At 46.3% G+C, this 72,089-nt stretch overlaps 2 protein-coding genes across 4 annotated transcripts; both read left to right on the plus strand.

Moving 5' to 3' along the window:
• The first annotated feature begins 11,978 nt into the window (after positions 1 to 11,978).
• LOC123123233 (folylpolyglutamate synthase) lies at positions 11,979 to 31,392 on the plus strand. 3 transcript variants are annotated; one of them, XM_044543716.1, is made up of 16 exons: positions 11,979 to 12,263; positions 12,357 to 12,484; positions 12,574 to 12,639; positions 13,593 to 13,702; positions 13,875 to 13,935; positions 14,096 to 14,179; positions 14,624 to 14,680; positions 15,068 to 15,128; positions 15,212 to 15,258; positions 15,409 to 15,517; positions 15,621 to 15,769; positions 15,839 to 16,102; positions 16,205 to 16,283; positions 30,155 to 30,310; positions 30,422 to 30,531; positions 30,979 to 31,392. In XM_044543716.1, the coding sequence occupies exons 1-16, from the start codon at positions 12,020 to 12,022 to the stop codon at positions 31,036 to 31,038; spliced, it is 1,785 nt and encodes a 594-aa protein (XP_044399651.1). In that variant the 5' UTR covers positions 11,979 to 12,019; the 3' UTR covers positions 31,039 to 31,392. The 3 variants fall into 3 exon arrangements, with proteins under 3 accessions (XP_044399651.1, XP_044399659.1, XP_044399643.1); XM_044543724.1 differs by having other exon boundaries at positions 15,409 to 15,486; positions 15,605 to 15,769; positions 15,851 to 16,102; XM_044543708.1 differs by having other exon boundaries at positions 15,409 to 15,486; positions 15,605 to 15,769; positions 15,851 to 16,283.
• Positions 31,393 to 32,273: 881 nt separating this feature from the next.
• LOC123123253 (LIM domain-containing protein PLIM2b) lies at positions 32,274 to 34,011 on the plus strand. Its single transcript, XM_044543734.1, has 5 exons — positions 32,274 to 32,618; positions 32,739 to 32,838; positions 32,935 to 32,957; positions 33,153 to 33,242; positions 33,504 to 34,011. Exons 1-5 carry the CDS (start codon positions 32,484 to 32,486, stop codon positions 33,780 to 33,782), a joined length of 627 nt encoding a protein of 208 aa, XP_044399669.1. The 5' UTR covers positions 32,274 to 32,483; the 3' UTR covers positions 33,783 to 34,011.
• The last annotated feature ends 38,078 nt before the right edge of the window (positions 34,012 to 72,089 follow it).

Below are 72,089 nucleotides of genomic sequence, written 5' to 3' on the forward strand. Positions count from 1 at the left end.
TGTTAATCCCTTCACGGTCACTTACGAGGGTGAGATCTGATAGAGATGATAAATAATATTTTTGGTATTTTTGATAGATAGATGCAAAGTAAAAAGTAAAAAGCAAAGTAAAAGCAAAGTAAGTAAATAAAGCGATAGAGATTGATATGATGAGAATAGACCCAAGGGCCATAGGTTTCACTAGTGGCTTCTCTCAAGAGCATAAGTATTCTACGGTGGGTGAACAAATTATTGTTGAGCAATTGACAGAATTGAGCATAGTTATGAGTATATCTAGGCAATGATCATGTATATAGGCATCACGTCCAATACAAGTAGATCGAAACGATTCTGCATCTACTACTATTACTCCACTCATCGACCGCTATCCAGCATGCATCTAGAGTATTAAGTAAAAAAAAGTAACGCCTTAAGCAAGATGACATGATGTAGAGGGATAAATTCATGCAATATGATAAAAAAACCATCTTGTTATCCTCGATGGCAACAATACAATACGTGCCTTGCAACACTTTCTGTCACTGGGTAAGGACACCGCAAGATTGAACCCAAAGCTAAGCACTTCTCCCATTGCAAGAACTACCAATCTAGTTGGCCAAACCAAAAAGGATAATTAGAAGAGACTTGCAAAGATAACTCAATCATACATAAAAGAATTCAGAGAAGAATCAAATATTTTCCATAGATAATACTGGATCATAAACCCACAATTCATCGGTCTCAACAAACACACCGCAAAAAGAAGATTACATCGAATAGTTCTCCATGAGAGAGGGGGAGAACATTGTATTGGGATCCAAAAAGAGAGAAGAAGCCATCTAGCTACTAGCTATGGACCTGAAGGTCTGAAGTAAAATACTCACACTTCATCGGAGGGGCTATGGTGTTGATGTAGAAGCCCTCCGTGGTGGATGCCCCCTCCGGCGGAGCACCAGAACAGGCCCCAAGATGGGATCTCGTGGATACAGAAGGTTGCGGTGGTGGAATTAGGTTTTTTGACTCCTGTTTTGATCATTCGGGGGTACGTAGGTATATATAGGAGGAAGGAGTATGTCGGTGGAGCAACAGGGGGCCCACGAGGTAGGGGGGCGCCCTCCACCCTCGTGACCGCCTCTGGAACTTCTTGGAGTAGGGTCCAAGTCTCCTGGATCACGTTCGGTGAGAAAATCACATTCCCGAAGGTTTTATTCCGTTTGGACTCTGTTTGATATTTCGTTTCTTCGAAACACTGAAATTGGCAAAAAAACAGCAATTCAAGGCTGGACCTCCGGTTAGTAGGCTAGTCCCAAAAATAATATAAAAGTGGAAAATAAAGCCCAATATAGTCCAAAACAGTAGATAAAGTAGCATGGAGCAATCAAAAATTATAGATACGTTGGAGACGTATCACCCGTGTACCATGCGAGCAGGCGTGAGTTGACGGGACACATGCGAGCAGTCCGCCATGCAGGCAGACCGGGAGGCGTGCGTGTAGGTGTGTAAATTGACGGAGGCGTGCTCGCTGCGCAGTGTCATCGGGAGGCGTGCAAGTAGCTGTGTGAAACGATGGTAGGCATGCTAGCAGTCCGGTGCGCAGGCTCACCGGGAGGCGAGCCAGCGGTTTGACCGCCGCCCACCTCTCTCCCAGTACACCATATTAATGGTGCGCCCAAGCGGCCGCACCCCCCATCCTCACCACACATATAATCCCCTCTCTCTGCTTGCATCCTGGACGCTGCTCTCAGTCATCAAAGCCATCAGTGTATGAGGATGCCGCCGAAGCGCCCCATCGGAGGGAGTGGCGATGCCGAGGCTGCTAAAGCACCAGAGCACGGCGTGGAGATGAAGACAGAGGTTGTCGTCACCATCGGCGAGTTATCACTGCAACCTGACATCGTCGACGGCGTCGAGCTTCCATAGCCGGAGGCGGAGTTCCACACCGACTCTGGTGACGACTCGGGCAATGACTCCGACGACGACGGATAACTGGTTAGTCATCTATATCCATTTACGTGTCAAATAGATCCCAGGGTTTCTCTGGTTACTCCTGCCTCCCCCTTTTTGGAATAGAAATCCTATGGTTATGTTCTCCCAATCCATGAAATTTGAGTAAGTTTCGTTAGATCTATGTAGTGTATTGATTGTTTGAATGGTACAAGTGATAAGTGATTAGTCGTTTCATCTATGGAAATGATTTCTGCTAGTAATCCGACTAGGGTTAGTGTTCGTGCTAATAATTCCTAGCCAGGACTTAACAGTTTATTTTGAATGACCTACATATGTTTGTGCCATTATTTTCTTCAAGACTGATCTCTACATAGACGAATGTGCTTAAAAATCGAACCATAATCTCTGGATATGTATAAATAAATAGCCATAAATTCCTAATCCTACTTCACGGCATGTAATCATTGATTTGATGCCAATTTTTGGTAACTACCAAATGTTCGCTAGAGATTAGTTTGTAACCATTAATTTGATGCCATAATTTTTTTACTATTTCTATAGGTGTTGTCTGATGATGTGGACAACGAGGATGAAGATGTCCATAGGAGGTACAAGAGGCAAATCCTGAGGGAGCTTTATGCGGGAATGCATAATAGGCGTATTAGGACCTGGAACGACAGCTATCGATGCCCATTTTGCAACCACAAGCTTCATGACACATATCAAAGTGTTATGGCGCATGCAAGAGGATGGGTCGTTGGCTCCTTCAAGCAGAAGTATTCTCGCAGGGCGGAGCATGGCGTGTACGCCGAGTACCCGGAGAAGCTTCAGGATCGTGCCGGCTTGTGAGATGAGATGTGGGATCAAACTATGTACGCTTGAGCATGCTTAATGACGGTTGAACTATGCTTGTGTACGTGTACGCTTATTATCTATGTCTGGGTATGTTTAATCTATGTTTACTTATGTCTAACTGTGGGATATGGATGCAATCAGTTCGGTTGATAGAATCTACCTCTGTGCTCGTTTATTGGTCCCCTTTGTAATTTGTGTTAAATGTTGACCAAAGATTTAACCGACAAAATGTTAGTACAGGTTAGCAAAAATTATATCGTTGGATGCGTATTTGAACATAATGTTCAATGTTATAATTTTTGGTGACATGCATAAACATTTCTTAGTCAAATATTTGGTACAAATTACAGAGGGGACCAATAAACCAGGACGGAGGTAGTACGTCAATCACACACGGTTCCCAAAATTGGAACCGTGTGCAATGACTTTCATTTTACATGTTGCTTCAATCACACACGGTTCCCAAAATTGAAACCGTGCGCAATGACTTTCGTTTTGCTTGTTGCGTCAATCACACACGGTTGGCTCTAGCAAACTGTTGCCTTCGAAATTCTTTGTGGGACAGAAAACCCTCACCACCCAATTTAAAAAAGAAAAAAGAAAACCCTCGCCATCTCCACGTCACAAAAACCCTCACCCCCGCCCGCCACCCCATGCCTCCGGTCCCCATTCACACCTGCACAAGCTCCTCCACGTCTATGCATGGCACCGCCTATCGCGGCGGTAACCACTTAGCTCGACACCTGCCGCCGCCGCCAGGCTGCCGACAAACCCCACTGTTTTGCCACTTCCGCTTGCCGCCGCCAATCGCCATCGACTTTCTCGACGCTGCTCGCGGTCGACCCAGCTCCGCTCGGTTGGGGAATCTGCCGTACTGAGGGTTTTTTCTCATGGACAACAAGATAACTAATTTAATGAGATATTATCTCATCTCTCATCCCAGTTCATCTGCCTCCTTTAATCACCCGGCGGAAATCACCGTCAATTCATTTTTATTCGAGCTGATTTGAGGGTTTTCTTTCATTCATAGAGTGTATAGTGCGCTGACACATCAGGACCTTGCGACCTCTGCCAGAGATTCAATCTCACCGTACCAGATGACTTGAGCATGTGCGCTGTATGTTCAATCTCACCCTAAATCAGTTGGCATGGCCTACTTTCCTGAAGATATTCTAAATATTGCTACATTTGGATAAAAGGTGCCACATGCACCATATACGTACCATATTTTTTTAACAATCCTACCATTTTCTGCAGCGCATCCCTTGCTATGCAACAGATTATGTAGTGCACAATTTTTCCCTTTACATAGATCAAGGCTGCACGGATGTCATACTGCACACAAACCATGGATTTACAATCGTTGCTACTGTAAGACTTGATGAACGTGGTGACTCCTATTTTGGCGCCGGCTTTTGGAAAGAAATTTCTAAGTTTTATGTACTGAAAGCTCGCACTAAAATTGGACTACACATAAAAGGGCCTGGTCATGAGATATATGCTAACTTCCTCGACAAAATCATCCGTCCTGACTTTGTTCGAAGTAAGTTTTCTTTTCAACTATCTGCATGTTGACTTACCCAGCAATGTTAAATGAATTGTGTAGTATTTAAGCAACCAATTGTTATTCCCTTTTATTACTATATTCCTACCTAATAACTTCTAGTTACCAATACACTTTTCTATTGCCCCGTTTTAACTAAATATTCCCTGTAGTCTCATTTCTATCAGAAAGCACCGCTGACAAGGAGACTCCGGAGGTGGAGGGCTGCCAACAAGTGGAGGCGGGGCGAGCTAGAACCGCAAGCGACTCCACCAGGCATAGACTTCATCAGCAGCCTCCCCGATGATTTGTTGACAGTCATCATCTCCCTCCTCCCAATCAAATGTGGGGCGCGGACAACCGTCCTTTCCCGGTGGTGGCGCCCCCTATGGAACTTCACCCCTCTCGACCTCATCGACACCCACGAGCTCTGCCATGGGTATAACAAAAGCTTGGATGTGTTCTCCAAGATCCTTGACAGTCACCCTGGCCCAACCAGATGCCTTAGAATGGTCAAGTTCCTCCAACGACAGGGACCGAGCCAAGCTTGATGACTGGTTCGGATCCCCCGCCCTAGATCAGCTCGAGGAGCTCACTTTTCATGATGGGCATATGCGCTCACTGCCAACGTCCGCGCTCCGCCTCGCGGCCACACTGCACGTCGCCAAGTTTAGGAACTGCCATCCCCCCCCCTTAATGACACACCCACTCTTATTCTACCATGACCGAAGCACCTCGAGCTCGTCGTCGTCTGCCTCTCAAACGGCGACATGGAGCGCCTGCTACATGGTTGTACTGCACTCGACTACCTCCGTCTTTAGGCGATCAATGGGTTGAGTACATTCCACATCACCTCCATGACTCTCCGGACTATTTATGTGTGTTGCTGGTTCGGCAGGAAGACATCACATGATGTGTACCACAGTATGGTCATTGAGGACACACCTGCACTTGAGAGATTACTTGTACTTGATCAAGTAGGTCCAACAAGAATCAATGTCATTTATGCGCCAAAATTGACAGTGCTGGGCTACTCATCTGACAAATACTTCGAACTTGTTATTGGATCCACACCCATTCAGGTACAACAGCCGCCTTCTACCTCTCCTTCTAGAAATTAACATTATTTCTAATTTTGAAGATGTTTGTCCGTCTGTCATTTAGAAAATGATTCCGACAAGCCTAACCGCGGAACTGTGCATAGTGAAGGTATTGGCACTAGAATCTATCGGCCCCAACCTGGAGCAAGTTGTCACTTTCCTGAGATGTTTTCCATGCTTGGAGAAGCTATATGTCGAGGTGATGTTCCTTTCCTGTTAAATGTTAACCATAAGGGAGTTCAATTTGTGACACCTTTTTCCAAGTTTACAATGACAATGTACTACGATTTTTGAAGGATTCTTTTGGAGGATTTCAGTACATACATGTCTCCTTTTCCAAGTTTACAACGACAATGCTTGATCCATATGGTTACAATCCATATGCATTTCTCCTTTTGATTCATTTGTACTAGTTTTCTTAGGGAACTTTTCATCCACTCCAACATCTTGTGAAGATCGAAGATGGGATGTTAATGCCCATGTTAATCATGCCAGATCGAAGATGGCATGTTAGTGCATTTTACAAATCCTGCAAACCAAATAGGCATGTAGTAGTGTTCAAAACTGCATCCAGGCACTAACACGCTTTCTTCTTTTGCAGATAAGATTAGGCCCAGTGGTGGACAATGTGATACAATATAACAATCACGTCGAATGCCTAGATCTGCATCTCTCAGAAATTACTTTGAACTCCTATCGAGGGACCTTACCAGAGATTATATTCGCCAGGTTCTTTGTTGTCAGAGCAAGGGTGCTGAAGGTAATGAGGTTTGCCCTACATTTATTTCAGAAAAATGAATGGTTTGTTGATCAGCGCCGGCGCCTGCTGCAGAATGGAATAGGCTCCAAAAATGCTGAATTTCATTTTGGAACTTCAGATGACAGAGTAATCGAAACTCATCGTGTCAACCCCATACATGACTTCTCAGTGGCTGACCCCTTTGCATAAGTTCCGAGGTTTCGAAACCAGACTTAGAAGTGGTAATATTGGTTTGAACCTCTCTGATATCCATGTTCAGCGGATCAGCGCGAGCGTTTGCAGTTGATGAGCTGAATTTCATTTCTAATATCAGTTTGAACCTTGTAATCTTCGAATTTGAGCCATATAACTCTGGAATTTGAACCTTGTAATATTTCGAGCCTTTGTGGTACAATCGTTGAAATGGCATCATATGAGACTCGTATATTGGTAGCACTATTTTGACCTTAATATGCAATGGTCTTAGATTTGATTTTATTAACCATTCTCGAATCTGTTTACCTTGTTGATCTCACTGCACACGATCTGTATGCTAACTTAACTATGATCTTGGACATTGTTGCACACAGTTGGTTTCTTCCACCATGTGCCCTGTAGAGTGCAGAATTAATTATCGCACTCGAGTGTCCATCATCACCCTTCTGTGTAACTTTGACCTCATCACCCACGGGTAGACTTACGACCGAAGTCATTCCACACACTTCGTTTTTACAAAGCTTTTTGCCAATAAACGCCCATGATTTGTCCCTCTTCTAGCCGATGCATGGCAAACCAAGCCGGGCGGGAAGCTTGCACGGTAAACTGCGTGGTAGCACGGGAACAGGCTCACTGATGATACATTTGGCGCCTCTTCGAGCCCATGCATGGTCAAGCTGCGGTGCGGTGTTGTCAAGCGTGCACTGGAATCCTCACTGCGGTGCGGTGTTGTCAAGCGTGCACTGGAATCCTCCACTATGAACACCGTGACAAGACGTGACGATTACAGGCCGGCTGGCCCCCATTTGTTACAACGGCTATTTAACCTTTGTGTCTCTTCAACCTTTCGATCGCACCCCACCATTGCAAGAAGCACACCCACCATGACAAATTCTTAGAGAGTATCATGCGCGGCTCCAATGGTGCTCTGAGCGACTGCCGACCACGAGCAGCAGTTCACCATGCATGCCGTGGTGGACACCCACCGAAGGTTCGAGGAGCTCTCGGTGGTGTACACCAACAACCGGTCTGGGTGGAGCACTCCATCCGCATCATGGAGCTATTGCTTGACGACGAGAAGTACAAGGTGGTCGGGTTCGACCTCGAGCACACCCGCGCTTGTGCCGGGTCTCGTCCCAAGGTTGCCGTTGCCGAGATGTGCGTGGGCCACCACATCCTCATCTACCACTACTGCCTGGCCACGAGGCCTTGCGAGCGTTTCGCCAGGTTTTGTCAGTAGCTCCCACTACATGTTCGCTACGGTCGACATCACCAATGATGTCAAGGTGCTCAAGAATTCGGGCATCGCCTACCAGAATCTTGTCGACATCCAGGGCCAATACAAGATTTGGGGCAGCAAGGAGCATGAGGACTCACTGGTTCACCTCGCCAAGGCCATCTTCGACCCTTACTACACGGACATGAAGGATTCCTACAACAATGACAAGCGTGCCTAACACTCGGCCTGGATGGAGAAACTCGACAAAGCTCACGTCGTGTACGCGGCCAGGAGGCGTACACGTGCTACGACATGTACAGGCGGATCGTTGACATGAGGAAGTGCCTCCTTCCCCAAAACGGCCAAGGATCTAGCCGGAAGCAGAGCAATGGCAAGCATCATCGCAACAAGAAGTAGATGATTAGATCCTCGTTTCTCCTAGTTTAATATGCATGTAATTACTTACTTTGGTGTGTGAAAATGTTATTTGTGTAGTCACTTGTGTAATTGTATGCTTAATTTGGTTATGCAATATTGTCTTTTTAAGTATATATGTTGATGCTCTATAGACAGAGCAAATCACATCGCACACGGACTAAACAAGGGAACCCGTCGGTGATGATTTCATCAATCACTGAAAATTGTATACCAGCAATCGTTTGCTCACAACACACACGGCTTGTTAACAGGAATCGTCTGTGTTGTTATCGATCTTCCCACGCATTTTTGATTACAGACCTATTTGCCGCATATCACACATATCTTGTTATATTGAACCATTTCTGTTCTCTTGTCTCAACACAAACAGTTCATCCGAGTGAACCGCATGCTATATATCGCACATACCTTGATCTGGCTGACCGTTTCTTTTGTGTCCCTAATCACAAACAGTTCATCCGAATGAACCGTATGCTGTGTATTGCACATGCCTTCATCTAGCTGCCTGTTTCTTTTATTCCTCCTCATCGGTCATCGCAAACAGTTAATTGAACTGAATCGTATGCCCTACATCGCACACGCAACTAAAATTTGAAGCGTGTTTGATGCATCCGTCATCGCAAACGTTTTGCACATTTTTTTACGGTTTTCTTACACCACCGTTTGCGATTATTGCATCACACACAGTTTCTCGAAGGGTCTCTGATCGTAGTGTCGCGTTAGCAGCATCTTGCAGTAGTGTAGACATAAAGGAGTGTTTGGCTAAACTATCAGCGACTGAATTAGCTTCTCTGCAACAGAAACAGTAGCCAACACTTGTAAAGTCCAAAGAGAGATGAGTACATTCAGCTAACACAGGCACATCCGGACCCATATAATAATTTGCATGGGTAACCGACTCAACTGCAGACATACAATCAGATTCAATGACTAGCGTGTTGCATCCTATTTTCCCTGTCAGATAAAGACCATTCCGGATAGCATTTATCTTTGGTGATTCAACATTGCAAACATGAGGTAAAACTCAAGTCGCCACAGCTATGAAATTCCCCTTGTGGTCTCTCGCCCCCGCGCCACTAGCTCCAAAAAGAGTTTCAAGGTGAAAAGATGCATCAACATTTATCTTAACATTGCCATCAAACAGTTCCCGCCAAGTATGAATTTCTTTCCTGGTAGGTTGCTTTGGTGTTGCAGCTCTAAAAAAAATCGTTGCCAGAACCAGGATTGAGGCAGCCGAGCGACTAGGCTCCTGGAAGGTTTCTCCTTTTCCAATTTGACGCCTTTGACACCATATATACCACATAACCACCAAGATTAGCTCTTCTTTTGGAAGTTCATCAACCATCTCGCGGGGTTTCGACAAAATTTCTAGAGTAACTGAATCAAATCTGTCTTGAACTAGTGCACGTTGGACAACATCATGTAAGCCAAGTTTGGTCCATACCTCCTTCGCTCTTCAACAATTAAAGAGGAGATGTTGTATATCATCAAACCCAACTTTGCATATCGGGCATTGTGGAAGAACCGGGATGTGTCGTCCAGCCAGGATACCTAGTAGGCATAGTAATACACCCTTTAGTACCTTCCATCCAAAATGTTTTACTTTCCCTAGGATACGAAGTTGCCACAATTCCTTCCAGATCGGATTTATGTGCACACTGCCTTGGCCATCCGATCTGTCCATTTGGCGCCCAAATTCGTGATTGAACTCCGCATGATCCGCCAGTCGGACCGAGAAAGTTCCCGATCTTGTATATTGCCATGCAACAAAATCTTTCACAACCTCAGTCTGAAGGGGAATCCGCACAATTCTGGTGACATCCACTGGCGAGAAGATAGAACGAATGAGATCCAATCCCATTGACCTGTATGAGGGTCAATCAAATCCTGTACCAATGTTAACATAGTTCCTCCTCTTGGTGTAATGAATCCCCTCGCTAGATGGGATCCATGGATCTTCCCAAAAAAAATTTGCAATCCTAAACCAACTCGCCATATACAACCTCTTTTAAAAGTCTGAATTCCAGCAACTATACTTTGCCAAGCAAATGAGGACCCTTTCTCCGGTCCAGCTTTTAAAATATCACCATTTGGATAATACTTTGCACTTAGAACTCAAGCACAAAAAGAATCAGGATTCTGGAGAAGTCGCCAACACTACTTTGTTAACATAGCAAGATTAAAATTGTGAAGGTCTCAAAATCCCATTCCTCCCTTCCTCTTTGGTATACACATTTTCCATCATGCAAACCAATGCATTTTTCTTTTCTTTTCTTCTCCATCTCCCCACAGAGATCTAGATATTTCATCAGTAATTGATTTGCAAATACCTTTTGGTAGCCTAAACACTGACATTGCATAGGAGGGAATGGCATGTGCAACAGATTTCAATAAAAATTCCTTTCCTTGTATTGATACCATTTTTTCCTTCCAACCCTTGAGCCTCTGGCAAATTCTGTCAATCAGGTGTTGGACACAATCACTCCTATCCACTTCGACCGCAGTCAGTAGGCCCAAATATTTATCTGATAAAGCTTCTGTCATTATATCCAGGTCCGTACAAACATTTTCCCTCACCCTGGCACTTGTATTAGGACTAAAAAAATACTAGATTTTGCTGTACTTACACGTTGTCCTGAACTGTCATAGTAGGTATCCAGTATTTTCTTCAGGGTGTTTGCATTCTACGTGTTAGCTCTCATCAATATCAAGGAGTTATCTGCGAAAAGAAGATGAAAAATAGATGGTGCATTCCTCCAAATCCGAATACCCTCAGTACCACGTGTCTCCTCCTCTTGAGACAACAAGCTGGATAAACCTTCAGAACAAAGAAGAAGCAAGTAAGATGATAATGGGTCCCCCTGTCTCAACCCCTAGTGGATGTGAATTCATTTGTCTCTATATCATTGAACTGGATTCTGTATGTGAAAGGAGAGACACACTCCACCCACTAATTATGAAATCCTAACCTTATCATCATTTGTTGAAGGAACCCCCATTCAACTCTATCATATGCTTTAAGCATATACAACTTGACCGCGCATAATCCATTTGTCCCATGGGTCTTCTTCTTTATAGCATGGAAACACTCAAAGGATATCAACACATTATTAGTAATTAATCTGCATCGAACAAATGCAATTTGGGTTGGGGAAATAACCTCAAGTAATATCTTTTTCAACATGTTTGCCAACATCTTCGAGATTATCTTCTACACCACATTACACAGGCTAATGGGTCTATATTGAATAACTACCTCTGGGCTTTCCACCTTAGGGATCAGAACTACATTAGTAAAATTCCATCCATCTGGTATCTTTCTTGTGCTAACTGCTGCAAGCATTTCATTAGTCAGTTCATCACCCACAATATGCCAAAAACGCTTGAAAAATATGGCCTGTACCAGGTGCTTTCATATCGCCTATTTGGAACAAAGCCTTATTGACCTCTTCTCTTGTATAAGGGGCCATTAAGATCCTATTCATGTCTCTTGTAACAAGAGGCTTAACAGCAGGCAATAAATATGCATCTATATTACCAGCATCGGTGTTAAAGAGACTTCAAAAGTAATAAAAATGATGGGCTTGAGGTTATCAGTACCCTCAACCCATGAATTATTATTGCTCTTCAACTTTTTTTTATCAAATTTCGGTGCCGACGGGCCGAAGCAAATTGTTTAAAATATTTTGTGTAACACCCTCAACTCCAAACCATGTGTGATTTTTCTCACAAAAATAGAAAATTGTGTCTTTTGGCCCCAAAAAATGTGATATTTAGAAATGAGTGGATGACACATGTCATGGGCCAGGATAGCTAGAAAAAGCTCCAGTAACCTGTTAAGCCCAAAACTACAAAGAAATGAGGCCTGTTTTTTCCTTCCGCACAGCGCTAGAGCCCAACACAGCGTTCCCGAAAAAACCCCAAAACCCAACACAACGGCGATAAAGGAAGCTGAGCGCTCCACATCACACGATTGGCGAGCGATGCGCGCGAGCGGCGGCGCGAGCCCACGACCCGCACCACCGAAGCGCTCCGCCCCTCCGACCACCACCAAACTACCAGTACCCGCCTCCTCCTCGCTCGCCATGCCGGCACCTCGCCTCGCCCACCTCCGCCGCCTACTCTCGCTCCACTCCCCGCCTCCTCACCCGCTCGCCCCCAGCCCCGTCCGCCCCCTGCTCCCCTCCTCCATCCTCCCCCGCGCCATGGCCGGCGCCGCGCAGGCAGGTAAGCTCGCGAACCAGACCGAAACAAAACTTCCTCTCTGCTCCATTTGGGGATAGCGAATGATGCGGGCGGTGCGTGAGGGGGTGGGTGCAGGTGCGGCGACAGGGTCGGCGGAGTACGAGGAGGTGCTGGGGTGCCTGGCGTCGCTGATCAAGCAGAAGGTGCGCGCGGACACCGGCAACCGCGGCAACCAGTGGGAGCTCATGGCCAAGTACCTGCAGGTGGTGTTGCTGCGACGGCGATCTATTCGATTCATCTGTGGTCTGTTCTGTTGTTTCTGATTGCGGTTTGGTTTGTTTTGTTTTGCTAGATACTGGAGCTGGAGGAGCCCATCGCGCGGCTGAAGGTGGTTCACGTCGCTGGGACCAAAGGGAAGGTGAGTTCAGCTGGACGCGGCGTTAGGGATGGCATTGCTGGGTTAAGATTTGAATTGTTCCAGAATTCTGGTTGGGTTTAGGCTTGCGGTTTTAGTTTATTGGTAACCAAGCACAGCAATAGTTGTAACAGTATGAACTAGTGTTATCTACATCGTTTGCATTTCAACTCTGTTTTCTCGTGAGACGTTGGATTGGCAAGATGACCACATTGCCCCTCTGCCTCTGTCTCAATCTTCCCTGGACGCTGGTGGGGGCACATCCTCGGGCCTTCATCCATGACTCTACGCAGGTGCCACACTGTTATATGTTTGGTCGAATGTCTGGAAGGAGCAGAACGGACACATTTTTAGAAATGAAATGACTTCTTAGATGCCGAGCGGATTTCTTTCCTCACTCAAGAGGACATCTTACACTACAGTGTGTCTTGCAGTGTTTAAGCCAACGGGTAGACAGCCTGCTTCTTTGTTTTGCCGAGATGACCGAGCCCCCCCCCCCCCCCCCCCCCCCCCCAAAAAAAATACTTTTAGAACTTTGTTCCTCTGAATGAAGGATGACGCTCCTACCGTTTTGCCAAAAAGAAAAGGAAAATAAAACATCGGATTGCCTTTGTTTTTATGTGTGTCTTCATCTGGCGTGAAACACGGAGTAATACAAGTTGGCATCAAGCAGTTTACTTTATAAACTAACATAATTGCTGAAGTAGCCTTTACCTGAGGCCTTGCTTATTTTAATGAAGTGTTTGTAATTTTGTAGTCTGTGTCGTGTTTCGAGTTGTTTGTGATGATAATGGTTTATGACCTAGCGATATCTAACAATATAAACAGACTATAGCACTTTCTGATTGTTTCTGTGCACACTTACTGTTACTGAGTCAATCCTTTGTGATATTCTTGCAAAGAAAATTTTGCAGCAGAGCGACTGTTAACTTCTCTGGGCTTTTTATATCCATCAGGGTTCAACATGCACATTTGCCGAGTCAATTCTTCGATCATGTGGTTTCCGCACTGGACTTTTCACCTCTCCACACTTGATCGATGTCCGTGAGCGGTTTCGACTTGATGGGTACTTCTCTCTTTGCTGTGATGCTACATTTTGTTTTAAATGAAAATCTTTAGTTGCTTCTCATTATAATTAGACTTGAGGGAATTACTATTGTTGAGTGACTTATTTAATTTGTCCTATCACTATGCATCATTGTACTTACCTATTACCCTTTTTTCTGGTGAGGCTACAGGCTGGACATTTCAGAAGAAAAGTTTATTAGGTATTTCTGGTGGTGCTGGAACAAATTGAAGGTAAATATCACCTGTTTTGTTTCATATGATGCCATTGCGGCTGTATCATGTTGAAGTGGGACTATATAAATACCGGTGGAATCTGCATCATTTCTTTTCGTGAACTTTAATACTTTCCTTAAAACACCCATTAATGTGGTGAATTTGGTTTACGTTTCAGGTCAAAACTGGTGATGATATTCCAATGCCAGCCTACTTTAGGTTCCTTGCGCTGCTAGCATTCAAGATTTTTTCAGATGAGCAGGTTAATACTTTTCGAATACTTATTGTTCGACAAGCTTTCACTCTTGTCATGAATCTAAATAATACATGTTTGAGCCTTTTCTTATATGTGAATTTTGAAGACTTTCCCCATCTAAAGGCTAGATATTGTGGACATTGGCTCATTGTGTATCAGATTATTTGTACGTTTATGAAAGAAAATGTCTTTATTGTCTGTAAAAAGGCTGCCAGTACCCACCTCCATATAATTTTCATCTTCACTCGAACTGTCTGTAGCCTATGTTACTGACAGATGTCATATGACTGGTAATTTGAACTGTGAAAGGGTCAGTTGTCAGGTAGGTTTATTCAAAGGCATTATGATTTTCTAGGTAGATGAGCCTGTGGTATACTTCTCGATTTTCCGAACTGCATTTATGATGGTTTCCTAGAACGTACTCATTTTGTGTGTTGTGTGTTTAAGCAGGTGGATGTAGCTGTGCTGGAGGTCGGTTTGGGAGGGAAATATGATGCAACAAATGTGGTTTGTGACATTTCTATGATCATTTTGTAGTTAAATAATCCACATTAATATGAAGTGTCTGTATGACATGATCGCCAACCAAAAAGAAAGCTCATACACCAGCACATGTGGTCCTTTTAATACTTCACTTTGATTCTGATTTTAATACTAAACTTGCATATGTACTTTAGCTGCAAAAAGGCTGGTCGGAGATCACAGTGCAAACTATAGCAGAATGACAGTCATGTAGTTCGTTTAACCTAAGTTCACCTGTAAGATATCTAGAATCTGTCTGGAATGCATACTAAGCTTATCTTTCTTCCTATTTTAGCCCGTTGAGATCACCGTCAACATCTTGACTTAAAAGACTGTAGAGCATAACTACTGTGAAAATTGAAACTTTTGCAGGTAAAAGCACCTGTAGTTTGTGGGATATCTTCCCTCGGATACGATCACATGGAAATTCTTGGTTAGTCATGAAACTGAATGAAAAAAGAAATCCTTTGCATCTGTAGTAAACTGGTTTCATTCATGTTGCCAATGCTTGAGCAGGAAATTCACTTGTAGAAATTGCTGGGGAGAAGGCTGGAATAGTGAAGGTTTCTCTCGACCTATTTTTTTCCTTAACATATTTTTTAGGAGAATGTAACATGTTTGCTTTGCTCCTATCTCCTTCAGCTGACAACTTCTGTAACTAAATTTGACTGTTGTTTTGTACCTGCATGACTTTTTTTTTTATCAAAACACAGAAGGGAGTTCCAGCCTATACAGTTCCACAACCAGAGGAGGCAATGTCTGTACTGAAGCAGAGAGCTTCTGAATTGGGTGTATGTTATATTCCGTGCCACACATTTTTTGGTCGCCTCTCTGCCTGCCACATTCTGATTGCAATGAGCATGACTATAGTTTGGTCCAGTTAATTTATGAAACTTAAATTCATTAAAGGTTTCTATCCGAATAGTTCCACCTTTGGACCCACGGCAATTAGAAGATCAACCTCTTGGGCTGCATGGTGAGCACCAGTACATGAATGCAGGCCTTGCAGTTGCATTGGCTAATACCTGGCTTGAGAGGCAAGGACATTTGGACATAATACATGTCAAAGATCATGTAAGTACTCCAAACTGGCATTTATTTATTTTCCGCAAAAGGATATGTTAGGATCAGTTATCATGTTAGCATGGAGTGCAGGGCACCTTACCAGATCAGTTCATCAAAGGGCTATCAATTGCTTGTTTACAAGGCCGAGCACAGATTGTCCCAGATCTACAAGTGAGCTCAGAATGTAAGGACGCCAGTTGTCCCTTAGTTTTCTATTTGGACGGGGCACATAGCCCAGAAAGTATGGAAATATGCGCAAAGTGGTTTTCCCATGTTACGAAAAAGGATACAGCACAACCAGGTCCTTTGGAGCAGCCTCGTAGTGGTATCAATTCTAAGAAGGTATGCTATGCCTTGCAGTGGCAGCCTTTCGGATTAAAGCAATGTTTAAATGGTCTCTCTCTCTCTCTCTCACACACACACACTCTTGTGGGATGCTTTCAGATTCTCCTGTTCAATTGCATGTCAGTAAGAGATCCTCAGATATTGCTTCCACGTCTTCTAGATACATGTGCTCAGAAAGGTACGTCAACATAATTCTTTGCTGATGTATCAATAATGATCTTGAACAATGCAACTATTTCATTTTGTAGTTACTAGCAAACATGCCCGTGCGTTGCAACGAGAGGAAAAATCATATATCTATAAACAAATTAGCATTGACGATCCCCCTCCTGACCTTCACATACTCTATTTTAACATGACACTCATCTCCCATGTCGCCACTCATCTTCCTTTTCTATGGCCGCTTTCCTGTGTTGCAAAACTCGATGCTCATGTCTTTGGACCCTTTTGCAGCTCGGACACCAGCCGCTCCTTTCAACCTCTCAGGATGTTGTATATATTATTATCCGTCGTGTCCTTGCTCGGATTACCACCGTAATTCACCTCACTTTTTGTTAACGGTAGCCTGCTCCTCGTTTACTCCGTCATTTGATCCGCGGCAGAATAAAAAAAACATGGAATAAAGTCGCAGCACAGGATGATGTTTAACTAAACATCTTAAATAGCATCATGATTACCTGGGAATTGGTAACACCTTCTTTTGACAACTCACACGACTTGCCCGGTATTTAAGGAGAGTGCGATCAAATGGTGAAACAGAAAATCATATGTACGACTAAACCCGAAGTGCAGTTGATTTGCATAATAGAATTGTACCATATCCACATGTACATGCTTCTAAATGAGATGAACGATATGCCCAATAATTTAATCAAACTGAAAAAACTGAACTAATCAATTATGATAAAATTACTCATCACTCCATTGGCTAATATGTCATTGTTGCCCCACTCAAACGGACGCCAGGTTGCGGGTTGATCAAACCAGTCTCAGACTATAGTTGAACCAAATACAAAAAATGTATCTATCTAATGTAACAAATATATTTCGAGTGCGGCGTTTTGGTGCCCGGGTGCATCTGCACCCGTTCAAAAAAAAAATTCGTAAAAAATTCAGAAAAATTCAAAAAATTCCGAAAAAAATTGAGGTGGTGGACAATTTGATGCGTGAGGTGCGCCCCAATTTTCAAAACATTTGGACTTATGTGCAGCTCTCAGCAAAAAAGACAAATCGGAGGTCTGTAAAAATGTGTACTGTTCATATACTGTTTTGCTGAGAGCTGCACATAAGTCCAAATGTTTTGAAAATTGGGGCGCACCTCACGCATCAAATTGTCCACCACCCCAATTTTTTTGGAATTTTTTGAAATTTTTTAGTATTTATTTTGATTTTTTTGGTGAGCGCAGGTGCAGATGAGCTCGGGCTCAGATTTGGATTTTCGATATATTTCTCTACATGTACCATATGAGCGCTACTTAAAGTATTAAATGTCAGATTCATGAATCTTTCCCTCTTTCCTTCAACTCAAAACCATGAATATTTAGCCTGTATGTGGAATAGATTTAAGAATCATACAATTCTAGGTTCTAATTAACAAATGGATCGCCACCCAGTTCTCAACTCTCCCCTTAAAATAAGACACCCATATGAAAAAAGAATAAAGAAGATATTTCAGTTATATTTCCCATGAGCTTTCTTCTTCTTCTATTTTTCTGTTCTATCCCATTTCTGCATTCTGATTTCTGTTTGGATTTATAAGAGGGACTGCCAAATCAGTTTACCAAACAATCCTTATTATTTACATTCTCTGTTTGCCATGTCTGAGTCTGGCATCTGCCGGGCGTGTACCGCGTCGGGCTGCACAATTAGCCAAAAACAATTAGCCGCATACAGTGATGCCTTTAATCTTCATAAATTTCTTTCCTTCTTTTAATTGCCCCCTTCCTTTAATTAGCCACCAGTGATCGCTGGGTTGTTACTTGCCTCGCTGATGGACAGTGGAGATCCCAGTTGCTCTCAGATGGGCCGCCTAATCGCTGGCTCATTTCTCGCCTTGCTAGAGGAACAGGACACAAACTTTTTGTATGCTGAAATTGGAATCCTGTTCAGGCCAGTTAGTCTGGTTCAAATCCTGGGCACATCACGTCCCTGTTCGTGCTCACAATACTGAAATTCATCAGTTTCCACAAAGTTGGTTTGAGTGTGCACGCACGTCCATCCTATGGAATATTTTCCTTGCAGTCCGTCCACATTTCATGACATTAAATCATTTCCCTTTTTAAGAGCCCCAAGACACAGCCCACAAATTCCGTTCCGTTTCCTTAGATGCACACCTTTCCTTTTTAATAGCCCCACACGACAGCCCACAATTTCAGTTTAACGATCAGAATCTATGTATCCTTCTTTTATATATATACCCTCGACAGCCCATGATTCATCTCGTCCGTCCTCCCTGTTGTTGTCAAGGCGTCTTGCTGATATGAATTTGCAATCCTATATAAACTGGCCCTTATGTGTCTTCAGGAGTGACGTGGTATTATTAACAGTAAATATGAACGACCGAGTTGGTTGGTGCAGATGTCTTGCGACTCGTATACTTCAAGTCACGAGTTTGATCCCCCAGCGCGGCAATTTTTTTTGCGTGGACGGTCCATACGAAAAGGCCCATCTGTGGCCCAGTAGCGCAGCGAAGACCGGGCTAGGTGCACGATTTTTTGCCGTATGATCCCCCAGCCGTAGCTACTCTTTTCACAAGGCTCACATATTCATGACGGAGTGCGGGTTGGTTAAAAAAATACAGGGTCTTTTTTATAAATATTAATGACGGAACGAAACCAAGAATATCACCTTGCTCTATTAGTAGGTATAGACATAGATATAGACTCAGCATGTTTGGAGGAAACAAATTTCTACTAGAGCAATTGTTCACTTTTACTTTTTGCTTTTTTATTTTAGCTATGGCTTTTGTAAATAAGCTTGTACTCCTTGTTTTTCTCAGTTAATGAAATGGGCAGAGTCCCCGCTTTTAACGTCAAAGAGAAGTTGTTGGATGAATAGCAACTGTGTTCTCAGGAGGGCCAAAGGCCAATACATATACAGGTGTGTGGTAAAGTGCAAGAGACCCCTTATACAATGGGGATAAACCGAAAAGGGCTATACACATCTAACACCCCCCCTCAAACTCATGGTGGGTCAACAACACGGAGTTTGGAGAGAAGAAAACTATGCTGCGCTCGAGTCTGGGCCTTCGTGAAGAAGTCTGCCAACTGTAACTCAGAGGGCACATAGTGAAGGGCGAGAGTCTGATCCTGCACAGCAGCACGCACAAAGTGGGCATCCACACCGATGTGCTTGGTGAGCTCATGCTTCACCGGATCACGCGCAATGCTGATAGCGCCGGTACTGTCTGACAATAAAGGAGTCGATGTAGTAGCAGACACACCAAAGTCCTCAAGTAACCACCGTAACCAGATCACCTCAGCCGTCAACATAGCCATGGCTCGCAACTCAGCCTCGGTACTCGAGCGAGAAACTGCAGTCTGCTTCTTTGTCTTCCATGCAATAAGAGAGCCACCAAGAAAGACACAATAAGCAGACAGCGAGCGTCGATCCGAGGGATCACTAGCCCAGGTAGCATCAGAGTAGGCCTGGAGCTCAAGAGAGCTGGAGCGGGGAAAGAAAAGGCGCTGAGAGATCGTGCCACGAAGATATCGTAGAACACGGAGGAGATGACTATAGTGGACAGAGGTGGGGGCTGAAACAAACTGACTCAGGATGTGGACAGGATAGGAGATGTCAGGACGAGTAACAACAAGATAGACAAGACTGCCAACAAGATGACGATAGCGAGTGGGATTAGGAAGAGGGGCACCATCGGTGGCACGAAGCTGAACGTTGAGCTCCATAGGAGTCACAACCGTGCGCTCATCACCAAGAGCAGCGCGAGCAAGAAGATCCTGAATATATTTTTCTTGGGAGATGTAGAAGCCATCAGAGGTCGAGGAGATCTCAATCCCAAGAAAATTGCGAAGTGGACCAAGATCAGTCATAAGAAACTGGTCGCGAAGACGAGCCTTAACAAAGGCGATGTAGTCAGTGTCGTCACCAGTGATGATCATGTCATCAACATAGAGAAGGAGAAGAGTCCGACCACGAGGAGACGTGTGAACAAACAGAGCGGGATCATGGTCACTGGGCAAGAAACCAGCGGCGGTCACCACAGAGGCGAAGCGCTCAAACCAGGCGCGAGGGGCCTGTTTGAGACCATATAGAGAGCGGCGAAGTCTACAGACCATACCATCAGGAGCATAGTACCCCTGTGGTGGCTGCATATAAACCTCCTCACGCAACTCGCCATTGAGAAAAGCGTTCTGAACATCAAGTTGAGAGATAGACCACTGACGAACAGAAGCTACAGCAAGAAGAGTGCGAACAGTGGTCATGTGGGCCACAGGAGCGAATGTCTCATCATAATCGCGTCCCTGCTCCTGTTGGAAACCACGGGCTACAAGGCGAGCTTTGTAGCGCTCAAGAGAACCATCGGAGCGAGTCTTAACCTTGTAGACCCACTTGCAGGTGATGGGACGAACGCCGGAAGGGAGAGGAACCAGATCCCAAGTGCTAGAGCGCTCAAGGGCAGCAAGCTCTTCGGCCATCGCAAGCTGCCACTCAGGCTGAGTCATGGCTGTCCGATAGGAAGTGGGCTCAGCAATGGCAGAGAGACCATACCGATCAGGGGAGTAGCGATCAGGAGAGGGGCGAGGCCGAGCACGAAGATTATGAACCGGGGGAGATGTGGAGGGAGGAGCACCAGAGGTGGAAGGTGTTAGACCTTTCAACCTGAGCATTGATAGTTGTGGATGACACTAGGAGAGTTGGGACAATTTTCGTTGGTTTATTTCTCACACAATGCCATGCCAACCTGAGGGGTTGGGGATACATATTTATAGGCTGCTAGCCAGCCAAGGCATATGCTAAGATGCTGCTAAGATGCCAGTCTAAGATGCTAGTCTAAGATGCTAGTCTAAGATGCTAACTGACAGTCCTTGATGGTCAAGAACAGAACTCTATCCTAACAGCCAGTCCTTGATGGTCCAGGACTTTATCCTCCTAAGGACCATGTGCTGCAGCCCCACAAGGACCCTAGTACACAGACTTATCCATCATTCTCCCCCTAAGTCTTGTACGTCGTCTTGTGGGAGAGTTGAATCATCCCAATCCTGGAGCAAAGTTCGAGGAACTTGACCCTCCCAAGGGGCTTGGTGAGCAGGTCTGCGAGCTGATCCTTGGTGTTGATGTAGCTCGCCTCGATGCTCCCTTCTTCCACACAGCTGCGGATGAAGTGATACCTCAGTCGGATGTGCTTGCTCCGTTCGTGGAACACGGGGTTCTTTGCCAGGGCCAGGGCGGACTTGCTGTCCACCAGGAGCTGCACCGTTCTGGTGTCTTGAACGAGAAGATCACCAAGCAGTCGAGCAAGCCAGAGCGCCTGAGTACAGGCGGTGGAGACCGCTATGTACTCAGCCTCACAGCTGGACAGGGCCACCACCTGCTGCTTGACTGATTGCCAGCTCACGAGACACTTGCCGAGGAAGAGGAGGATCCCGCTCGTGCTCTTGCTGGTGTCGATGTCGCCGGCGTGGTCGCTGTCGCTGTACCCGACGAAGTGTGCCGCCCCAGGGCACCTAGGGTAATGGAGGCCGTGGTCGAGGGTCCCTGCTATGTAGCGGACGATCCTCTTCACTGCCTGCTGGTGTTCCGACGTTGGTCGCTCCATGAACCGACTGACATAGCCGACGGAGAATGCCAAGTCCGGCCGTGTGTGAGTGAGGTAGCGAAGGCTCCCCACAAGGCGTCGGTACTGCGTAGCATCCACTTCCTCCGTCGTGCTGTCGCGACTTAGTTTCAGCCTCTCCTCCATCGGAGTGAGAGCTGGATGGCAGTCGGTGAGCCCAGCTAGCTCAACGATGCGCTTGGCGTAGGCGGACTGTCGGAGCGCGATCCCGGAGTGGTCCTGGTGCACCTCAATCCCTAGATAGAAGGAGAGGAGCCCCAGGTCACTCATCTGGAACGTGGCCTTCATGTCTTCCTTGAACGCCGCCACCTCTGCATCTTTGGTGCCGGTGATCACCAGGTCGTCAACGTAGACGCCCACCAGCAGGGCATTTCCTCCACTCCCCCGTCGGTAAACGGCAGCCTCATGCGGGCTCTGCTCGAAACCCATCTTCTTCAGCGTGGAGTCCAGCTTGGCGTTCCACGCCCTGGGTGCCTGCCGCAGGCCATAGAGAGCCTTGCGCAGGCGGAGCACCTTGCCCTCCTGGCCGGGAATCGTAAACCCCGGTGGCTGATGCACGTAGACTTCCTCCTTCAAGTCGCCATTGAGGAATGCCGACTTAACGTCCATGTGGTGGACACGCCAGCCCTCCTGGGCAGCCAGCGCAAGGAGAAGTCGCACGGACTCCATCCGTGCCACGGGAGCGAAAGCGTCGTCGAAGTCGACTCCTTCCTGCTGCAAGAAGCCTCGGGCCACCAAACGAGCCTTGTGCTTGATGATGGCGCCGGCTCCATCCCTCTTCAGCTTGAACACCCACTTAAGGGTGATTGCGCGGTGACCTCGAGGGAGATCAGCAAGCTCCCAGGTGCGGTTTTGCTTGACCGCATCCATCTCCAACTTCATCGCGGCGCGCCATGCCGCGTCTCTCTCGGCCTCTGCAAAGGACCGTGGTTCGCCGTCTTCACACACGAGCTGTAGCTGCGCCTCCAGGTCACGTGGCACCAGTCCTGGCACCGGCTGGTCGCCGAGCACATTATCCATCGTACGGTACCGCAGCGGTTCGCCTCCATACCATGCGTCGACCCGCTCCTCGTCGTGAGTGAGCGGGGAAGCGAACTTCATCGGGTTGTGCTCTGCGTGAGCTGGTGCTGATGAAGACGAGCCCGGAGTGGCGACCGCCGGGGCTGGAGTATGCGGCGTCGCCGGTTGTGGTGTCGTCGGTGTAGCAGGCGCCGGAGTCGATGTAGTTTTGGGGGCCGGGGTAGACGTGCCCAGTGAAGAGGAGCTGCTTGCTCCCCCAGCTTCCTTGAAGTGAGCGTACTCGACAATGAAGTCGTCATACGTCGGCGTCGAGCCGTCGTCCACCGCCTTGTCCCATTGCCACCCTCGCCCTTCGTTGAACACGACGTCTCGCGCTGTGCGCACACGTTGTGTCTTTGGGTCGAGGATGCGGTAGGCCTTTGAGCCCTCCGCGTAGCCGATGAAGACTCCCGGAGTGCTCCTGTCGTCGAGCTTGCCGATGTGGCCGAGCTCCTTGGCGAACGCAAGGCAGCCAAAGACCCGCAAATGAGAGACCGCCGGCTTCCGCCCATGCCAGGCCTCGTACGGAGTTCTGCCGTCGAGTGCCTTAGTAGGAGAGCGGTTGAGGATGTAGACGGCCGTTAGCACCGCCTCTCCCCAGAAGACAGCCGGCATCCCTCTCTGCTTGAGGAGAGCCCGAGCCATCCCCACAACCGTCTGGTTGCGCCGCTCGACGACGCCGTTTTGCTGCGGGCTGTACGGCGCGGAGTAGTGGCGCTGGATGCCCTCATCGGCGCAGTACGACGCGAATTCAGCCGCCGTGAACTTGCCGCCGTTGTCAGTGCGCAACACGCGCAATTTGCGGCCGCTCTCCGCCTCCACACCAACCTGCGCGCGCCTGATGGCGTCCGCCGCTTCTCCCTTACTGCCGAGGATCATCACCCACATGTAGCGGGAGAGATCGTCGACGAGCAGCAGGAAGTAGCGTCGACCTCCTGGTGTGGCTGGCGTCACCGGGCCGCACAGGTCTCCGTGCACGAGCTCCAGCTTCTCCTTAGCCCGAAAACTCGCCTGTTGGGGAAAGGGGAGTCGTCTCTGCTTTGTCAGTACGCAGATGTCGCAGAACTGCTCCACATGGTCGAGGCATGGCAGGCCTCGCACCATCTCCTTGGCACTTAGACGCTTCAGGGCCTCAAAGTGAAGGTGCCCAAAGCGCTCATGCCACTGCCACGCCTCGTCGTCTCGACGGACAGCGAGATAGACCGGTTGTGCCACCTGCACATCAAGGACGTAGAGTCGATTTTCACCTCTGGGCACCTTGGCGAGAAGGCGACGCTGGCGATCCCAGATGCGTAGGACCCCATGCTCAATCAGCACGCGTGAGCCGTTCTCATCCAGCTGTCCCAAGCTGATGATGGAATTCCTTAGCGCGGGGATGTAGTAGACACCGGTGAGCAGCCGGTGCTCTCCCATCTTGGTGGTGAAGATGACGGAGCCGACGCCCTTTATCTCCACAGCGGAGGCATCCCCGAACTTGACGGAGCCTCGCGCATCGGAGTCGAGCTCGGCGAAGAATTCCCTTCGACCGGTCATGTGGTGGGTGGCGCCGGTGTCGAGGCACCACCCCATAGCCTTGTCCTTCCCGGAGCCATCGCCGAGAAGAGCGTGTGCTTTTGGCTCATCGAGGTGGATGAAAGCCTTTGCGACTGGAGTCGCCGAGGGTAGCTCAATGCTTGCATGCGCCATGAACAGAGCCGTCTCCTCCTCCTTCGCCTGTGCGACGTGAGCCTGGCCTTGTCGTGGTTGCCGACACTCATTGGCCCAATGGCCAAACCGGCCACAGTTGTGGCAACTGTTGTCTTGTGCCGGCCTGGGCTTGCCAGCGACGCCGTCCTTGGCGCCTCCGCGGGCGTCACCTTCGGCACGTCCTTGTGCCCTGCCCGGGGGGCCTCTTCGCGCCTTACGCTGCTTGCCACGCTTGCGGCCGCCCGTCGAGGAGGAAGGCTCCCCCTTCTTCTTGTCACCAAGGCTGGGATCCCACTGCTCCCGAGTTAGGAGCAGCTTCCCGCCGGTGGTGACGGGCCCCGAGGGGGGCTGTGGCTCGTCGGTGTCGACGACCTTGAGTCGACCTATCGCCTCCTCGATCGTCATCGTGGAGAGGTCCAGCAACGACTCGATCGAGCGAGCCATCTGCTTGTACTTCTCGGGAATGCACCGAAAAAGCTTCTCGACAGCTCTCTCCTCGGTGTAGGTGGCATCGCCAAACTTCACCATCTTCTGCAGCAGAGTGTTGAGACGGAGAGCAAAGTCATCAACGTCCTCACCTGGCTTGAAGCCCAGGTTCTCCCACTCCTTACGAAGTGCCTGCAGGGTGGACTTGCGAGCACGGTCGCTGCCGATGCGTGCTGCGGCGATGGCGTCCCAAGCCTCCTTGGCAGTCCGCTTGTTGGAAAGCGAGAACTGCATCTCGGGCGGGACTGCGGCGATGAGGGCGTCCAGCGCCCGTCGATCCTCTAGGTGGTCGACGTTGCTGTCCTGGACTGCCTCCCACATGCGCCGCACCTGGAGCCTGACCTTCATGATCCCGGCCCACTCGACGTAGTTGGTTTTAGTGAGGGTAGGCCACCCAACACTGGAACCAACATCCCTGACCACAGTCCGGACCTCGTAGAGGCCGCGGTCCTGGTCGTTGCAGCCGCCGTCGCGGTGCGCGCCTCCACCTGGAGCGCGGGCGTGCTCGGCTGCCCACTGCGCCGTCCGCTCCTGCGCCACTTTGGCGCGATCTGCGTCGGCGCCGTCGTCCGCAGGCGCGGAGCTGCTGGAGCTGCCGGGGCTGCCGCGGAGTGCCTTGGCATCCGCCGTAGCCTCACGGGCTGCTTCTGCTGCTGCTGCTGCTTCTACCTCCGCCCTGGCTGCTTCTACCTCCGCTCTGGCTGCTGCCAGCTCCGCTGCAGCCAGCCTCGACACTCTTGCCGCCGCAGCAGCCGCTGCTACAGCCGCTCGCTCACGCTCCTCTGCCACGGCGCGCTCGGCCTCTTGCCGGCGCCGCATGCTCGAGGTAGCCGTGTGCTGAGAGCGACCTGCAGACATGGCTCGCTGCAGGGGGGCTGTTGCGTGAAGAGGAGGCTGATGAAGACGAGCTGCTGCTCGACAGTCCGGAGGGAGGAAGGTAACCAGAGGCAGACGGAGCAGCTGCTGCTACCGACTTGGGCTGCTCACAGGAAATGCTCAGGGTGCAGGTTAACGAGGCTCTGATACCACTTGTTAGACCTTTCAACCTGAGCATTGATAGTTGTGGATGACACTAGGAGAGTTGGGACAATTTTCGTTGGTTTATTTCTCACACAATGCCATGCCAACCTGAGGGGTTGGGGATACATATTTATAGGCTGCTAGCCAGCCAAGGCATATGCTAAGATGCTGCTAAGATGCCAGTCTAAGATGCTAGTCTAAGATGCTAGTCTAAGATGCTAACTGACAGTCCTTGATGGTCAAGAACAGAACTCTATCCTAACAGCCAGTCCTTGATGGTCCAGGACTTTATCCTCCTAAGGACCATGTGCTGCAGCCCCACAAGGACCCTAGTACACAGACTTATCCATCAGAAGGCTCATCAGGGGAGACATCCTCAATATGAGGGCGACGAGTATAGTGGAGAGGAAACGGTGAGAGAGGGCGACGAACTGAAGATGATGGTGGAGAGGTGGAGGAGGAGGATGGAGAGGATGGGGTCGGTGGTGAGGGAGAGGATGGGGTCAGTGGTGAGGGAGTGGGGAGGAGAGGTGCCAGAGGAAGAGATGACACAGGAGGCACGTAGCGGGGTGTATCGGGAAGGAGAAGGAAAGCAAGGTCATCGACAGAGAAACTCGTGGAAGAAGAACATGGGTAGTAGGAACGAGACTCATCAAAGGTCACATCACGCGAGATGCGCAAGCGACGACCTACAGGATCCCAACATCGATAGCCCTTGTGCTCATCGCTGTAGCCAAGGAAGACACTCAACCGACTGGGCAGTTAGTTTGGTGCGTTCTCGGGGGGCAAGAAGAACATAGCATACACATCCAAACATACGAAGAGCTGAGTAGTCGGGAGAGCGACTAGTGAGACACTCCATAGGAATACCACCCTGAAGAGCAGTCGATGGCTGAATGTTGATGAGATAGGTGGATGCAGAAACAGCCTCAGCCCAAAAATGGGGTGGAAGGGAAGCAGCAATCGTTAGCGCACGAGCCGTCTCAAGCAAATGACGATGCTTGCGTTCGGCAACGCCATTCTGAGCATGAGCCCCAGGACATGAGAACTGGGCAAGAGTACCTTGTTCCGCTAGAAAACCACGCAACAGCTGAGAGGTATACTCCCCAGCAGAGTCAGCACGAAAAGTACGAATGGGCGTGGCAAACTGGGTGTGAACCATGGCAGCAAAACATTTGTATATAGAGAGAACTTCGCTACGAGATTTCATGAAGTAGAGCCAAGTGTAGCGAGAGAAATCATCAATAAACAAAACATAGTAGCGATGACCACCTTTCGAATCAAAGGGAGCAGGACCCCAGACATCAGAATGAACTAAGTCAAACGGATGCTGAGATACTGACTCACTAGTAGGATAAGATAACTGAGTCTGTTTGCCAAGTCTGCAACCATTACAATGTAAGGAGACATCTCCAGATACAGACCCTAAGAGACCCTGACGCACTAAGGAAGATAAACGAGAGCCACAGATGTGGCCAAGTCGATGATGCCACTGCTGGAAGGACGCAGACGAAGAGGCAGCAAGAGCATGGGAGCTGGCAGAGGTGGTGGCAGCGGAAGGAACACAAAGCCAGTCAACTTCCCAAAGGCCCTCTGACTCACGGCGCCGGGGGCCAGCACCAACCAAAGCTTTGGTGCGACGATCCTGAATGGAGCAAGAGTCGGTGTCAAGAATGACACGACAACCAGAATCAGTAAGTTGGGCAGCAGAAAAAAGATTCATGGTAAGGCGAGGAACATGTGAAACACTCGGAACAGAAAAAGATGGAGTGGAAAGAATACCACGACTAGCAACAGGAAGAGGTGTGCCATCGGCGGTAAGAACATTGACAGGCAAATCAAGAGGTCGGAGAGAAGACAACATAGAAGAATCAGAAGACATGTGGAAGGAGGCTCCAGAATCCAAAACCCACGAAGATGTACCTGACTGTGTAGATGCCGACGGTGGTGGAGAAGGGGCTGCAGTCACAGCAGCAGCTGAACCAGTCGACGTAGAGCCTGAGGAAGCAAGGAGGCGCTTGAGGCGAACAATGTCCTGGTCAGTGAGTGACGGAGTCGAGGAAGATCCAGGAGTCCCACTGGAAGAGGAGCGGCGCTGGTCTCGCTTCTTCTCACGACAATCAGACTCTGGGTGACCGGGCCGAGAGCAGTAACCACAGAAGGTGTCACGGCGCGACCGGCCCCTCTCAGTGTACGCAGGGCGACTCACCCCCCCTGAAGGTGTGGGGAGGAGCGGTGGAGCGGTGAGCCGAGCAGACGACACAGGAGCCCGAGCAGCCAACACAGACGGGATCACCAGCAAACCAGCAGAGCGAAGGCGGGTCTCTTCAGCACGAAGCTCAGCAAGCACCTCCGAGATAGGAACACGGCCATGAGCAAGCAAGTGAGCACGTCGCGGCTCAAACTCTGAGCGGAGACGGGATAAGAACTCATGGACCCGCTGAAACTCCAGATCAGACCGAGTAGTCTGACAGCAACGACAGGTGCCACAAACAACTGTCCGAAGAGAGTCAAGCTGACGCCAGATGGCAGAGCACTGGGAATAGAACTCATCAACAGACAAATCACCCTGCTGGAGAGCATGCTCCTGACGCACCACAGAGAGGTAGAGAGCATCCCCAGAGGGCTGATAGCGCTGACAGAGGTATGACCACATCGCTGCAACAGTACCGAGGCCCATGAATTCTGACGCGAACTGAGGGAGGACACTCGCAGTGAGAACGGCAGCAGCCCGAGCATCATCATTGCACCACTGAGTGTAAGCAGACAGGTCATCACGGTACACAGAGAGAGCATCTGAATAAGCGGATACCTGCTGATCATAAGCATCCACCGCAGCATCATCTAGGGCCTTGGCGGCATCCCGGTCAGCCTGAGAAGCATCAGCAGCAAGGACTGGCGGCACGGGTGGAATTGGGGCCACGGGCGGAGCAGGACATGGCGGACAAGGGACCTCGCCAGACAGAACACCCCACAGAAGAAGTCCACGCATATGGATGCGCATGAAGCCCACAAACTCAGCATAGTTGGTGCCATCGAAGATCACCGAGCAACGAGGAACAGCCACATAGCCCGAAGATGACATACTGAGATATCCCTCTCTGCCCCCCTTTTTTTTCAACGGATGCAGAACTGGATCGGGATCAGGGGACACGCGCGCCCCCGATTTGGGATCGGGCAGGAGGCAAGCGCGCTCGAGGGGAAGCCGGCGCGCAGAAGCGGGACCCCCCGAGCGGGAGCAGCCCAAGCGGAGCTCCCGAGCGGAAGCAGGCACGAGCGGGAGCAGCCCCCGAGCGGAGGCACAGCCCAGGAGCCCCGGCGAGGCGGTCTCGGCGAGGACCAAGCGGAACGGGACCGGGGCGGTGAGGTCCGGCGGATCTGGGCACGGGGATGGAGCTCCAGCGACCTGGCGCGGGAGGCGGCCCACGCGGTCGCTCGCACGCTCGACCGAGCGAAGCGGGAGAAGCAGGGGCGGGATTCGGCAGCGGGAGAACCAGATCGAGGCCAGGGAGCGAGTCCCTGGCGGATCCGGAGCGAGGGGTGGACGAGGAGGACCGGGCAGAGCCCACGGCGAGCCGGACCGGAATCAGGCAGAGAGCAGGCCGGAGCGAATCGGGGGAGAAGATCTAGCACGGAGTTGCAGCGTGCGGGAGGAACCTAACATCTGATACCATGTTGGATGAATAGCAACTGTGTTCTCAGGAGGGCCAAAGGCCAATACATATACAGGTGTGTGGTAAAGTGCAAGAGACCCCTTATACAATGGGGATAAACCGAAAAGGGCTATACACATCTAACAGTTCATTTGCGTGGCATGTAGATAATCTGTCTTGTATTTCCTTAATGGCTTGTGTGGTTGAATGAACTACCAGCAAGCTGAGGACTGTCTGAAGTCACTGGCTAATTTTCTTTGTGCTTACTTTTCAAAATGAACAATATACTCATACTGTAAGTTGAGTGGATGCTTTCATTGCTCTTCTATAATGATAAGTTATTTTGCCCAGGCCTCCACTTTGATCAGGCCTTATTTGTGCCAAACCAATCGCAATATAACAAGCTTGGTTCGCATGCATCACCACCTCCAGGGAGAGAGCAAATTGATTTGTCATGGCAATTGTCGCTCCAAACAGTCTGGGAAGACTTGCTTCGCGGCAAGAAAGGTATACTAAAAGTTCGTTGCAGTTAGTTCTCAAACTGGGTTGTACACTTGTACTGTCAACACGACCATTTGAGTTAAAGATGATTGATGAACTTCAATGGGAACAATGCAGGTCTAAATGGCACAAGTTCTAGCGGGGCTAGTTTAGTTTTTGAATCTCTTCCATCAGCAATTAAGTGGCTAAGGGAAACTTCTCAACAAAACCAATCTACTTCATGGCAGGTAATTTTTTTGGGCATATTTGATTGTTTTCAGTGATGTTCTCTGAAATGTCTCGTAGCAGTACTACATTATGTCATGCGATGACTGGAATATTTCACCCAGCCATCCATAACTAGCTACCCCCCTCTAGGCATTGTAGGATCTGTTATCACTTATCCTTTACTGACCCTCATTCACACATGTATGTAATTGTCTGTATTTTTGGCATATATTATTCTTCTACTTGTTCAATTCACGTTCATTTGTTTGTTTACTTCATCTGGTTCTGCTATTCCATGATTTATACCTGCCATTTTATTACACTGGTGTTTTGGGTTGCTTTATGTTTGTTCATTTCTGCTAATCCATGACTAAGAACATGTGTTATGTATCTGTATTTATTCTCTTGCAAGTTGCAACTACTTTCCTACTCGATGCTTATAGGTTTGTTTTTGTGTACTGAATCAGGTCTTGGTTACTGGCTCCCTTCATCTCGTTGGTGATGTCTTAAGATTGATTAAGATCTGATTCTCCTTGCGTCTCGTTGGTGATGTCTCGAGATTTATCAAGTAAATTTGGTTGGAATACAAGGTTCAGATTGAAGTGTCTGTTTACTAGACCACCATACACCGGAGCCTATCGTTATTTATGATTGGCATCCACAATACAACTACCTGGCTGAAGAATGAGAGACTTGAAGGCCATTTTATTCTGACGTGGACTAAGCGCAAATATGTTGTACTACCTCATTTTTTGTTTCTGCCTATGTGGGCGCTTGTACAACACTGTAGCCCATTTTTGTTCAAATATATTCGCTCTGTTTTGGAGTGTACAGACAGCAAACTATATTATGATATGAATAACCATGCAAAATTTCAAACTTGGAATAACAATGTTTTCCAAGCTTCGATTCTTCAAAAATTATTGTGTCAAATCCGAATACCCTTCATACCGGCATTCCTGGTTGGAAGATAGAGAATAGACTGACTATGTCAGGTAATTTTCCTGCACATCCATCGTAACTTTACTTTGCATTGAAGCAGACAGGACTGACAGGTCACTCTTTTGCAGAACAAATTCTTGGGACTGAAGCTAGATCAGAGGTATCCTGATTGCTTGTTGGTTTGTGGCTCTGAGAAAACAGAGTATGTACATAATGTGAATCCAAACTGGTAATGTTTCACCTTCATTTCTCTTGTTTCTCCAGTTCATAGACTAAAGCTAGTAGCAACTTAACTGTTCATTTAGATAATTCTAGGAGTTATCTTTTTGCGCCTTGAATTTTTATATGAGCTTTTCGCTGCATCGTTTCTTTGTTTCTGAAAAGCGGTTCGGGTTCAAGGCCAAACAAGGTCTTGGCGTTTATTCATTGTATATTCAAGTGCATGTTATTTGATATTTATCATATGTGCTGTAAACGAGCATGTTTTTTCTGGTTATATTGAGAATGCATGTGTGTCTTTCTGGGTGCACTAAGAATAGATATAACATCGACCACCTTCGTCCAAGAAAAACTTGACTGACAGATAACAACGCCTTCTAATTTCGCAATTCTTCTTCCTATGTCTTGGACTATTGTTAGTATTTAGTTATCTTTGGACACTAAATATAGTTGAACACTTTGTATAGGAGAATAACCACAAATTAGAACCGTGCAAGGAGTAATCTCCAAAGTTAGCATTGTGACGTGGCACATCTATTCCCATCTCTGACCTTTTCCTGTGGCTTGGTGTTAGAGCCTAGCCTCTTCTATTTTTTCTTCTGCCTCTCCCAAATCCGGTTTCAGGCATTCATTTAAAGCCTTCCACTGCTTCTGGGTCCAACCTCTCTTTGGCTTTCATCTGCTTCTATTAGGTCGCAGATCGAGAGCCGAAGACAGGTTATCTTGATAGCATTAGAAGGCTTGAGCCAGACAACTCTTGTCAGCAACTGAGTGGCATATTTCGCTAGGTTTCATCACCAAGAATATCAAGATGACATTCTATGGTACACAGGACAAGTGCAAGGCTTGTGACAAGACCGTTCATTTCATTGACCTCCTTACTGCGGATGGCATTCCCTACCACAAGTATTGCTTCAAATGCAGCCATTGCAAAGGCACTCTTTCGGTAATGCCCCCTTCTTGACATTTGCTGTCGGATGCATCAGTTTCTCACATCCCTTTGCTCTGTGTGATCTTCTGAATTATGTCATGTGCATGAGCTCACGTTGAACTGCACTGTTTCTAGATGTGCAGCTACTCCTCCATGGATGGAGTTCTTTTCTGCAAGACTCATTTTGAGCAGCTTTTCAAGGAAACAGGCAGCTTCAAGAAAAACTTCCCCACATGTAAGTTTGTCCTGCATTGCTCTTCCCACTGTTGTTTTGTTTGCAATTACAGCAGAAATCTCATCACATTGTACTTGTTCTTTTTTTTTTGTTCAGGCGCAAAGGCAAATAATGAGCAGGTATTGCTTTCTCGCCATTCTGTGGGCCACACTTATATTTGTTGTGAAATGATTATGAAAAAATATATATTGCAGCCTGATAGGCTACCCTTTGCTGCTGATTTAATACGAGTATTTCGTAGAGTACAATCAGCAATATCATTATTTCCCAATTTGTCACAGATTGCAGCTCATAATTCGTTTTCTTCCCTACAGTCTAAGGCCCCAAACAAGTATGGCTCTGTGTTCTGTGGAACTCAGGACAAGTGTGCTGCCTGCAAGAAGACTGTGTACCCATTGGAGAAGGTAATAAATTCCCGTTCTTGAACGATTAAGCCGGTCGCGATTAAGCAGTGGAAACTTTGGTAACTGGGAAATCTCAACTTTTGGCTAACAAAATTTAAGAGCAATAAAATGCACATGCATATATGTGTTTGCATCATTTCAGTCCTTGATCAACCTACCCAAATTTCATGAGTAATCTTTGGACACGACAGACTACGCATGCACCTGTTGCCTCGTTTTCCATATGCAAAAGTCTGTCTGATAATTTCAGTTCCTTGGCAGATGACCTTGGAGGGCGAGCCCTACCACAAGACCTGCTTCAAGTGCGCTCGCGGCGGCTGCATCCTGACGACCGCCTCCTACGCCTCCCTTAACGGGATCCTATACTGCCAGAACCACTTCTGGCAGCTGTTCAAGGAGACGGGCAGCTACAGCAACCTGCTCAAGCCCGCCTCGGCCAAGAACGCCGACGAGCCAGAGGCGGCCAAGGAAGAGGAGCAGGCGCCAGAAGCCGTCGAGGAGCAGGCGCCAGAAGCCGTTGAGGACCAGGAGCACTCATAAGAAACTACACTACACGTAAACAGTTACAAGAACCTACATACATGTTCGTTCCCCACGCTGATGTTGCTCTTGTGTATTGCTGCTGCTGCCCATCTTTATTCTCATCTCACAGAGGCACGCAGTGGCTGTTATGCATCTTATCGCCTTGGCTATCGCAATCCCGAATTCTGTATATCATTGCCCGTGCCATCGTCTCGTGAATGGTAGCAGAATTTGCACAAGTTTGTTCTATACTTCTATCTTGGTCTTGCAATTCCAAGGATATTCGAAAGAGGGGGAGGGAAGCATTGATCAAACACTGTTCTTGCTCTTTTTTCTCCTCTATAAATGGTACTATTAGAAGACAATTCAAACTCTAGACAATTCGCCCGGTCGCCACTGTTCTTATCGTAACGTGCCCGTGTTATATTCCTTTATCGTACATAAATCAGGAGACAGGTGTGATTGACAACGAAACAGCCTCCAAGGTCACAAAAGGAAGAGAGCTGCACGCACCGGCAAATCCAATCTACCAGACAGGTTTTGTGTGGATGCTATTGCTGGGCAAATTGTCCAAGATTAGCCTCATCAGAATGTTGGGTGATAGACACGTTTTTTCTGTAGAGAAAACAAACTCAGATCGTTTCCTGAGAAGCTAAAACAGCGGTGTGTCTTTCCTCAAAAAAGCAAAAGCGGCGAACCAACATGTGGTTGGATGGCTAGAGGAACAGTGGCATCCCGAGCCCACAAAGATGTTTTATTACTCAAAAGGTTTAAACATTACATCCGGTCTCTGCATAACTAAGATGCATACAACCATAACCAAGTTCAAGTTTTTAAAAACCGATAAAGACGAAATACACGTAGTCATATGGAGATTGTATAGACCTAAAACATAGGAGGGCAAATCCAAAGATCATGTTGTCATCCATGGTACAAATGTCCCTCGCCGTGGCCTCCAATCGTGTACACACCTCTGTAAAACCGATCTTGATTCTCCACACGTTGTAAAGACGATCATAAACGAAGCGTACCGGTACATCTGTAGATAACCTGCATAAGAGAAGTATTTTTATCATTAAAAACCTTATCATTTCTACATAGCTGAAGCGACCAAATAACGGCAAGCGCTCCCGCATTGAGAATAATTCGAAACCTGTATTCAGTCCCATGTAAGCAATTACCGAATATATTGGCAACACTATGTGGAGGATACAAGCGAGAAGCTACTTGAATGACTGACCATATAGAATGAGCGAACTTGCAATGGAAAAACAAGTGTTTTGTTGTCTCGTCTTGATGACAAAACACACAACGCATGCTTCCATACCAATTCCTCTTACTAAGATAAGCTTTGCTAAGAGTGACTCCTCGATGAAAATACCACACAAAGATTTTAATAAAACACTGCTTCGAGGTAAAGGCACAGTAAAGCATTTTCATTACATTTCACTCTCTCCCACTTGCCTAAAATTGTGGTACATCTTGGCCACATTTGCTAGAAATCCAAAGCGTATGTGGGCCATACGAGGTACCTAATTACACGAGGAAACCTAACAAGGTTCAAAGTAATCACCTACAATTTTTAAGACATGACTATGAACACTTCTCCACGTGTACTAAATCGACATAGTATATCTAGCATCATGTCTCTACCACCGTGCCATAGATGATCTGGCCGCCCGGTCCATCCCTCTCATAACCTTTCTATCTAGCCTTTTAGTTCGGTGTAGTTTGTTTTGGCTATCCGCTACACGTGTTTGATTCAAACACGTAGCACTTCACTAATTATAGCCTAACACATAAACATATTCGTCAAGGTTTCAACAACCTCAAGTGATATGAATTTCAGCAAAATGTTAGCTATGCTAGCAACCATATATGGCTAGAAATATCTGAAGACATATCGACCAAGCTAAGGGGACATGAATCAATGTGCGAGGATTGCTAATTTAAAGGAAGGAGGCGCGAATACAAATTTTGCAGTGTGCGAGGATTGCCAATTTAAAGGAAGGAGACGCGAACACACACAAAAATTCATCGCCACCAATGCAAGGAGGAAGAATTACATTGATAGGCTCATGCATCGGCAAGGTTGGGTCACCGACTGTCGTGGAATTGTCACGACAGATGTCCTAGTGTGAGGACTTAGTCGTGGAGCCATCGCAACTAGGTTAGCTTAAAGGGGTTAAACGGGACAAAGGACACAGAGAGTTTATACTGGTTCGGCCCCTTGCCGTGAAGGTAAAGGCCTAATCCAGTTTGTGGTGGTATTGCTTATGTCTTGATTACCAGGGAGCGAATACGCTTGACCTAGATTTCGATCTCTTGTTTCTTGCCCTGAACCGCCGCCGGGTCATCCCTTTATATACACAGGTTGACGCCCAGCGGCTCACAGAGTCCTGGCCGGCCCATAGACAACGTGTCCGGCTCGGTGACTAAATATACTTGCCTTACAATATAAGTCATACACATATGGCGGTTTACCCCTATGGGCCCTAAGTCACCCTTGGGTTTAGGCCCTTGCTTCATGAACCGCCATCTTCAACATCCTCATGGGCTTTGTATGGATGAACCGCCATAGGTATAACCCGGCCCCTCCTGGGCGGGTCATACCCAATAGTCATATCCCCAACATTAGACCTCAGATTGATTTGAACTCGTTCATGTCAATCTTCAACACTTAGAAAAATCCTTCCTTCTTTATTCTTGCGAGATCTCATAACCCACCATGACGTCATCTCCTGCGATTGTGGTAACCCTCCATGACATCACCTGTCATTAATATCACACAATACCCAATATATCTTAATAGATCCTTATCTTTAATAGCCATCCTGAAAATCAAGGGGTCAGAACAACTGGATAATCATTCTTTGGCCTCCTCATTTTTTGCACCCACCTGTTACCCTTCTCCTTATAAATAGGGTCAAGCAACCCTTCTTTCATTTTCCCTCTTTTCCTTCTCGTCTTCCACCTCTCTCCGCGACGCATCTGCACTTCTGAGCACTGCCGCCGCCGCGAAGCTCATCATCTTCCTCGACCTCGGCCGCTGCATCAACCTGAACGGGACCAGAGAAACTGAGGCGCCTCTTCATCGCTCATCGGATCCAGTAAGCACCTTATCTTCTCCACCATAGATCTCCATTAGGGTTTTTGCAGTTCTTATGAGTTCATCATCGTTCTTCGTCATGCTTCTGTTTAATCCTTGCTTTGATCGAAAAATGGCCTTAAAATATGCAGAACCTGTTTTTATCCTTCGTCTTAATCATTGAACATACCCTTTAGATGCAGAAATCTCGCCCATGTGCTAGTTCCTCTGCTGCTGCAATATTTAGGCTTTGATTTATTTTCTTTTTTCACACAACGCTAGATCCAAATCACCTGCTCCAGTCTGTAAAACCTGTTTATTCAACACTTAGCAGATTTCACTCTTGATAGATATCAATCTGGTCATGGCGGCTTACATCACCGGTTATCACTAGCCATATATCATTAGGCCCCTTTTAAGCTGCCACTCTGAATATATACTGTAGCGTTTTACTTCCGGCTTAATGAATCAACTTAAACCGGCAAAATTGTTCTTTCTTTTAGGCTTCTATCTTCACAATGCCGCCGAAGACAGTCACTTCATCTAATTGGGTTCCCTCCATTGTCACTGAGAACACGCTCAAAGACTTTCTCAAAACCGGCTATTTACCAACAAAAAATGTCATGCATTGGCGCGCCCCCAATCCAGACGAAGAAAGACCTCAGCCAAAGGATGATGAGGTCATTGTTTTTACTGATCACATGAATCGGGACTTCTCACCACCCGGTTCTAAATTTTTCCGAGATGTTCAACACTTCTTTCAGCTTCATCCTCAAGACATCGGACCCAATTCCGTGTCAAACATCTGCAACTTTCAAGTTTTCTGTGAAGTATACCTTCAAGAGGAGCCCAGTGTTGAACTCTTTAGGGAATATTTTTATTTGAACCGCCAAAACAAGTTTACGAATGGACCCAGCTTGGAACTTGGCGGAATCTCAATTCAACAAAGAAGAGATGCTATCTTCCCCTATGCTTGCTTGCCGAGTCACCCCAAAGATTGGAACCAGACATGGTTTTACTGCAAAGATACCTCTTCGGCTGACAAGAATCCACTGCCATATTATCGTGTCCAACATCTTGACCCAAAACATCATCTTCCTGAAAAGCTTACCACTACTAAACGTGCAAAGCTTGCCCCCACCATTGCAAAGGTCAAGGCTCTGCTGGGAAACGGGTTAACTGGCATTGACTTGGTTCGGTCCTGGGTTTCTTGGCGAATCATACCCTTGAGTCGCCGATCCGGCTTAATGTGTACTTACACGGGTGGTGTAAAGGATCCACTGCACCATAGCTCCGTGCGTTTAACCGAGGAAACAATCAATGAAATGACAAAGACCCTTCTGAATGAAGATCCGGAAGACTGCAGCAAAGTGGGTCTGAACCCTTTCTGCAAACTTAACCCGCCACCAGATGTGGGTCTTTAAATTACTTACTTTTACCTTCATCATCCAAATATTCTATTAACTCAACTTTGATGACTTTCACAGGCTGAATCTGATTTTTGGAAAAAGAAATATAACCATGAAGCTGCCAAAAAGGCCAGGGCTGCCAAGAAAGCTGCCAAGAAGAAATTAAGTACTTCCGAACTGTTTGAACTGGACGACAACTCTAAGTAGGAGGTAGCTCTTGATTCCCTTGGCTCCTTTTTCAACTATCTTATTGACATTGATTATCATCAGGATGACACGGGGGCTAGTCAAGCAGTCGAGGAAGAGGTAACTATCATTTTCTCTGACTCAGAGCCTTTGCCAAGACAGAAAATTTGAAGAGTAACCCGAAAAGTAAGCTTTTCACACCCCTTAGCTCATCTGGATCCTCACTTTCTTTTGAAGCAACAGCAGCACGAGAACCGGCGATAAACTCAGACCAGCGGAGGTGAAGAATTATTTTCCGGCTTACCGAATACTCCAGCTCCCAGGAAACATCGAAACGAGGTCATCCCAAATTTAAACTCTTTTTATCCTCTAGCGGGTCTCATTCGCCAGCCACTTAGTTCTTCCGATTCAAATTATCAGGAGACTTCTCGCTCCTCTTCCGACGACTCATCACAGTCCCAGCCGCAGACTTTCAAAACTGCTCCTGGGTAATAACAATTACTTATTATTTGCTTCCTCCTCAGGTTCTTATCTTTATACTGACTTCTCATAACTCATGTAGTGGAAAAGCAAAAACTAGCAAGAAGGCAAAGGTGACTAAGCCGGCTGAAGACCCAAAAGTTCATGAACCAGAGCAACAAATTCTAGCGTCTGACACCTCCGTACCACAACCAGAAGAACCTGTTCATGATGTTCCACCAGAAATTCCTGACCCTTCCATTGACCAGACAAACAACAATCCTTTGAATACTGAATCATCAAGCCCAATTAAACCGGCTGAAACACATGCCGATGATGTGATGATTACTAGCACCGACTTTAGAGAGCCGGGAAGACCTACTGTCTTGGCCAAACACTCCGCCAAAGAAGAATATATTGAGAAACGAAAAGTGAGATTTGACGTTGCCAACTACTCTCAACTGAGCATTAGTGAAGTATTCTATGGTTATCTCAATCAAGTGCACACCAGGCGCGACCTTGAAGTTGACATGGTGAAGCAGATGCATAAAAAATATGAGGTTTGAACTCCTTCTTTAATGAGTTATGCATATCCTGTTAGCCCCCAAGTCTATTGTGTATGATAGGATTGAATATGCTGCAGACTTATACCATGAGTATAAATAGTACCCTTGATAGAATCTTTCAAAATCCGGCTTACACCATCCGAGTTAAAGTAGATCTTTAATGATTAACACTGCATCCGTAGCCCCCAGGGGCCGGTTTAATCAGCATGAATGAGCCGGTCCTGTTCATCATTGTTTATAAATCAAAGCTTACTTGTGTAGCCCCCATGAGCCGGCTGTGATCGTTTGCGTAACAAACGGGTCATCATAAAGTAGTAAGAAGACACAAGCAATATGCATTAGCCCCCAAGTGCCAAGTACTCTTGCTTGCAAAGTGCTTGGGACTTATTCACATAAGCCGGTGTATGAATAATTTTTTCAGCAGACATTAGCCCCCAAGTGCCAAGTGTTGTTGCTTGCAAAAGGCTTGGGACTTCATTTCTGTAACCCAAATATGAACATGATTTTGAACCGGTGTATGTACAAGACACCACTACTCAACTTCAATCACAATTGACTGACGTGAAAACCTGGCTGGAGCACCAAGAATCTGAGACCCGAAAAGCGGACTCAAAATTCCAATTTAGCGTGGCTGAAACGGAAAACTAAAGACCAGTTTTGAGGCTGAAAGAAACGCCTGGGCTGAAGAGAAAACTTCCTTGACACAGCGGGCTAAAAAGGCGGAGGCGGCTCTTCAGGAGGTGACCACTAAGCTTACCGGTTTAAAACACCATGTATCCCAGATGGTTTCTACTATCTTTGGTGAGTCGCCTTGCTAGTATCAAATTTGAATCTCTTCCTTGATGGTATAAACCGCCTCTAACCAATCCATAATTATTATTCAGGTCCCAGGAGTAACAATCTTAGTTAAGAGATGCTTGTGAAGCTCATGGTTGTTTATACACTTATTGAACAACTATATACTAGAACTCAGCATGCATTGGCCACAATTTCTCCGACTAATCAAGCACATACTCCCTTGAGTGATGTCTTGAAAAAGCTTTCTGTTCTGCCTGCTAGGATTAACGAGCGATCATCTGCAAGACCCGGTGCTGTGAAAACTTTAAGCCGGGCCAAGGCATGGCTAGCAGAGCTAGACCCGGCCGATATAGCTACTGGCTATCCAAGCTTAAAAGAAGATGGCACTCCCTTTGAGAAGAAAGACTTCGCTGCCTGCATGAAGGAGATACGTCCCCTGGCCAGCCTGATTGCAAATGAAACGGATCTTTCAAGATACCAACCGACTTATGACATGGAGAATCAGAAGATGCCCACACCGGCTTATAAAGGGATGGATCTAATTCCCCCAATCCATAAGCATACTTCCGCTCCTGAAGTTAAACCATCCGAACTTATTAATGATGAAGCTGAACTCCAAGCCTTGTGTGGTATCGATTGGTCATCACCAAATTTCCAGACAGTGGAGGAGGACGAAGAACCGGAGAAGGGTGATCCAGAAGCCTCAAGTCGTCAAGGCCAAGAAGAGTGATCCGCTGGGCGGTTCAAAATATGTGATACTTTGAAAACACTCGATATCTTTGGCTCACTGAGTCGGGTAATAGGCTAGTGAAACTTTGCTCTGTCGTGCCATCGTGCACATTTGTGTTTTGCCCAACACTGTTTGATCCGCCACTTGAAAACTATGTTGGAAATATGCCCTAGAGGCAACAATAAAATGGTTATTATTATATTTTCTTGTTCATGATAATTGTCTATTGTTCATGCTATAATTGTATTGACCGGAAACCGTAATACATGTGTGATGCATAGACTACAACGTGTCCCTAGTGAGCCTCTAGTTGACTAGCTCGTTGATCAATAGATGGTCATGGTTTCCTGACTATGGACATTGGATGTCATTGATAACGGGATCACATCATTAGGAGAATGATGTGATGGACAAGACCCAATCCTAAGCATAACACAAGATCATGTAGTTCGTTTGCTAAAGCTTTTCTAATGTCAAGTATCATTTCCTTAGACCATGAGATTGTGCAACTCTCGGATACCATAGGAATGCTTTGGGTGTACCAAACGTCACAACGTAACTGGGTGGCTATAAAGGTGCACTACAAGTATCTCCGAAAGTGTCTGTTGGGTTGGCACAAATCGAGACTGGGATTTGTCACTCCATATGACAGAGAGGTATCTCTAGGCCCACTCGGTAATGCATCATCATAATGAGCTCAATGTGACTAAGTAGTTGGTCACCGGATCATGCATTATGGAATGAGTAAAGTGACTTGCCTGTAACGAGATTGAACGAGGTATTGGGATACCGATGATCGAATCTCGGGCAAGTAACGTACCGATTGACAAAGGGAATTGTATACGGGATTACTTGAATCCTCGACATCGTGGTTCATCCGATGAGAACATCGTGAAACATGTGGGAGCCAACATGGGTATCCAGATCCCGCTGTTGGTTATTGGCCGGAGAGCTGTCTCGGTCATGTCTGCATGATTCCCGAACCCGTAGGGTCTACACACTTAAGGTTCGATGACGCTAGGGTTATAGGGAAGGTTTTACGTGGTTACTGAATGTTGTTCGGAGTCCCGGATGAGATCTCGGACGTCACGAGGAGTTCTGGAATAGTCCAAAGGTGAAGATTTATATATGAGAAGTCATCATACGGTCACCGAAAGTATTCGGGGGTTTATCGATATTGTACCGGGACCACCGAAGGGGTTCCGGGGGTCCACTGGCAGGGTCCACCTGCCCCGGAGGGCCCTTATGGGCTGTATGTGGAAGGGAACCAGCCCCAAGTGGGCTGGGCGCCACCCCCCTAGGGCCCATGTGTTGGGGAACGTAGTAATTTCAAAAATTTCCTACGCACACGCAAGATCATGGTGATGCATAACAACGAGAGGGGAGAGTGTTGTCCATGTACCCTCGTAGACCGAAAGCGGAAGCGTTAGAACAACGCGGTTGATGTAGTCGTACGTCTTCACGGCCCGACCGATCAAGCGCCGAAACTACGGCACCTCCGAGTTCTAGCTCACGTTCAGCTCGATGACGTCCCTCGAACTCTGATCCAGCAGAGTGTCAAGGGAGAGTTCCGTCATCACGACGGTGTGGTGACGATCTTGATGTTCTACCGTCACAGGGCTTCGCCTAAGCACCGCTACAATTATCCTTCCCGCAGCTGTTAGAAATTTGCACAGACCAAGATTGCACAGTGGAAAATTTCTGTGGTGTTGTACCCGCTTCGTTCTTTAGACGTCGCCTTGACCCTGATATGAGAGAATAGTGGGAAAAAATGCGTGCGCTAGTTGTGGGAATAAACCTCTCTGCTAAAAGAGACTCGATTTATTGGGGGCTCAATAAGAATGCCAAGTATACTACTAAATCTATGTATAAATGACTGGAGAAGCCAATTAGTGGCTGCAACTATAGATGGATCTGGGGAGCAAAACTTCCTCTTAAGATCCAAGTATTCTTATGGCAAATGGCACAAGATGCAGTTCTCACCAGATCGGTGATGAAAAGAAAAAAATGGCCAGGAAACCCTGTGTGTTCCTTTTGTGGTCAGCTGGAAACGGACTCGCATTTGTTCTTCTCCTGCCCTGTGGCATGAGTGGCCTGGAGATCTATTGGTGTGGTCCTGGGGACTGACCTGTGTCCTAATAATGCTTGGCAATATTATGTGTGGTGCAATATGTTTTTGCCAAATGGAGCTAAGTTCTTCACAGTTGGCCTGGCTGCTGTGACCTGGGCCATTTGGCTGGCTCGTAATAGAGCTACCTTTGAGAAGAAGTTGATTAAATCTCCTTTTGAGATTGTGTTTTCGGCATGTTCTTTTCTCTTGTATTGGGAAGGACTTCAGAACAAGGAAGACACGGAGGAACTACGCCAAGGTGCAGAGATGATTCGCTCAAGCACGACCAGGATGATGGCGATGTGTGAGAAGGCCAGGCGTGCGATGGATGATGATAGAGAGGTGTTGACTTGGTGATGAGCTTGGCTACTCTACTTCACAGCTTGCCTGTTGGTCGTTATTTGGCTTTCTGAGCCCCTTTTGTTCTCGTGTTTAGCTGGTGGTCTTGGATTTGTAAACTGTATGGTGCTGTCAGGTTTTCGCCCCATAGTGCTCGTTTCGATGACGGGCGGGCACGGTGGGTTTCCTGTCAGTGCTTTGAACTCGCTACCTCCTTTCCCTTCTCCGTAGTTACCTGGAATTGTTGTATTTCCGTTTAATGCAAATGGAAAGGGGTACGCCCGGTTAAAAAAATCTACGCATAAAACCTAGGCTCGGATGCCACTGTTGGGGAACGTAGTAATTTCAAAAATTTCCTACGCACACGCAAGATCATGGTGATGCATAGCAACGAGAGGGGAGAGTGTTGTCCACATACCCTCGTAAACCGAAAGCGGAAGCGTTAGAACAACGCGGTTGATGTAGTCGTATGTCTTCACGGCCCGACCGATCAAGCACCGAAACTACGGCACCTCCGAGTTCTAGCACACGCTCAGCTCGATGGCGTCCCTTGAACTCCGATCCAGCCAAGTCGAGGGAGAGTTCCATCAGCACGACGGTGTGGTGACAATCTTGATGTTCTACCGTCGCAGGGCTTCGTCTAAGCACCGCTACAATATTATCGAGGAGGACTATGGTGGAGGGGGGCACCGCACACGGCTAAGAGATCAAGAGATCAATTGTTGTTGTGTCTAGAGGTGCCCCCTGCCCCCGTATATAAAGGAGTGGAGGAGGGGGAGAGGGCCGGCCCCTATGGCGCGCCCTGGAGGAGTCCTACTCCCACCGGGAGTAGGATTCCTCCCCTTCCATGTAGTAGGAGTAGGAGACAAGGAAGGGGGAGAGGGAAGAGAAGGAAGGAGGGGGCGCCGCCCCTCCCCTTAGTCCAATTCGGACTAGTCAATGGGGGGGGGGGGGCGGCCTGCCTCTCTCTCTCTCCCCTAAAGCCCAATAAGGCCCATATACTTCTTCCCCCGTATTCCCGTAACTCCCCGGTACTCTGAAAAATACCCAAACCACTCAGAACCTTTCCGATGTTCGAATATAGTCGTCCAATATATCGATCTTTACGTCTCGACCATTTCGAGACTCCTCATCATGTCCCCGATCTCATCCGGGACTCCGAACTCCTTTGGTACATCAAAACTCATAATATAGCTGTCATCAAAACCTTAAGCGTGCGGACCCTATGGGTTCGAGAACTATGTAGACATGACCGAGACACGTTTCCGGTCAATAACCAATATCAGAACCTAGATGCTCATATTGGCTCCTACATATTCTACGAAGATCTTTATCGGTCAAACCGCATAACAACATACGTTGTTCCCTTTGTCATCGGTATGTTACTTGTCCGAGATTCGATCGTCGGTATCTCAATACCTAGTTCAATCTCGTTACCGGCAAGTCTCTTTACTTTTTACGTAATGCATCATCCCGTAACTAACTCATTAGCTACATTGCTTGCAAGGCTTATAGTGATGTGCATTACCGAGAGGGCCCAGAGATACCTCTCCGACAATTGGAGTGACAAATCCTAATCTCGAAATACGCCAACTCAACATGTACCTTCGGAGACACTTGTAGAGTTCCTTTATAATCACCCAGTTATGTTGTGACTTTTGGTAGCACACAAAGTGTTCCTCCGGTAAACGGGAGTTGCATAATCTCATAGTCATAGGAACATGTATAAGTTATGAAGAAAGCAATAGCAACATACTAAACGATCAAGTGCTAAGCTAACGGAATGGGTCAAGTCAATCACATCATTCTCCTAATGATGTGACCCCGTTAATCAAATGACAACTCATGTCTATGGCTAGGAAACTTAACCATCTTTGATTCACGAGCTAGTCAAGTAGAGGCATACTAGTGACACTATGTTTGTCTATGTATTCACACATGTATTATGTTTTCGGTTAATACATTTCTAGCATGAATAATAAACATTTATCATGAAATAAGGAAGTAAATAATAACTTCATTATTGCCTCTAGGGCATATTTCCTTCACCGTGTGCCTAGGGTTGGGGAGGGGACCCTAAAGGGGGCGCCCCCTTGGCTTGGGGGGCAAGCCCCGTCCCCTTAGCCGCCGCCCTCCCTCTAGATCTCATCTAGAGGGGCCGGCCCCCTTCCCCCTTCGCCCTATAAATAGAGGGGAGGAGGGAGGGCAGCCGCGCCACATCCAAGGCGCAGCCCTCCCCCTCTCCAACACCTCTCCTCCTCCGTTTGAGCTTGGCGAAGCCCTGCCGGAGAACCACTGCTCCACCACCACCACGCCGTCGTGCTGCTGCTGGAGCCTTCTTCCTCAACCTCTCCCTCCTCCTTGCTGGATCAAGGCGCGGGTGACGTCACCGGGCTGCACGTGTGTTGAACGCGGAGGTGCCGTTGTTTGGCGCTTAGATAGGAATCCACCATGATCTGAATCGCTACGAGTACGACTCCTTCATCCGCGTTATTGCAACGCTTCCGTTTCGCGATCTTCAAGGGTATGAAGATGCACTCCCCTCTCTCTTGTTGCTAGTTTCTCCATAGATTGATCTTGGTGATGCGTAGAAAATATTTTAATTTCTGCAACGATCCCCAACAGTGGCATCATGAGCTAGGTCTATGCGTAGTTTCTATGCACGAGTAGAACACAAGTTGTTGTGGGCGTCGATTTTGTCAATTTACTTGCCACTACTAGTCTTATCTTGATTTGGCGGCATCGTGGGATGAAGCGGCCCGGACCGACCTTATACGTACGCTTACGTGAGACAGGTTCCACCGACTGACAGCACTAGTTGCATAAGGTGGCTAGCGGGTGTCTGTCTCTCCCACTTTAGTCGGATCGAATTCGATGAAAAGGGTCCTTATGAAGGGTAAATAGCAATTGGCATATCACGTTGTGGTTTTAGCATAGGTAAGAAACATTCTTACTAGAAACCTGTAGCAGCCACGTAAAAAAACTTGCAACAACAATTAGAGGACGTCTAACTTGTTCTTGCAGCATATGCCGTGTGATGTGATATGGCCAAAGGATGTGATGGATGAAATATATGTGATGTATGAGATTGATCATGTTCTTGTAATAGGAATCACGACTTGCATGTCGATGAGTATGACAACCGGCAGGAGCCATAGGAGTTGTCTTAATTTATTGTATGACCTGCGTGTCATTGAATAACTCCATGTAATTACTTTACTTTATTGCTAAACCGTTAGCCATAGTAGTAGAAGTAATAGTTGGCGAGACAACTTCATGAAGACACGATGATGGAGATCATGATGATGGAGATCATGGTGTCATGCCGGCGATGATGATGATCATGGCGCCCCGAAGATGGAGATCAAAAGGAGCAAAATGATATTGGCCATATCATGTCACTATTTGATTGCATGTGATGTTTATCATGTTTTACATCTTATTTGCTTAGAACAATGGTAGCATAAATAAGATGATCCCTCATAAAATTTCAAGAAAGTGTTCCCCCTAACTGTGCACCATTGCGAAAGTTCGTTGTTTCAAAGCACCACGTGATGATCGGGTGTGATAGATCCTAACATTCGCATACAATGGGTGTAAGCCAGATTTACACATGCAAAACACTTAGGTTGACTTGATGAGCCTAGCATGTACAGACATGGCCTCAGAACACAAGAGACCGAAAGGTCGAACATGAGTCGTATAGTAGATACGATCAACATGAAGATGTTCATCGATGATGACTAGTCCGTCTCACGTGATGATCGGACACGGCCTAGTTGACTTGGATCATGTATCACTTAGATGACTAGAGGAATGTCTATCTGAGTGGGAGTTCATTAAATAATTTGATTAGATGAACTTAATTATCATGAACTTAGTCTAAAATCTTTGCAATATGTCTTGTAGATCAAATGGCCCATGCTAATGTTGCCCTCAACTTCAACACGTTCCTAGAGAAAACCAAGCTGAAAGACGATGGTATCAACTATACGGACTGGGTCCGGAACTTGAGGATCATCCTCATAGCTGCCAAGAAAGCATATATCATAGATGCATCGCTAGGTGAAGCACCCGTTTTCCCAGCAACTCAAGACGTTATGAACGCCTGGCAGTAGCGTAGTGATGATTACTCCCTGGTTCAGTGCGGCATGTTTTACAGCTTAGAACCGGGGCTCCAAAAGCCTTTTGAGCAACACGAAGCATATGAGATGTTCCAAGAGCTGAAAATGATTTTCCAAGCTCATGCCCGGGTCGAGAGATATGAAGTCTCCGACAAGTTCTACAATTGTAAGATGGAGGAGAATGGTTCTGTCAGCGAGCACATACTCAAAATGTCTGGGTTACACAACCGCTTGTCTCAGCTAGGAGTTAATCTCCTAGATGACGCGGTCGTCGATAGAATCCTCCAGTCACTTCCACCTAGCTACAAGAGCTTTGTGATGAATTTCAATATGCAGGGGATGGTGAAAACCATTCCTGAGGTATATTCAATGTTGAAATCAGCGGAGGTGGAGATCAAAAAGGAACATCAAGTGTTGATGGTCAATAAAACCACTAGTTTCAAGAAAGGCAAGGGTAAGAAGAACTTCAAGAAGGATGGCAAGGGAGTTGCCGCGCCCGGTAAGCTAGTTGCCGGGAAGAAGCCAAAGCATGGACCCAAACCTGAGACTGAGTGCTTTTATTGCAAGGGAAACATACACTAGAAGCGGAACTGCCCCAAGTACTTAGCGGACAAGAAGGCCGGCTACACCAAAGGTATATGTGATATACATGTTATTGATGTGTACCTTACCAGTACTCATAGTAGCTCCTGGGTATTTGATACCGGTGCGGTTGCTCATATTTGTAACTCAAAACAGGAGCTGCGGAATAAGCGGAGACTGGCGAAGGACGAGGTGACGATGCGCGTCGGGAATGGTTCCAAGGTTGATGTGATCGCCGTCGGCACGCTACCTCTACATTTACCTACGAGATTAGTTTTAAACCTCATTAATTGTAATTTAGTGCCAACTTTGAGCATGAACATTGTATCTGGATCTCATTTAATACGAGATGGCTACTCATTTAAATCCGAGAATAATGGTTGTTCTATTTATATGATAGATATGTTTTATGGTCATGCCCCGCTGGTCAATAGTTTATTCTTAATGAATCTCGAACGTGATGTTACACATATTCATAGTGTGAATACCAAAAGATGTAAGGTTGATAATGATAGTCCCACATACTTGTGGCATTGCCGCCTTGGTCACATTGGTGACAAACGCATGAAGAAGCTCCATGCAGATGGACTTTTGGAGTCTCTTGATTACGAATCATTTGACACATGCGAACCATGCCTCATGGGCAAAATGACCAAGACTCCATTCTCCAGAACAATGGAGCGAGCAACCAACTTATTGGAAATTATACATATTGATGTGTGCGGTCCAATGAGCATTGAGGCTCGCGGAGGCTATCGTTATGTTCTCACCCTCACTGATGACTTAAGTAGATATTGGTATGTCTACTTGATGAAACTCAAGTCTGAGACCTTTGAAAAGTTCAAGGAATTTCAGAATGAGGTAGAGAATCAACGTGATAGAAAGATAAAGTTCTTACGATCAGATCGTGGGGGAGAATATTTGGGTCACGAATTTGGTACGCACTTAAGGAAATGTGAAATTGTTTCACAACTCATGCTGCCTGGAACACCTCAGCGTAGCGGTGTGTCCGAACATCGTAATCGCACTCTATTGGATATGGTGCGATCTATGATGTCTCTTATCGATTTACCACTATCATTTTGGGGATATGCTCTAGAGACAGCTACATTCACTTTAAATAGGGCACCGTCTAAATCCGTTGAGACGACACCGTATGAATTATGGTTTGGGAAGAAACCTAAGTTGTCGTTTCTAAAAGTTTGGGGATGCGATGCTTATGTCAAGAAACTTCAACCTGAAAAGCTCTAACCCAAGTCGGAAAAATGCGTCTTCATAGGATACCCTAAGGAAACCATTGGGTATACCTTCTACCTCAGATCCAAAGGCAAGATCTTTGTTGCCAAGAACGGGTCCTTTCTGGAGAAAGAGTTTCTCTCGAAATAAATAAGTGGGAGGAAAGTAGAACTTGATGAAGTACTGCCTCTCGAACCGGAAAGTAGCGCAGCTCAGGAAGATGTTTCTGTGGTGCCTGCACCGACTAGAGAGGAAGTTAATGATGATGATCAAGGTACTTCGGATCAAGTTGCTACTGAACTTCGTAGGTCCACAAGGACACGTTCCACACCAGAATGGTATGGCAACCCTGTCCTGGGAATCATGTTGTTAGACAACGGTGAACCTTTGAACTATGAAGAAGCGATGGCGGGCCCAGATTCCAACAAATGGCTTGAAGCCATGCAATCTGAGATAGGATCCATGTATGAAAACAAAGTATGGACTTTGACAAACTTGCCCGATGATCGGCGAGTGAGGGAGTCCTGTATTAGGGGGTATCCGGACAGCCGGACTATGTACAACGTCCGGACTATTGAAGCATGAAGATACAAGACTCAAGACTTCAGCCCGTGTCTGGATGGGACTCTCCTTTGCGTGGAAGACAAGCTTGGCAATCCGGATATTGTATTTCCTTCCTTGTAACCGGCTCCATATAAACCCTAGCCCTCTCCAGTGTCTATGTAAACCGGAGAGGTTGGTCCTTAGAAGGCTGATCACAATTACAATCATACCATCATAGGCTAGCTCTTAGGGTTTAGCCTCTACGATCTCGTGGTAGATCTACTCTTGTACTACCCATATCTTCAATATTAATCAAGCAGGAAGTAGGGTTTTACCTCCATCGAGAGGGCCCGAACCTGGGTAAACATCTATGTCCCTTGCTTCCTGTTACCATCAGCATTGACGCACAGATCGGGACCCCCTACCAAAGATCCGCCGGTTTTGACACCGACATTGGTGCTTTCATTGAGAGTTCCTCTGTGTCGTCGCCGCAAGGCTCGATGGCTCCTTCAATCATCAACAACACGATCCAGGGTGAGACTTTCCTCCCCGGGCAGATCTTCGTGTTCGGAGGTTTCGCCCTGTGGGTCAATTCACTTGGCCATCTGGAGCAGATCGGCAGCTACGCCCCTGGCCATCAGATCAGCCTCGGAAACCTAAACTACATGGTAGACATCCGCGGAGACTCGATCTTCGACGGATTCGAACCTATGCCAGGAGCACCGGACAGTCACGACAGGCATGGCCTAGACCTGCTATCGGACAACTCTTGGGATATCACACCTGCAGTAGCCTCGGACTCAAATCCGGAACTGGCTGTGTTGCCCGAGGATGGAGGGATGGACCCCGCCCCGCAGGCCGTACCCTCATCGGTGGTAGAGCCGAACACAGGCCTCACTTATGAGGAGGCCTGTGACTCCGGACCCCCGAACTCGTATCCGGTTGTTGGTTCCTGTTCGCGCACTCCCGAGCCAGTCGAGCCAGGTTGGGCTCCGGTAATGGAGTTCACCGCTGTGGACATCTTCCAGCACTTGCCCTTTGGTGACATGCTGAACTCATTAAAAACTCTCTCTTTGACAGAAAATTTCGGGCCAAACTATGTTCGGCTCGAGTGGGAAGCAGGCGACGAAGAAATTCGTTACCCACCCACCACCCACTTCATAGCCATGGTTGATGATTTAACCAACGCGCTTGACTTCGACTCCGAAGGCATCGATGGTATGGACGACGATGCAGGAGAAGATTCAGAATCTATGGGGCGCCAGACTTCTGCCTCGTCATACGACATATACATGGTGGATACGCCCAAGGAGGACGACGGTGACAATCCGGAAGATAAAACCCCCGGGCAAAAGCCAAAGCGACGACACAGACGCCGTTCCAAGTCCAGCAACAGTAAAGATAGCAGTAAGAGCGCTAGAAGGATCGATACTCCGGTCAACCCCGAAGGCAACAATGACCATACGGAACCAGCGATGGAGCAGGACGAGCCAGGTCACGCCGAACACAGTTCAGAGCAGACTCCCGAAGACAATGATCCAGAGGGACGGGTTCATCAAACCGGCCTAGGACAAGAAGACAGTCCGGACGATGATGCATTCATCATTCCGGAAGAATGCGTGGAACGAGATAACCTCCACAGAAAGCTTATGGACACAGCGAGAAGTCTGAAGAAGCAGAAGCAACGGCTTAAAGCCGCATAGGAAACGCTTAACCGCAGATGGAACAAAGTGCTAGACACCGAAGAAAGATATGGCGACGATCGCCATACAAAGAGCTACCCAAAACGCAAGCTACTGCCAGAATTCGATGACGAGGCCGTTCCACCAAAGAGTAACACGACCAGGAGGCTAGGTGTACCACTTCATAACCGCAACAAAGCAGCTACTGAAGATGCGCACGATCTACGTGAGCACCTGGATAAGAAAGCTGGCGCAGCTAGGTCCATCTACGGATCTAAAGGACACACCCCGGCGAGGGACTGTGGTCGTCAAAACGATTATGCCAATCAAATACCAGTTCGGAATAAACACCGGACACAACAGCCGACGGCATGCCACAGCATGTCCAGATACAGAGGGGCTGCTCACCCCCTGTGCTTTACCGAAGAGGTACTGGACCATGAATTCCCACAGGGCTTTAAATATGTGGACATAGAGGCATACGACGGAAGGACAGACCCAGGGGTCTGGATCGAGGACTTTATCCTACATATACATATGGCTCATGGGGATGACCTCCACGCCATCAAATACCTTCCCCTCAAACTAAAGGGACCAGCCAGACACTGGTTGAAAAGCCTCCCAGAAAATTCAATTGGGAGTTGGGAGGAACTCGAGGACGCTTTCAGGGCAAATTTTCAAGGGACTTATGTCCGGCCTCCGGATGCTGACGATTTAAGTCACATAATCCAACAGCCCGGAGAGTCCGCCCGCAAGCTTTGGAATAGATTCCTCACTAAGAAGAATCAAATTGTCGATTGTCTGGATGCCGAAGCCTTAGCGGCATTCAAACACAGCATCCGCGACGAGTGGATCGCCAGACACCTCGGCCAAGAAAAGCGAAGGACAATGGCAGCCCTAACAAGCCTTATGACCCGCTTTTGCGCGGGCGAAGATAGCTGGCTAGCCCGTAAAGGCACTAGCGACCCCAGCACATCCGAAATAAGGGATGGCAACGGGAAGCCACGGCGTCATAAAAACAAACGCCAAAACAAGGAAGAGAGCCCGGATAACACGACGGTTAATGCCGGATTCAGGGGCTCTCGACCTAATCAGCAAAATAAGCCATCTAAAGGCAGTAAAGAGGGACCGTCCGGTTTGAACAGAGTCCTGGACAGACTATGCCAAATTCATGGCACCCCTGACAAACCTGCAAACCACACGCACATAGAGTGCTGGGTCTTCAAGCAGGCCGGCAAATTAAATGCCAAACACAAGGGAAGGGAAACACCAAGTGAGGACGAGGATTAACCTCGCCAGCCGAACACTGGGGGACAGAAGAAATTCCCGCCAGAGGTTAAAACAGTGAACATGATCCACGCGACTCGTACATCCATGAGAAGGCACGAATGCGCGCATAGAGACGTGCATGATATAGAGCCCATCATACCCACATCTAACTACTGGATGTCTTATCCGATCACTTTCGATCACTTGGACGACCAAACTAGTATTCGGCACGGAGGATCAAAGGCCTTGGTGCTTGACCCAATAATCGACGGATACTGTCTCACCCGGGTCCTCATGGACGGCGGCAGTAGTCTCAATTTAGTATACAAGGACACTGTCCGCAGGATGGGGATAAACCCATCCAGAATTAGTCAAAGCAAAACCACCTTTGAAGGGGTGATACCAGGCGTTGAAGCCTACAGTCGGGGCTCGTCATACTGGAGGTAACATTCGGCTCTCCAGGCAACTCCAGAAGTGAAGAACTACTCTTCATCATCGCACCCTTCCAAAGCGACTATCATGCATTGCTTGGAAGAACGGCCTTCGCCCGCTTCAACGCATTGCCGCACTATGGCCACCTTACACTCAAGATGCCCGGTCCATGTGGCATCATTACCGTTAGCAGAATAACAGAGCGCTCTTCACGCGCAGAGGAACACGCGATGGCCCTAGCGGCCGGACTATAAGCGGCCTCCAATACAAAAAAAACATGACTGGTCGTTAAGACCACAGACACGGTTAGACGAGTCCGGTAGCCCAGATAAAATCGAACCAGGGCACCGTATATGTAATCCCATAGCGGACACCAGGGGCTATAAACACTTAATAAAGCCCCACACTTGGCTCAACCTTATTGGCAGGCCAACACCTTACACTTTTACTATCCATCGCATACTTACGTTGTACTCTCCTATGAGTTTTCTTTTTCTACAGACAACATTCGTGCGATACCCTTCCAGGATACGGCACAACGGAGACAAAGGCGCAGACGTGCAGCAGGGCCCCGTTCAACATGTTTCTTTTTAGATTAAGCCCGTGTGTAAACCTTTTCTATTGCCTCTTGTTGCTTAACCATCCCATGGGTTCCATACCCACAGAGGATACTATCGTTTTTGGCATTTCGCCACGACAGACTAATGCACGTACCTGGAAACACAGGTTTTATAATGAATGGGCATTCTTGAGCCCATCGTTTGTTATAAATTCCGAATACCTTCGGGAGTGTTCGGCGTCACGAGTTTGGCCTTATATGCATCAGCTCCGAATCATGTCTTTGGTCAAATGTTGGGTTAGCCCGGCTCCTAGGTTTGCTGCCTTACGTTCCGTCATTATCGGCTAAGGTGGCCAAAGGAGAACTACTGCGATTGTGCCCTGGTTATTCCGGATGAGCACCTCAGTAGAGAAAGCCGAAAACTGACTGTCATGATACAGCAAGAGACTGTTCAACCACTTGAAGACTGACCGGAATCTTTAGGATTCCTCCGCATTAACGAAGGGCCATTTCCCGGCCATGTACATACGCGCCCGTATTCGGATGCACGCGAAGGTATAAGGGGCTACATAGTAGCCCCAACGTTAGACTCCCGTGGCTAAGCGAAAGTGTTACAGCTATATAGTCCGGTTGCCTAGTTCGACGTGCGATCACCTCCTTAATGGACCAAGACGTTTGATCAAGTGTGATTGAGCATATTTTTCGCGAACACCCCCGCATTGTATGCGTGGGGGCTGAAGCCAAAGACTGCTAATTTTCGAATTACATATATATATATATATATATATATATATATATATATATATATATATATTGTTACCAGTAACAGAATAATATTTTGTTACTCCCGGCCCCTATAAGGAACAAGCGATCGCAAGACCGAAAGCCCACCGAATCTTCCCAGGCCCGAAACGACAAAAAGGAGCCGCGCTGGAGCCCCGTGTGACCCCATCGTTCCGGTCCTCCCCGCCGCCGCCCGACTCCCTCCAGCGCGCCTCCGCCCAGCTCCTTCCCCAACGCACCGCCGCCCGACTGCACGCCTTCACCCAGCTCCTTCCCCAGCGCGCCGCCGCCCGACTCCCTTCCAGCGAGCCGCCGCCAGCACCCCCCCCGCCGCCACCGTGCCGCCATCTCCCTGTCCCTCGTCGCTGCACCGCCATTTCCCTGTCCCCCGTTGCCGCGCCGCCATCTCCCCTGGTCGACGCAGCCGCGCGGCCATCTCACCTGCCCCCCGCCGTCGCGCCGCTATCTCGCCTGGCTCCAGTCGCGCCGTTCACCACCGGTGCCCCTGCAGCGCTACCTCCTCCTGTCGGTGGGGCTCCGTCGCTGCATCCCCCCAGCCGTTCACTGCCGCCACCCGGGTCATTTAACGGGCATACGACAAGCAGTTCGACGCCACAGCTTAGGAGGTTGCCTCCTTTTCCTTCATCCACATCGTTCTCCATTCAATCTCAGGTTGTTTCTGTGCAAAAAAAATGGATGCTCCATGTGTGCTTGTTGAAACGCTATGAGAAACTGAATCTTTTTATGTTGTTTTGTAGGAGTATTTGGTAAAATGTAGTAAAACAAGTTTCCTTTTTTGAGAGATACATATCATGTGAAGCAGTTAAATGTTTTGTTAGAAAAACAGTTTGGTTGTGTTGGTATGATGCCAGAATTTTGATTCAGAGAAGCCGAAGTGGGTTTTTTATGTTGCATTTTTTATATCAGAACAATTCACACACTAACTTCTTTGACATTCAAATTTCTTTTTCATGAAGTTCAGAGTTTTGTGTCCATGGTGTAGATTCGCCGATGCTCCTCCTTCTCGGCTAGTGGGCCAACACGGCTGTCCTCACGGTGGCCTCCCTTCGACGATCTGAGGTGCCCTCATGGCCTCATCTACTTCCTACCTAATAGATCACGGCGGCCCTCCCCCACCTACTACTCGTCATCATCGATCTCAACAATGAAGGGGGGCCAAAATAAACATGAACCTCATCGCCCTCTTCATGGTAATGATTCCTTACCACTGCTACAATTCTATACTTATTGTTCAGTAGTACTAGTACTGATCAAATATGAGTTGATTGAAAAATGGAGTTGATTCTTCTCTCTATTGCATGCTAGTTGTTTGTGCAAATTCCTAAGTGGGGACTGCTATGACATTAGGTGATCCAATTTTGAAAAGTTCACTCCATCTGCATGTGCAAGTTCAAAGAATTATTGTAGGAAACTTTAGAAGTTTGGTTTCGTGAGAAAAAAGTATGATTTATCAGTATTTTTTATGATTCGTTTGCCTCAGCTAAAAATAAAAAATTAGACAAAAAATAATTTTGTTTACTGCCGGTAATGCTCTCTCCACCCTATTGTCTGTTTTGGTTGATGAACAAGTATGGGCAAAATATCTTGTATAGGGCAAGTTCTTGTATTAGTGCCAGGCAAGTTCAAAAAATAAACCGCGGCAAGTTCAAAATAAACCGCGGCAAGTTCAAAATGAAAATGTGGCAAAAACAAATAGGGAGTTCGGAAGCAGGAATTTGGATGTATCTGCCATTTTTCTTTTTTGTGCTCAGGTTTACATGAAAATACACTTTTAGTTTCAGGAATTGAAGAACTTTTTAGGAAGAAATACCCTTTTGATCTAGTGTTGATGGCTGGCATTTGTGCCCCGAAGGTATTTGTGCTTATTCGTAAAACAGAAAAATTGCATTTCATAATTCACCTATCTAAATCTGATTTTAGCCACTTCTGTTCCTATGTTCTTTCTAGCAAACAAGATGTTGTGTTAATCTATATGAGAGCATCTAAATATAGTAGTAGTTCCATAAAATGTCATTGTGTTACAAAAATGCACAAACTATTGTGTTTTTTGGTACCTCATGGCAGTGTATAGCTGATGCATGTTGTTCTTTGGTACATGTCTTCAGTACGAGTTTGGAAGGCCAATAAGTTCTACTTCTGGCATAAGCCAACGGAGCATCGGTCGAAGAGGGCCGAGGCGCCTCGTGCCAGCTCCGGGCATCACCGAAGGCCCTACCTGTTCTTCCACCGCCCCTGTGCACTCACTGTTGAGCCTATCCATGCACAGCTCTGGTAGCCCAGCGTCACAATACACAGTGGCCGGTGGAGCAGCTCCCTCCTCTCAGCTGCTCAATGGCTTGCAGAGGCGTGACATTGCTAGGAGTTCAACATGCAGAACCGTGCATGTCCAAGTTCCTGCACCTCCAAGCAAACTCCAGTGAAGGTGTAACCAGTTTAGTGAGATAAGATAAGCATTTTTCGAATTATTAATTATGTGCGCACCACAGAAATACAATAGTTCAACTTTCCTATATTTCTGCAGTTCTATGATTGGAAAAGTTTGTGTTTGGTAATATTTTCATTGAACTACAGTTGAAAATGCCAAAAGGCCTGCTGTAAAAAATGAAATGTTTGCATTATTTTTTAACATAATGTGACAAATCAGTTTACTTTCTCAGTTCAGCTAGTCTTCCTCTTCAAGTTTGATCCCATCCTGTTTTCTAAAATGTTAATATGGTAGCTGTATTATACTCATGTCCTACATGGTTCGATCTGAGATGTAGGATCAAAGTGTTTCAGTGTGTGCTCAAATGTTGGTCTGTTGATCCTTGTGCAGGTAATTACACAAGTGAAGATCCATCCGACACCAAGGGCCGAATTAATAAAATATTGCTGGCGATTTGCTCCCATGCCATGGAGATTTGAGCCCCCTGAGCTTGTTGTTGCACAATGGTGATTCTCACTACTGGCTGTGTGTGCGCATCGGTGTGCTGTAGAGTGATGTGAAACACTCAGTTCAATTTCACATTAACTATCTCGTCACACACTCAGTTCAATTTCTTGATTTAGTTTCAGTTCAAAGACTGCAAATGTTTGTTGCCTAACGCCACATGGTGGTAAGCTTATTTCATGAGTTTCTTGATGCAAATGCCCCTGGCCACCCTCGCGCCACCGCAGCGCCCAGGCCGTTCACCGCCGGCGCCACAGTCCGTTCACTGCCGATAGACGAGGCCGTTCAATGACGAAGCGATGAGGTCTTGCCTTCCCCATTCATGTTTTCATGTATCTTTGTATTTTGTTTTAGTTCATCTACTTGCCGATCATAAATTCAATTTCATTTGTGTTTCCAAGTTCTTGGTATAGCACAACATGGTATTTGTATTCTGTTCAGTTCATCTACTTGCCGGTCGTAAATCCAATTACATCTGTTTTTTCATGTTCTTCCTATAGTATGAGACGATTTGGAGATGCGCATCAGAGTTTGAGCTATAGTAGTTTTATGAGTTCAAACTTCCTAATTTCTTATACTGAATAGGGACAGAAAGTTTTCAATGCTTGATCAGGTCGGTGATTTCTATTTTCATGTTCTCCTCTGCTTAATACATGCCAACCGCTGTCGTCTGTCTACCTCCTTCCCCGGTGAGCCCATGCTCTTCTGCACTTGATGCTTGAGCTGCCTGCACTTCTTTTCTCTGTTCGAAAATTCCCAAAGCATCAGTATTTTGTATCAGGATACACCATGTTTGTTATGCAAATTTCTGTTATGCTTGTATGTCCAAAAATGTGTACAGTTACTGCTTTTGACTTCTTGTAGTGCAGAGAAGTTACCCTGTCGTGGGCTGACCTCGAGGCTCCTTCTCCACGTCAACACAATTGTAGGACTAACGTGCTACTGACCACGCAAGCTTCCTCAAGGAGCTCGTGTCCAACGATACTGAAAGGAAAAACTGCTCCAGTTTTGAACTTCTTATTCAGTCATGCTATTACTGAGTGAAAAATGGAGTGAAAGTGTATTGCAATTGATCTGTCCTAGACCCTGGCAATCCTCTATTTAGCCTGCTTGTTTTTTGGTTTGTAATTCAAGAACTTTGACCTTCATAATTCGGTTTTTGGTTAATTTGTTATGCCCAGTACAAATCGTTAAATCTGAAGAGGCTTCTAATAGCAAGAAAATGTACAGTCAGTGTGTTGTATATGTCATTCATGTATGAAAAATGTGTAGTCGGTGTGGTGTATATGTTATTCATGTACATATATTATATGTAAAAAAATCTGTATATGATGAAATGATTGCTACTTTTTCAAAGAAGGTATACATGACAGCTGGATGTGCGTGCAAGAATGAAAAAAATGGTTCGAATCAAAAACCTTGATCAGTACGAATTAAAAACAATGATCAGTTCGAAAAATAGAAGATGGTTAGCTTTTGGTATCCTATGACGTTCAAGAAAACGTCCAAGTTCTGCAACTAATACGTCCAGATGGGACATGGAGATCAGTCCAATAGGCGCATCTGAAATGACATGTCGTGTGCCGCCCACCCGTCCCCATGCCGCCGGTCGTGCCGTGCCGGCTCGCCATCAATCACTGTTGTTGCTCAGCCTCAAGTGCTCCCACAATCACCACAAGCAACATCTTTCTATCGTTGCCCTCGCCCTGCTCTCCTGCATATTGACATTGTAAAAACACAACAAGTTTAAAATTAAAAAAATTGTAAGTTCAACACGACGTCCCAGATAAGTTTGAAGAAAAGCTAAAACAAAATGATACCCCATGGAAATTCAAATGGTAAAAGTTCTAAGTTGCAAAACAAGAGAAGTCCAAAAACATTATTGCAAAAAATTGAGTTAAAAAAAGAAACACATGAAAAATTTCCTTTCAAAAAAATATCATTCAGTTCAATGATATAAACCATGCAAGTTCGGGGACTATGATGCCCAAAAAATATAGTGAAGTTTAGTATGTGAAAACACACTCAGTACAACCCCATACGGACATCAGTTCAAGTACTCTTTTCTTCGAACCATTCAAAATTACTCTGAAAAATACCTCAGCACAAACGTATACCTAGATCAGTACGACTACTCTGTTTTTTCTGTTACTGTCCCATGCAAACCTAGATCAGTACAAATATACCGTTGGAAACTTACGAGCAAAAATATTATCCAAAACAGAGCAAAGTCTAATTAGTGCAAACCACGCTTAGTACCAACCCATGCAACATCAGTTTAAGTACTTTTTTTTGAACCTTTCAAAATTACTCTGTGAAATAATACATCAGTACAAACACACAAAAAAATCAGTACAAGTACTTTGTTTTTTCTGACGGAAAAAACAGCACGATGGGTTTCACCGTAATCCAAATTACTCTTCAACGGTTGCGAATTTGAGAAAACGTTCAAAATGACTAAGTTTCGTATTTTTGATATCTTTCCAACCATATATTATTTGCCACATTTTGACAAACTTTAAAAAAATCGTGTTCAAAATCAAATTTGACTGTATTCGAATTTGTTTTTAAACTGTAAGGAAATAGAAAAACATTTCAATACAAAAAAGTTGCGCATTTTCCATAGCTTTCCAACGCCGTATCATTTGCATCAATCCGACAAACCGTTTGCAAAAATCGCGAAAATATGTTTCGCCCAGAATTTTACCGTTTTCCAAATTACTTTTAAATAGTATAGAATTAGAAAAAATAATAGATATATGGAAGATGCAGATTTTCACAAGCTTTCCAACGCTATCTTATTTGCTCAATTCCGACAAACCGTTTGTAAATTGAGTCCAAAATACGATTCACGTTTTCGGTTTTGAAAAAAAACGGTTTTTCCAAAACTGCTCTTAAACCATAATGATTTTGCAAAAACTTTCAATATACTTGAAATCTAGTTGTTAAGAGCTTTCCAACGATATATTACACGCCCATTCTGACAAAAAAATTGCAAAAAAAATTTGAAGTAAAGAAGACGATTTGTTAAACAGAACTGAAAGCATCAGTTCAACCGCTCAAAAATCATCAGTACAACCGACTGAAACCGTCAGTTCAAAAAGGGTAACAGAATAATATTCTGTTACGCGTAACAGAATAGCCCAGATGTATATATATATAGGGTCGCGCTATTCGTCACCCTGGGTGAGGAATAGTTATTCTTCACCCCCTCTCTATTTTGACATCAATGCACCGTATTTTTACATTTCGTAAATTTTATCTTATTTCATACATAAAAAGAGAACGTAAGAAAATATGTATTAACCGTAAAAAATATTTTATGTTACTTAAAATTACGAATGTAAAAACATAGTGTAAAACATACATAAAATGTGATTTTTCTAGTCTTATAACCTATATTTTTGTTTTTTTATACAAAATTTTACATATTGAATCAGTATGTGTATAACTATTTATATTGTAGATGTAATTTATTTAGGAAGCGATCGTAATATTACCTCGGATGAAGAATAAGTTATTCTGCACCTTGGGTGATGAATAGTAACACTATATATATATATATATATATATATATATATATATATATATATATATATATATATAGAAAATTCATCCTACCACCCGGTGGTAGTTACCCCATATGTCTCATATATTACCATTTGGTACTATATATACTACTTTATCATTTTCTATATATTTGTATACTATATCTAAGATATTCCAAAGCAAGTTACATGAAAAAATTACATATGAACCCATAGTTTTTGTTATATTTGTGAAATACGTACATATTTATACGTAAAAAAGTGAAAGTGCTATTGTGAGCTCGAGCTCACAGGCACCCTTTGCTACAGTACAAACGAAAAAAAATATTTAAAAAGTTCAAAAAAATCTGAATTTTTTTGGCAACAAACATTGACATATTTTTCACATGCGTACAAATTTTCATGACAAAATGACATTCATGCAGGTCTTAGCAAAAAAAACAAAATCGATGCTCCAAAATGCTTCCAAAAACAGTTTTTTTGGAGCATGATTTTGTTTTTTTGCTGACACCTCCACAAATGTCATTTCATCACGAAAATTGGCACGCATGTAGAAAAAACATCAAAGTTTCTTGACAAAAAAATTAAGATTTTTTTGAATTTTTTTACTATTTTTTCGGATTTTACTGTTCATCCGGGATCACTGGTGCCCGAGATCAATTCCTCCGCGTCCGTAAAAAAGAGTATACTCAAAACATGGTATATACAACCTAAAAATTAGTATATATACTACCTAATCATTGTTATATACTACATACTACACGTACATACTCTCAATTTTAGCAGATACTACATACAACATACAAAACGCAAGTGATGGTAACTACCACTGCTTGTAGGAGGATTTTAGAGAACTCTTACACCGTTGAAAACCTTAACTAGTTCTGTGGCAAGCTATTGTAGAAAATCCTACTCCTATAACTATATATATATATATATATATATATATATATATATATATATATATATATAACTATATATATATAAATCCTGAAAAAATACTGAACCAACACACCTACAATATAACATGATCCAACGGATGGATTGAAAAAATATGACTGCAAGTGTCCGGGACAAAAAGAACAAATGTTTCAATATATATTGATCCTGCAGTGAGCTGAAATGCTTGTTTTTTTCACTAAGGATGCATAAATGCATATTTTCACAATCACACTGTCGGATCATCTTATTATATTGGAGTGAGGCTTCCCTATTTATTTCATATATTTTACTTACTTTTAAACCGTTAAATGTTTAGCAAGCCTTAACTAGTTCTGTTCTACGGCCGCACAGGGGACACAATCATATTTTCAGGCAAGCGGTATAAATATAGCCTTATAATCAAAGTAAAGATTGTTTTTTACAATGATTCGATTCATCACTCGAATAAGACATTCTTCGAGCACTGCGCCTCTATTAGGCGGGCGCACTGTGTGACCTGCGCTAAGTAGTGCTCGGCCAGATATTGGCCCCCACCGGATCCTGGGCCGCTATAATGGCGGCATCCATATCCGTCCAATAGGCTTTAACGCGGGCAAGAGCCATCCGTGTACCCTCTATACACGCCGACCTCCTCATGGCATCGATCCGAGGCACGGCCCCAAGGAATTGTTGCACCAAACCAAAGTAACTGTATGGCTTAGGCCCCTTCGACCAAAGATGGTCTATTACAGACACATTGCAAGCCTGGACAGCCTGTGAAGCTCCGCTACAGCAGCCATCTTGTCACTTAACGGCAGCGGGCGAGTGGGAGCATTGAATTGCGACCAGAAAAAGCTTCTCCACTTCTTTGTCACCCTGATCTTCGAAGAACTTGGCAGCGTCAGCTGTACTCTTCGCCAAATCCGCATACGCGTCCGCGGGACTCCAGCGCCCATCCAGGGGAGCGTACTTCGGATCGAAAAACTTCGTCCGCAGCAAGTAGGAGCCCCCAGCCGCAATTTTACCGGCCTGTTGAAGCTCCTCACGTGCACCCCTGAGCTCAGTCCGTATTTCCTTGGTGGCATTCAGTGCCTTGTTCAGGGCGTCCGAATTATCCTCATGCTCCTTTTTAAGGAGCTCATACCGGTCAGAGGCATTTTTTAACTCAACAGCCATTTCGGCTATCTTTTCCTCGCTTCGGCGATGAGCAGCCTGTTCGGCCCTCAATTCCTCGGCCGCCTTTAGGGCAGCCGCATTGCTCACCCGAGCTTGTTCCCTGGCTTGAGCAAGTTCCGCCCTCAGGGCCTCCACGGCAGCAGCACCATCTACAGTCCAAACATATTACAATAATATCCTTCCACCTTCATATTTTCCTCTTCAAGGGAAGGCAGGGCACATACCTTGTGATTTGTCCAGCTGCTCATTCACCAGCGTGATATCGACATCAATGGATCCAATCTGCCTCATTAGTTCGGCAACATCAACGGACTGGCCAGCGGCCGGACCCACATATACCTGCACATATTTACAGCACAATCATGGGTTTATGATCCCCGTTTGCCGCCTAGGGCGGGCAACCAGAGTCTCAGGGGCTACTATCTATATGGAGCACACCTAGCGCGTGCCACTCAGCCATAAAATGGTGTATTCTTCACTACATACCTCAAAGCATCTGAGCAGGCTGGTGAATGCTTCATTCAAACCGCTTGTAGCGGATGAAATCTTCTTGAGCACCGCGCTCATTAATGAGCGGTGCTCCTCCGAGAGCGCAGCTTGCTCTAGTAAGCCCGTCAATATGTCCAGACGGACATCGAACTGCGCCGGACCCTTCCCATCGCCCCCTGATACGTCTCCAATGTATCTATAATTTTTGATTGCTCCATGCTACTTTATCTACTATTTTGGACTATATTGGGCTTTATTTTCCACTTTTATATTACTTTTGGGACTAACCTATTAACCGGAGGCCCAGCCCAGAATTGCTGTTTTTTTTTTGCCTTTTTCAGTATTTCGAAGAAACAGAATATCAAATGGAGTCCAATCGGAATGAAACCTTCGGGATCATGATTTTCCGACCAAACGTGACCCAGGAGACTTGGACCCTACTCCAAGAAGTGCCCGAGGAGGTCACGAGGGTGGAGGGCGCGCCCCCCTGGGCGCGCCCCCTACCTCGTGGGCCCCTCGGAGCTCCACCGACGTACTCCTTCCTCCTATATATACCTACGTATCCCCGAATGATCAGAACAGGAGCCAAAAACCTAATTCCACCACCGCAACCTTCTGTATCCACGAGATCCCATCTTGGGGCCTGTTCTAGAGCTCCGCTGGAGGGGGCATCCGCCATGGAGGGCTTCTACATCATCACCATAGCCCCTCCGATGAAGTGTGAGTAGTTTACTTCAGACCTTCGGGTCCATAGCTAGTAGCTAGATGGCTTCTTCTCTCTTTTTGGATCTCAATACAATGTTCTCCCCCTCTCTCATGGAGATCTATTCGATGTAATCTTCTTTTTGCGGTGTGTTTGTTGAGACCGATGAATTGTGGGTTTATGATCCAGTATTATCTATGGAAAATATTTGATTCTTCTCTGAATTCTTTTATGTATGATTGAGTTATCTTTGCAAGTCTCTTCGAATTATCTTTTTGGTTTGGCTAACTAGATTGGTAGTTCTTGCAATGGGAGAAGTGCTTAGCTTTGGGTTCAATCTTGCGGTGTCCTTACTCAGTGACAGAAAGAGTTGCAAGGCACGTATTGTATTGTTGCCATCGAGGATAACAAGATGGGGGTTTTTATCATATTGCATGAATTTACCCCTCTACATCATGTCATCTTGCTTACGGCGTTACTCTGTTTTTACTTAATACTCTAGATGCATGCTGGATAGCGGTCGATGAGTGGAGTAATAGTAGTAGATGCAGAATCGTTTTGATCTACTTGTTTTTGACGTGATGCCTATATACATGATCATTGCCTAGATATACTCATAACTATGCTCAATTCTGTCAATTGCTCAACAGTAATTTGTTCACCCACCGTAGAATACTTATGCTCTTGAGAGAAGTCACTAGTGAAACCTATGCCCCCCGGGTCTATTCTCATCATATCAATCTATATCACTTTATTTACTTGCTTCGTTTTTACTTTGCCTTTACTTTTACTTTGCATCTATCTATCAAAAATACCAAAAATATTATCTCTATCAGATCTCACTCTCGTAAGTGACCGTGAAGTTATTGATAACCCCTAAGCGTTGGTTGCGAGTTGCTATCGTTTTGTGTAGGTGCGAGGGACTTGTGCATCGTCTCCTATTGGATTGATACCTTGGTTCTCAAAAACTGAGGGAAATACTTACGCTACTTTACTGCATCATCCTCTCCTCTTCGGGGAAATCCAACGCAGTGCTCAAGAGGTAGCAAGAAGAATTTCTGGCGCCGTTGCCGGGGAGGCTCACGCAAGCAAGTCAACCATACCAAGTACCCATCGCAATCCCTATCTCTCGCATTACATTATTTGCCATTTGCCTCTCATTTTCCTCTCCCCCACTTCTCCCTTGCCGTTTTATTCGCCCTTCTTCCGTTCGATCTTATGTTTGCTTGTGCCTTCTTTTTGCTTGCATCTTTGCTTGCTAAAAGTTTATGGATCCTCATCCACTTGCTAATCTTATTAAGAGATCCAATTATGATGAACCTATTACTAGTGAGTTGAGTGCACTAGATTATCTTTATGAGGTTTTGCTTGAATTTTGTGAATCTGAAAATTGTGATGAAGTACTTTATGAAGCGATTCACGATAGATCTTTGAATAAAAAGCATGATTGCAATGATGTTACTATAAGTTCTCTTGATGTCAATTATGCTAATAATATGCAAAACCCTAAGCTTGGGGATGCTAGTTTTTCTATGACTACTATTTGTTGCAATGATCATGATTGGGGTGATCCTTCCTTTGATCTTGAAAATTTATTTAAGCCCCATGATGAATATGAGATTGATAATAATGTTTGCAATAATATTGAAAGTGGTTTTGGAAGAGTGTCAACTTTAGATCCCACATATTTGGAGAATGTTCAATCTTATGGTATTTTTGATAAAAGTGGGTTTGGAGAGGTCATGACTTTAGTTAATGTTAATCCCACTATTTTGAAAGAGTGTCAACTTTACATACATGTGGATCGTGTTGAGAATATGTTATGTGATAGCTATTTTGTTGAATTTGCTTATGATCCTACATGTAATTATTATGAAAGAGGAAAATATGGTTGTATAAATTTTCATGTTACTAAATTACCTCTCTTCATGTTGAGATTGCTATCATCTCTTTGTTCTTCCTTGCATATGCTAGTTTTTGTTTGCCTTGCAAATTTGTTTGCTTATAATATGCCTATGCATAGGAAATATGTTAGACTTAGATGTGTTTTCCATGTGTTTCATGATGCTCTCTTTGCGCTTCAATTCTTGTCTTTCTTGTGAGCATCATTAAAATTCTCAATGCCTAGCTAGGGGCGTTAAACGATAGCGCTTGTTGGGAGGCAACCCAATTTTATTTTGTGTTTTTTGTTTTTGCTTCTGTTTCGGAATAAATAATCCATCTACCTTCTGTTTGGATGTGGTTTTATGTTTTAATTAGTGTTTGTGCCAAGTAGGACCTATAGGATAACCTATGATGATAGTTGATTTGATTCTGCTGAAAAACAGAAACTTTGCACGCACGAATTTAGTTATGATAAATCACAGGAATGTGGTTTTGCGTTGATTCGTTTTGCTGCTGATCAATAAACAAATTGTCCAGGACTTCCTATTTTGGTAGAATTTTTAGAGTTCCAGAAGTTTGCGTTAGTTATAGATTGCTACAGACTTGTCTGTTTTTGACAGATTCTGTTTTTCGTGTGTTGTTTGCTTATTTTGATGAATCTATGGCTATTAAATTAGTTCATAAACCATAGAGAAGTTGGAATACAGTAGGTTTAATACCAATATAAATAAAGAATGAGTTCATTACAGTACCTTGAAGTAGTCTTTTGTTTTCTTTCTCTAAAGGAGCTCACGAGATTTCTGTTGAGTTTTGTGTTGTGAAGTTTTCAAGTTTTGGGTGAATTCTTTTGATGGATTACGGAACAAGAAGTGGCAAGAGCCTAAGCTTGGGGATGCCCATGGCACCCCCAATATAATCCAAGGACACCAAAAAGTCAAAGCTTGGGGATGCCCCGGAAGGCATCCCCTCTTTCGTCCACTTCCATCGGTAATTTACTTGGAGCTATATTTTTATTCACCAACATGATATGTGTTTTGCTTGGAGCGTCTTATATTATTTGTGTCTTTGCTTGTTAGTCTACCACAATCATACTTGCTGTACACATCTTTTGAGAGAGCCATACGAATTTGTTAGAATACTCTATGTGCTTCACTTATATCTTTTGAGCTTGATAGTTTTGCTCATAGTGCTTCACTTATATCTTTTGAGCGTGATAATTTTTGCTCTAGTACTTCACTTAGATCTTTTAGAGCACGGTGGTGGATTTGTTTTAAAGAAACTATTTGATATCTCATGCTTCACTTAGATTATTTGAGAGTCTTTAATAGCATGGTAATTCGCTTAATGTTAATATACTTGGTGTTCAAGATATGTGAAACTTTCTTTTGAGTGAATTGAATACTAAGATAAGTTTGATCCTTGATAATTGTTTTGAGATATAGAGGTGATAATATCAAAGTCGTGCTAGTTGGGTGATTATGAATTTGAGAAATACTTGTGTTGAAGTTTGCAAGTCCCGTAGCATGCACGTATGGTTAAAGTTGTGTAACAAATTTGAAACATGAAGTGTACCTGGCTTGTGCATCCTTATGAGTGGCGGTCGGGGACGAGCGATGGTATTTTCCTACCAATCTATCCCCCCTAGGAGCATGCGCGTAGTACTTGAATTTTTGATGACTTCTAAATTTTTGCAATAAGTATATGAGTTCTTTTGACTAATGTTTAGTCCATGGATTATACACACTCCCACCTTTCCACCTTTGCTAGCCTCTTCGGTATCGTGCATTGCCCTTTCTCACCTTGAGAGTTGGCGCAAACTTCACCGGTCCATCCAAACCCCATGATACGATACGCTCTATCACACATAAACCTCCTTATATCTTCCTCAAAAGAGCCACCATACCTACTGAGGGAGTCCCGGACTAGGGGGTGTCCGGACAGCCGGACTATCATCGTCCGCCGGACTCCAAGACTACGAAGATACAAGATTGAAGACTCCGTCCCGTGTCCGGATGGGTCTTTCCTTGGCGTGGAAGGCAAGCTTGGCAATGCGGATATGTAGATCTCCTACCATTGTAACCGACTCTGTGTAACCCTAGCCTCCTCCGATGTCTATATAAACAGGAGGGCTTTAGTCCGTAGGACACAACATACATTACAACAATCATACCATAGGCTAGCTTTAGGGTTTAGCCTCCTTGATCTCATGGTAGATCCACGCTTGTACTACCCATATCATCAATATTAATCAAGCAGGACGTAGGGTTTTAGCTCCATTGAGAGGGCCCAAACCTGGGTAAAACATCGTGTCCCTCGTCTCCTGTTACCATTCGCCTAGACGCACAGTTCGGGACCCCCTACCCGAGATCCGCCGGTTTTGACACCGACATTGGTGCTTTCATTGAGAGTTCCTCTGTGTCGTCACCGATAGGCTCGATGGCATCTTCAACCAACAACGCTGCCCAGGGTGAGACTTTTCTCCCCAGACAGATCTTCGTATTCGGCGGCTTCGCACTGCGGGCTAATTCACTTGGCCATCTGGAGCAGATCGAAAGCTATGCCCCTGTCCGTCAGGTCAGATTCGGAAGCCTAAACTTCACGGCCGATGTCCGTGGAGACTTGATCTTCGACGGGCTCGAGCCACAGCCAAGCGCGCCGCACTGTTACGATGGGCATGATCTAGCTCTGTCGCCGAACAGTGCCTTGGTGGCCGCACACGAATCCGCTTCGGTCTTTAGGCCGGAGCCGATCGCCCAGATCGAGGATCGGTGGATGGACACCACCTCGGGGGCTTCAACTTCCACGGCAATGGAGCCGAATGCTAATCTTGTCCCCCGCGAAACTCGTGATTTTGAGGTGCCGGACTCCTTGCCGGACTCCGAACCTCCCACGCCCCTACCAATCGATTCGGATTGGGCACCGGTTATGGAATTCACCGCCGCGGACATCTTCCAACACTCGCCCTTTGGCGACATCCTAAATTCGCTAAAGCCTCTCTCGTTATCGAGAGAGTCCTGGCCGGACTATGGCCAGGATGGTTGGGATACAGACGACGAAGAAATTCAGAGCCCACCCACCACCCACTTTGTAGCCACTGTCGACGATCTAACCAACATGCTAGACTACGACTCCGAAGACATCGACGCCATGGACGACGATGCTGGAGACGAACAGGAACCAGCGCCTACAGGGCACTGGAAGACCACCTCGTCATACGACATATACATGGTGGACACCCCAAAAGACGGGGACGGCGAAGAAACAGCGGAGGCAGATTCTTTAAAGAAACAGCCCAAGCGCCGGCGTCAGCGGCGCCGCTCTAAATCCCGCCACAGCAAGAATGGAGATTCCGGCACAGGAGATAATAATACCCCAGAAAGCACCGAAGATAACCCCCTCCAGCAAGACTCGGCGCAGGAGGATGCAGAAGCAAGCCCTCACGAGAGGGCGGCAGACGAAGAGGTTGAGGATTATAACTATATGCCTCCCTCCGAAGAGGAAGCAAGCCTCAACGATGACGAATTCGTCGTGCCCGAGGATCCCGTCGAACAAGAGCGTTTCAAGCGCAGGCTTATCGCCACGGCAAACAGCCTAAAGAAAAAGCAGCAACAGCTTCAAGCTGATCAGGACCTGCTGGCCGATCGATGGACCGAGGTCCTCGCGGCCGAAGAGTATAAACTCGAACGCCCCTCCAAAAGCTACCCAAGACGCAAGCTGCTCCCCCGATTAGAGGAGGAAGCATACATACCTCCATCACCAGCGCACGATACGGCTGACCGACCACCCCGTGGTCGTGACAGAGGGGCATCCAGGCCTCCAACCAAGACCGTACCCCGGCATCGCTCCAAAAGTATGAAGCCAAGAGGGAACGCGCCGGACTTGCGAGATATATTGGAGGACAAAGCAAGGCAATCCAGATCCATCTACGGATCACGTGGGCGCCCCACGACCCATGACGAATACCGTCGCGCCGGATACAATAACCCCAGCCGAGCCGAACACAGCAGACAACGCTCTCTCGAGCTGCGTCGTGATATTGCTCAATACAGAGGCGCCGCACACCCACTATGCTTCACTGACGAAGTAATGGATCATCAAATCCCTGAAGGGTTTAAACCCGTAAACATTGAATCCTACGATGGCACAACAGACCCCGCGGTTTGGATCGAGGATTATCTTCTCCACATCCATATGGCCTGCGGCGACGATCTCCCCGCCATCAAGTATCTCCCACTCAAGATTAAAGGACCAGCTCGGCATTGGCTAAACAACTTGCCCGCAGAGTCAGTTGGGTGTTGGGAAGACCTGGAAGCCGCATTCCTCGACAACTTCCAGGGCACGTATGTGCGACCACCAGACGCCGATGACCTAAGCCACATTATTCAGCAGCCAGACGAATCGGCCAGACAATTCTGGACACGGTTCTTGACAAAGAAAAACCAAATCGTCGCCTGTCCGGATGCAAAGGCCCTTGCAGCCTTCAAACATAACATCCGCGATGAATGGCTAGCCCGGCACCTGGGACAAGAAAAGCCGTAATCCATGGCAGCCCTCACATCATTAATGACCCGCTTTTGCACGGGAGAGGATAGCTGGCTAGCTCACAGAAACAATCTCCGTAAAAATTCTGGCAGTCCAGATACTAAGGACAACAACAGCAGGTCACGTCGAAACAAAAACAAACGCCGCATTAACGGCGACGATAAGGAGGATACGACAGTCAACGCCGGATTCCGAGGCTCTAAACCCGGTCAACGGAAGAAGCCATTCAAAAGAACCACTCCGGGTCCGTCCAATTTGGACCGAATACTCGACCGCTCATGCCAGATACACGGCACCCCTGAAAAGCCAGCTAATCACACCAATAGAGATTGCTGGGTGTTCAAACAGGCAGGTAAGTTAATTGCCGAAAACAATGACAAGGGGCTAAACAGCGACGACGAGGAGGAGACCCGACCACCGAACAATAGAGGACAGAAGGGTTTCCCCCCACAAGTGCGGACGGTGAACATGATTTACGCAACCCATATACCCAAGAGGGAGAGGAAGCGCGCACTAAGGGACGTCTATGCGATGGAGCCAGTCGCCCCGAAGTTCAATCCATGGTCCTCTTGTCCGATCACTTTCGATTGAAGAGACCATCCGACCAGCATACGCCATGGCGGATTCGCCGCATTGGTTTTAGACCCAATCGTCGATGGATTTCACCTCACGAGAGTCCTGATGGACGGCGGTAGTAGCCTGAACCTGCTTTATCAGGATACAGTGCGCAAGATGGGCATAGACCCCTCAAGGATTAAACCTACAAAGACAACCTTTAAAGGTGTCATACCAGGTGTGGAAGCCAACTGTACAGGCTCAGTCACACTAGAAGTGGTCTTCGGATCCCCGGACAATTCCCGGAGCGAGGAGTTAATCTTCGACATAGTCCTGTTTCGCAGCGGCTATCACGCTCTGCTCGGACGAACCGCATTTGCAAAATTCAATGCGGTGCCGCATTATGCATACCTCAAGCTCAAGATGCCAGGCCCTCGTGGAGTCATCACGGTCAACGGGAATACGGAACGCTCCCTCCGAACGGAGGAACATACAGCGGCTCTCGCGGCAGAAGTACAGAGCAGCCTTTTAAGGCAATTCTCGAGTCCGGCCGTTAAACGGCCGGATACAGCAAAACGCGCCTGAAGCAATACCAACCAAGACCACCTGGCGCGATCAGAGCACGCGTAGCAATGCGGCCCCAACCCCCGCCCGCGCATGAT

Source organism: Triticum aestivum, chromosome 1B (assembly GCF_018294505.1).
Source record: "Triticum aestivum cultivar Chinese Spring chromosome 1B, IWGSC CS RefSeq v2.1, whole genome shotgun sequence".
NCBI classification, from domain to species: domain Eukaryota; kingdom Viridiplantae; phylum Streptophyta; class Magnoliopsida; order Poales; family Poaceae; genus Triticum; species Triticum aestivum.

Coding starts and splice junctions, on each gene's coding strand:
- LOC123123233 (XM_044543708.1), top strand. CDS start 12,020: ATGCGCGCGAGCGGCGGCGCGAGCCCACGACCCGCACCACCGAAGCGC. Junction 13,936..14,095: donor GGTGCTGGAACAAATTGAAG/GTAAATATCACC, acceptor TTTACGTTTCAG/GTCAAAACTGGTGATGATAT. Junction 16,284..30,154: donor AGATACATGTGCTCAGAAAG/GTACGTCAACAT, acceptor TATTTTGCCCAG/GCCTCCACTTTGATCAGGCC.
- LOC123123253 (XM_044543734.1), top strand. CDS start 32,484: ATGACATTCTATGGTACACAGGACAAGTGCAAGGCTTGTGACAAGACC. Junction 32,958..33,152: donor CAAAGGCAAATAATGAGCAG/GTATTGCTTTCT, acceptor TCTTCCCTACAG/TCTAAGGCCCCAAACAAGTA. Junction 33,243..33,503: donor CTGTGTACCCATTGGAGAAG/GTAATAAATTCC, acceptor GTTCCTTGGCAG/ATGACCTTGGAGGGCGAGCC.